At 38.8% G+C, this 72089-nt stretch overlaps 2 protein-coding genes and 1 long non-coding RNA gene across 8 annotated transcripts; 1 reads left to right on the top strand and 2 right to left on the bottom strand.

Annotated features, from left to right (window-relative positions):
• Positions 1-3806: 3806 nt before the first annotated feature.
• On the top strand, positions 3807-17367 carry LOC122423557. The gene is made up of 5 exons (XR_006264178.1): positions 3807-3949; positions 4779-4874; positions 5655-5738; positions 14397-14480; positions 14999-17367. It is a non-coding gene; the product is annotated as an uncharacterized LOC122423557 (long non-coding RNA).
• A 4460-nt stretch (positions 17368-21827) lies between these two features.
• Positions 21828-42049, bottom strand: LOC122423816 (killer cell lectin-like receptor subfamily E member 1). Of its 6 annotated transcripts, none has more exons than XM_043441233.1 (8): positions 41931-41954; positions 40686-40752; positions 39331-39534; positions 37528-37632; positions 37256-37294; positions 36275-36438; positions 34177-34277; positions 21828-22048 (listed from the first exon to the last, which is right to left on the bottom strand). In XM_043441233.1, the coding sequence occupies exons 3-8, from the start codon at positions 39515-39517 to the stop codon at positions 21856-21858; spliced, it is 789 nt and encodes a 262-aa protein (XP_043297168.1). In that variant the 5' UTR covers positions 39518-39534; positions 40686-40752; positions 41931-41954; the 3' UTR covers positions 21828-21855. The 6 variants fall into 6 exon arrangements, with proteins under 6 accessions (XP_043297168.1, XP_043297167.1, XP_043297166.1 ...); XM_043441231.1 differs by having other exon boundaries at positions 21832-22048; positions 40690-40752; positions 41931-41961; XM_043441236.1 differs by lacking the exon at positions 41931-41954 and adding an exon at positions 32972-33072 and having other exon boundaries at positions 22026-22048; positions 40690-40848.
• Positions 42050-52490: 10441 nt separating this feature from the next.
• On the bottom strand, positions 52491-62782 carry GABARAPL1 (GABA type A receptor associated protein like 1). The gene is made up of 5 exons (XM_043440603.1): positions 62404-62782; positions 57803-57881; positions 56568-56686; positions 55003-55064; positions 52491-53450 (listed from the first exon to the last, which is right to left on the bottom strand). Exons 1-5 carry the CDS (start codon positions 62491-62493, stop codon positions 53447-53449), a joined length of 354 nt encoding a protein of 117 aa, XP_043296538.1. The 5' UTR covers positions 62494-62782; the 3' UTR covers positions 52491-53446.
• Positions 62783-72089: the final 9307 nt, after the last annotated feature.

Raw genomic sequence — 72089 nt, 5'->3', positions numbered from 1 at the left:
TCAAATGTAGTCCTTCTTGGTCTCTGTAGTCCAAGGGAGAATTTCACCCTCACCTGTATATTCTAGGATTTTCACAACGTGTCTTATCTATGGATAGTTGCTAGTTGTCTTCTTTGAGGGTGACTGGAAGCAGAAAAGATCTATGTTTCCATTTGGGTGGTATCACTCCTCCAAGATTTTTCTTTTAAAGGTGTTCAAAATTAATGATGTTTCTATTAATATATCACCTAGCAAAAGAAAATTCAAAGATTCTCTAGCACAACTCTTTCATATCAGGTTTAATAATCTCTCATAAATAAATTTGTGAAAAAGATGAAAATCTCAGAGTCAAAAGCAAACAAACTAAAAACTATGCACACAAGTAAGCAAGAGACCTTAGAAGGAAGCAGCAGGAATAAAAATAACAGCAGAAAATATTTGCAGAATTATTACTGTAATAATCAGGGACATGTAAATTAATTGTATTTAGTGTGTTCAAAGGAACATAAGACAAATTAGGAAATGTGTTTAGAGAACAAGAAACTTTTAAAATGATCAAGTAGATTTGAAAAAACACTAAATAGAATTACTAGTAAAATAGAATATTGGATAAATTTACCTCTAATTTGACACAGATGAGGGGGAAATTAATGAACTGGAAAATGTGTCTGAAGCCACTGTTTAAAATACAGCACATAAGACAAAAAGATAGAAATTATGAAAAATAAATTAAACATGTAGCAACTTAATTATATTTAGAAAACAACATTTTAGAGTGAAGAAAGAGGCAGGTGTGCCTTCTGTAAAATTAATAACAAAGACTTTTTCAACACAGTAATAGTGAGAGACCAACCCACAAATTTATGAAGTCTAATTAACTTTAATCAAACAAAAGAGAGAAAAATAGTTCACAAAAATCACATTATAATAAAAATTGAAGAGAATTAAGAACAATGACACATTTCCAAAAGCAGCACTAGGAAAAAGTCTTTGAAAGTGTTGTTTATGGCCCCTTCTGAATATGTCTGTCATTTACCCTGGCTACATTTTGAAGCTACATTAAAAATTATATCATGGTACCTCATTGTGCTTTTGCTTTGCATTTCTCTGCTAATGAATGATGTTGAGCATCTTTTCATGTGTTTGTTAGCCATCTGTATGTCTTCTTTGGAGAAATGTCTGTTTAGTTCTTTGGCCCATATTTTGATTGGCTCATTTATTTTTCTGGAATTGAGCTTCAGGAGTTGCTTGTATATTTTTGAGATTAATCCTTTGTCTGTTTCTTCATTTGCTATTATTTTCTCCCAATCTGAGGGCTGTCTTTTCACCTTACTTATAGTTTCCTTTGTTGTGCAAAAGCTTTTAAGTTTCATTAGGTCCCATTTGTTTATTTTTGCTTTTATTTCCAATATTCTGGGAGGTGGGTCATAGAGGATCCTGCTGTGATTTATACGCCAGTCAGGATGGCTGCTATCCAAAAGTCTACAAGCAATAAATGCTGGAGAGGGTGTGGAGAAAAGGGAACCCTCTTACACTGTTGGTGGGAATGCAAACTAGTACAGCCGCTATGGAGAACAGTGTGGAGATTTCTTAAAAAACTGGAAATAGAACTGCCATATGACCCAGCAATCCCGCTGCTGGGCATACACACCGAGGAAACCAGATCTGAAAGAGACACGTGCACCCCAGTGTTCATCGCAGCACTGTTTATAATAGCCAGGACATGGAAGCAACCTAGATGCCCATCAGCAGACGAATGGATAAGGAAACAGTGGTACATATACACCATGGAATATTACTCAGCCATTAAAAAGAATTCATTTGAATCAGTTCTAATGAGATAGATGAATCTGGAGCCCATTATACAGAGGGAAGTAAGCCAGAAAGATAAAGACCAATACAGTATACTAATGCATATATATGGAATTTAGAAAGATGATAATGATAACCCTGTATGCAAAACAGAAAAAGAGACACAGATGTACAGAACAGAATTTTGGACTCTGTGGGAGAAGGCGAGGGTGGGATGTTTTGAGAGAACAGCATCGAAACATGTGTATTATCTAGGGTGAAACAGATCACCAGCCCAGGTGGGATGCATGAGACAAGTGCTCGGGCCTGGAGCACTGGGAAGACCCAGAGGAATCCGGTGGAGAGGGAGGTGGGAGGGGGGATCGGGATGGGGAATACATGTAACTCCGTGGCTGATTCATGTCAATGTATGACAAAAACCACTACAATATTGTAAAGTAATTAGCCTCCAACTAATAAAAATAAATGAAAAAAAACAAAAAAAAAATTATATTAAAATTATGATTACTGTTGAATTGAAAATTTGAATTGTTTAATAATAAAAACCCACCTCAAATACTATATTTTGCATTAAAGTGTATTTTGTCAAGTATCAAGAGCTTTAATTTGATTGGTGTTTGCATTATTTATCTTTATTTTCAACCATCTTGCATCCTTATCTACTAATAACACATAACACTTAATTTTTTTTTAATTTACACAATAGATTTTACTTTTTAATCAGGACATTTAGAGCATCCACTTTTACTTTTCATTCATTTTATCTTTTTAATCAATATCATAATTTTATGCTTTCTCTTTGTCCTGTCTTTTCTTGTTTTATTTTCCCCCTCTCCTTTCTTTTGGACTTATTTTTCTTAATTTGTGTTTCCTTCTATAATTTTTTAAATTATTGTTTCTTTTCTTCTTTTTAGTCTTTACTCAAATTTAAAGTATGTGTACTTGAATCATTAATGTCTATAGAGGATCATTATCTTTACTCACTTCCAAAACAATGCAAGACCCAAGAACATTCATAGTCTCCCTGTCAAATTGTGCTATGAAGTTCATTTCTATTGATCAAAGGCAAGGACAGGGGCCTCTGTGGTCACTGTGGTGTGTATATCTCAAAACACACACTGGGCTGAGAATGAAATTTCACATGTACATACTTTAATCTTTTCAATGATAAAAAATATGTTCATTAAAAATAGCAACACAAAAATGGAAAACTACATATGGAAAAATACATAAAGACTTACCAAGTTAGTCGCTTAAATATTATTATATTACAATTTTAAATTACTAGGTTAGACACATATTATTAAACTGTGAGCACATGGATAACAACAGATATTTTTTCTACCAAATATAATATAGTTTGCAATAATTTGAACCTTTTTTCCACTTAATATATCACAGAACATTCATATCAATGTTTGTAGAACTGTCTCATTTATACTTAATGACTGTGAAAGTTTTATTGTAGGAATACATTATAATTTATCTCATTATTTAATTTATTGATAGTTACATTGTTCCTTTTACTTCTTTAAACAAAACATCTATTGGTCACTTGAATAACTAAGAAAAGTTATGAATAATTATTTCAACAAAAGTTGAAATAAGTTGTGTTTCGGGAACAGAGTTGTTGTGTCATTTTCATTTCCTCTAAGGTACCGTTTAACAATGATTATGAATATTTATAATCACAAAAAAGATATTTTTAAAAATGAATATTTGTTACATTTGATTTAAACACAGTATATCACTTGTTTACATAACAATGTTTTCATATTCATTGTTCATTTATTATTTTTGAGAAATAAGGCAGAGAAAAGATCATTATGGTTAATATAATTTTAAAGTTTATCTTTGGAAATAGAGAAGAGCTTCATTATACATGGAAGAATAACAAAGTTAATATTGGGTCTGAATTACATTGCCTTTTATTTTCTTGAGTGTAAAAAGTACTTTACATATTAAATTTAGAGTAAACATCCTGTCTGATATTGCATATGAAGAGTTCTGTTTCCTTGATCCTGTTTCATTCTGACCACCTGCTAATCATCTGATCCAAGCAATCTGAATTCAACTATGGAACCCAAGACACCAGCACTGTCCAGCCCTGGTCCTGGTCATCAACATTTGCCAGAGGAATTGCATGAACTAAATACAGGTAATGCTGCTATTGCTAAGTAATCCCTTTATTTACTGAGAAAATAATATTATAAATAACTAAGTCCATAGCTAGCTACTTCTAGAAGAAGAGTTAAAAACCGTTCGTCCTTGTGAATGAATTTTAGATTTTCCAATGGAAGGGAATTTAAAATACAATCACTCTTTGGTAAGTAAATATTTACAATGGGGTTAGGTTAAATATTATTTGGAAAAGTGTTATTGACTTGGTGGCTGTGAATTCTCTGCTTTGCTTGCACTGAAAGAGTACTGCTAAGAAAATTTATTTATCTAGCAAGAATTAGATGATTTTGTTTCTCACGCTCCTTTCATTAACATTAAATTCAACTGTAAGAAGGAGCATTTGTAGACATTTAAATTATAGATAGTTAAACTAACTCTTAAATTTCTATTCTTTCTGCAACTGGTATTACTTCAGATGCTGTTGTCCATTATATTCTTATAATTACTATTCTAACTACTACTATGACTATTTTTATAATAATAAAACTTATTGCATGTTTATTACTTCAAGCACCATGCTGTTGACTTTATATACATTAGCTTAATCTCCACAATATATATATGGAAAAATATTACTGTTATTCTTATTTTATATAAGAAACTAAGGATAAAAAAAGCTTTCCACAATTCTCAAAGCAATTGCCTGAGACAATTTTTAAAACTTTGTTATAAGTCTAACATAGGGACAATTTATGTTTCTAACATGTTTTTAATTCTATGTCATTATAAATATATGTATATATACATATGTGTATATACAAAATTATAATTATTTATTGCATGCATTTTTCTAACATACTTTCTAGAGTTTTGTGATGAAAGTGTAACATACACAGAAGTCAAATTTCGTGATTCTTCAAATATTCAGAAGAGAAAACTAACTAGGATTTGGAAAACAAAAGGTAAAAAATGTAAAACTCTAGACTTTTTTTTTGCCTTCATATTTTAATGAGAAGTCATGAGAATAAATACTGACTAATCTTTCAAATGGAAATCACCCCTCATACACTTTTAAGCTGGTCATAAGGACCCAAAGTCTAGTGTTAAGAGCAAATGGAAATGAGCAATGAACTACTGATCATTTTTCTCTAAATAATCAACCATGGCTTAAAATGATGTACCAAAGCCATAGAATAAAGAATGCTTCTAGATATTTTGTGGGTTGATATCTTAGCTTTGCAAAATGTAAATGCTCCTTTTATGCTACAATATTTCTAAAAACGAAATGGGGTGTGGGAGGTATATCCCAGTAACTAGATTTTATCAAAACTATCACAGAGTATCTGTCAAGGTCAACAGCTAATGCAGAAGTTTTATTCTTAGTTCTGCTACAAAGATGGGGAAAAAATTGTTTAATTAAAGGAAGGTGATGAACTAAATCCCTTGTAGGATTTCTGAAGTTCTCTTTTTGATCGTAAAATGTCCTTAGCAGAGCAACTTGTTAGTTCAACATTCCTACGTAAAAATATTCATATTTCCCTGGCTATATCCAAATATTCAAAATAATTTTTAAAGTTTTCCTCGCAGAGTGGGAATACCAATGATGCAGCACTCCCCTGGACTTAGAGTTCATTCAAATTCTAATAGGATGAACATTCCTAGCCAAAATTCCTTCTAATCCCAACTCCTCAATCCTGATTCCATTGATCATCACGGTGAACTACTTTTTTCTCTTTGGGCAGAGTCTCCATGGTGCATTGCTACAGTGACATTTGCCCTGCTCTATTTAATTGCTCTTGCGCTAGCTGCATTTATGATAGCTAAGGGTAAGTATTTTTCAGTTTTTCATTAACTTGTTAAAAGTTACTAGAATAGAATTTTGAAGCATTTGAAATTAATTCTAAGGATTTCCTAAAGTTATTTTTCTCATTTGTTATTTTAGTTACATAAAAGTATTTACCAATTCAGTTTTTGAATTATCAACAATAGCTTTGTCCCAGGTGAGCTTATCAAAGATGTTAGTGGATAGCTGTGTATTTTGAAAAAAATGAAAAATAATAGCAGTGTTCTTTATGTTATTGTATTTTTACTGACATTAAACTTAGCAACTGTGAAATGTAAGAAAACTTGGAGATATTTATAGAATTTATTATTTGGGCAGTTAAAAAGTAACTGTAAAGACATCAAGTCAGGAATTTGAAAGAAAGAATCTAATAGAAGAAATAAAATAATGGGAAGAGATTCATCAAAAAATGAAAAAAAAAAATCTTATCAGGATATTGGACCAAGTCTATATATGGCTTGAACTCAGTGCCTTAATATTAGAAAATATATTAGCTTTTAAAAAAATAGATTCATATATGGTAGTATCTGCAAACCAGAAATATGAAAATTCCTTCAAATATAGAAAGTAAGGTAATTTATGCTTACAAATCAGAGAAAACAACAGCATAAAACATGTGAAGGATAAATTTATTCAAAAGTTATAAGTAGATCTAAATCAGTAGAATATAGTATAATATATAATTTTCAGAAATAAACATAAAAATTTTGTGTACAATTTCTAACAAAGACACGTATGATAATAAATGACAATGTAGAGAAATTGAATAAATATAGCTATATTTTATAGATAAATAAATATCTATTTGGATGCACAAAGATGGTAATTTTTAAGAATGAACTTGAAAAGATTTTAATAACAAAACATGACTCCTAGACAAACTGTTTAGTAGCTAGCAAAAGATCAAAGAGCCCCACTCAAATTCATAAGGCAAGCACATGCTGTGCTATGCTTAGTCGCCCAGTCATGTCCGACTGTTTGCAACCCCATGGACTACAAGCACACCAGGCTTCCCTGTCCTTCACTGTCTTGCAGGGTCTGCTCAAATTCATATCCATTGGTCAGTGATGCCATCCAACCATCTTGTCCTCTGTCGTCCCCTTCTCCTCCTGCCTTCAGTCTTTCCCAGCATCAGTGTCTTTTCCAGTGAGTCAGCTCTTCACATCAGGCAGCCAAAGTATTGGAGTTTCAGCTTCAGCACCTGTCCTTGCATTGAATATTCAATGATTTCCTTTAGGATGGACTGGTTGGATCTCCTTGCAGTCCAAGGGATTCTCAAGAGTCTTCTCCAGCACCACAGTTTGAAAGCATCAATTCTTTGGTGCTTAGCCTTCTTTATGGCCCCACTCTCACATCCATACATCACTATTGGAAAAACCATAGCTTTGACTAGACAGACCTTTGTAGGCAAAGCAATGCCTCTGCTTTTTAATATGCTTCCAAGGAGCAAGCGTCTTTTAATTTTATGGCTGTAGTCATCTTCCACAGTGATCTTGGAGCCCAAGCAAGTAAAGTCTATTACTGTTTCCATTGTTTCCCCGTCTATATGCCATGAAGTGATGAGACCAGATGCCATGATCTTAGTTTTTTTAATGTTGTTTTAAGCCAGATTTTTCACTTTCCTCTTTCACCTTCAAGTTTCTCTTCACTTTCTGCCATAAGGATGGTGTTATCTGCATATCTAAGGTTGCTGATATTTCTCTCAGCAATCTTGATTCCAGCTTGCAATTCATCCAGCCCTGCATTTCACAAGATGTACTCTGCATAGGAGTTAAATAAGCAGGATGACAATATACAACCTTGACATACTCCTTTCCTAATTTTGAACCAGTCTATTGTTCCATGTTCAGTTCTAACTGTTGTTTCTTGACATGCATGCAGGTTTATAATTGCTATTATTCTTTTGGATGTGATGGGCAAAGAAATCAGTGATGTGGGAAAACCTTTTTAGATACAAATATTTGAAATTAAATACTGAAACTATCGGAGAAGGAAATGGCAACCCACTCCAATATACTTGCCTGGAAAATTCCATGGACAGAGGAGACTGGTGGGCTACAGTCCAAGGGGTTGGAGTTGGACACATCTGAACAGATACAAACATACACACTGAAGTATATGTAGATGATGTGCTTTCTTACCTAGATATACCAAGAAAACCTACTGAAAAAAAAATTCATAATAAAGACACTTCAATAACAAGGCTTGAAACAAAGTTAACAGAATTTCATTATATACCATATAGAGCTAACATCCAAAATTCAGGTCCACATATTAAGCCTCTCACGACATTTCTTCTTTGATATCTTGAAAAACAATTAGCCTACAATATTTTTAAATAGACTTTCTTCCCAGCCATTATCCTTACTGGCATCATGGAGAAAGAATCAAATACTTTAATACTGTTGTCTCTCTTGGCACTTATCTAGTGAGACAAGCCTAAGAATCATCTGTACTGTTTAACTGCCACTGATTATTCCAATTTAGTGAATAAGTACACTTCTCTACAGTTGCATTATTACCCATCTAATCTAAGCAATTCTTTGTCTTTCTCTGTCTCCCTTAGTCTAGGCTATAAACCTCCTAAAGATCTAACTATAATTCACCCTTGACCTCCTCCATTAAATTTCCAAAGTAACCTCTTCAAAATATAAATTTTATAAACTCACGAGGCTTAGCCTATTAATACTCTAAATTCAATATAAATTTTAAAATCTTTAACATGGTGTATAAGGGTCTTCCTTACTTGGTCCATGGTTTCTATCCCAGCTAGTATCACATACTTTCTCACTCTATGGGTTCCAGTCACAGGTATCTTTTAGTTCCCTAAATGACTCATAGTTAGTATTACCATGTAGCATTATAAAAACAAGGATCATTTTAATAATGAAAGTAGGTGATGCTAATAATTACTCTGGGACAACAAGCATAAATCAGGACTTCTCTGGGTAGACTGATATTAACTATAACTTTATCTGTAATCCTTCTTGCTACAAAGGGTATGAATAGACTGTTTTGCTTATTAGCTAAAACAGCCTTTCTTCTACTTTTCTTCTAAGTAGCTAATCCTTTAGTAATCAATTAACACTATCCACTTATAAATAAGCCAGATTTCTCTGTTACAATATCTTAATAGTGATTCATTTGTTGCACCTTTCACAGCCTCACCTGTGTAATTATTTGTATGATTATTTCATTAAGATCTCTTTCTCCCACTAGCTTGTTTGCTTCTTTACAAAGAACCCACATATATATTTGCTCTACATTTTAACCTTTGCTTTTGAAAACTATGTTGTCACATTAGAGGTACTTGGTGAATTTTTTATTAAATAAATTAATATACCTAATAATGCATATGGCTTATGTGAAAGAGATTGTAATACTTTTAATATTAATATTAAAAGACATAAAGACATCTAATGAGCTCAGTATATATTAAGTGTACCTTGGTGGGAAGACTAATATTGTGTAGATAATGATACAATCTAGATTTATTTAAGATTTATGTGATCCCAATATACTTGTATCTTCATGACAAGTATGTTAATTATAAATTATGTTGTTGTTGTTCAGTCACTAAGTCGTGTCCAACTCTTTGTGACCTGCAGCACACTAGGCTTCCCTGTCTTTCACTGTCTCCCGGAATTTGCTCAAATTCATGTCCACTTCCCCACTCCAGTACTCTTGCCTGGAAAATCCCAAGGCTGGAGGAGCCTGGTAGGCTGCGGTCTATGTGGTCGCTAAGAGTCGGACACGACTGAGCGACTTCACTTTCACTTTTCACTTTCATGCATTGGAGAAAGGAAATGGCAACCCACTCCAGTGTTCTTGCCTGGAGAATCCCAGGGACGGGGGAGACTGGTGAGCTGCCATCTATGGGGTTGCACAGAGTTGGACACGACTGAAGCGACTTAGCAGCAGCAGCATGTCCATTGAGTTGGTGATGCTGTCTAACCATCTCATCTTCTGCAGCCCTCTTCTCCTTTTGCCTTCAATCTTTCCCAGAGTCAAGGTAGTTTCCAATGAGTCAGCTCTTCACATCAGATGGCCAAGTATTGGAGCTTCAGCTTTAGCATCCAGTCCTTCCAATGAATATTCAAGGTTGATTTCCTTTAGGATTGGCTGGTTTAAGTCCCAAAGAAGTAAAAAAATGATTAGCAAAATACATATTGAAATATATTAGCAAGAACAATAGCAATCTAGTCTTTCCAAGTACCAAACAGTCTATAAAGCTAAAGATAATTTAACATTATAGTATTGGTATAAAATAAATATATTCAAAATAAGAAAAAAGAAACAGCCTAATCATAAAATCGTATGAATATGTGTACCTATGGTATAGATATATTTAGCATTTTAGTTGCCTGTTTTTTAATCTACATCCTGGCTTAAGTGATATTCAATCCTTACTATACGTTTGCCTTTTCTGTTGCAATTTTCTCTTCTCTGTAGACGCTTTTTTTTCCATTTACAGAAAACCCTTTAACATTCTTTTAGGGTAAGTTTAGTGCTGCTGAATTCTTTTAGTTTTTGTTTGTCTAAAACGTCTTTATCTCTCCTGCTTCACTCAATGATAATCTTGCTGAATATGGTATCCTAGGTTGCAGGGTTTTCCCATTCAGAACTTTGACTATATCACCCCATTCCCTTCTGGATAATTATGCAAAGAAATTAGCTCATAGCCTCATGGGTGTCCCCTTGTGAGTGACTCTTTGTTTTTTCCTGCCTTTAGACTCCTCTATCTTTAAATTTCACCATTTTAATTGTGACATGTCTTAGTATAGGTCTGTTTGGTTTCATCTTATTTGAGACCCTCTGTGCTTTGTGTACCTGGATATCTGTTTCCTTCAAGTTCAGGAAATGTTCAGCCATATTTTCTCCAAATACACTAAAAAAATTTTTTTTTTATTGGAGCATAGTTGCTTTACATTGTGATGTCAGTTTCTGTTCTACGGTAAAGTAAATTGGTTACATGTACACATATATCCACTCATTTTTAGATTTCCTTCCCATTTAGGTCACCACAGAACATTGTGCTAAACAGTAGGTTCCCATTTGTTATCTATTTTATACATAGTAGTGTATATACGTCAATCCTAACTCCCACCTTCATTCTACTCCTCCACCCCTTTCCCCCTGGGTAACCATAAGTTTAGTGTCTGAGTCTGTGACTTTGTTTCTGTTTTGCCAATAAGTTCATCTGTACCGTTTTTCTATATATCACACATATGCATTAATTTACAGTATTTGTTTTTCTCTTTCCAACTGATTTCACTCTGTATGATAGTCCATCCACATTTCTGCAAATGGAACTATTTTGTGCCTTTTTATGGCAGAGTATTATTCCACCGCATATATGTATGATATCTTCTTCATTCATTCCTCTGCAGATGGACATTTATGTTGCTTCTATGTCTTGCTTATTGAAATAGTGCCTCAATGAACATAGGGGTGCATGAGTGAATGTTGCTTAGTTGTGTCCAACTCTTTGCCACACCATGGGTTGTAGCCCACCAGTGTCCTCTGCCCATGGAATTTTCCAGGCAATAATACTGGAGTGAGTAGCCATTCCCTTCTGCAGGGGATCTTCCTGACCCAGGGATTGAATCCAGGTCTCTGGCATTGCAGGCAGATTCTTTACCAACTGAGCCACCAGGGAAGCCCCATAGGGGTGCATACATCCTTTCAAATTATGGTTCTCTCCAGATTTATGCCCAAGAGTGGGATTGAGGGGTCATATGGAAGCTATATTCTTAGATTTTTTAAGGAAACTCCATACTGTTCTCCATAGCGGCAATACCAATTTACATTCCTACCAACAGTTGAGGAGGGTTCCCTTCTCTTTAAATACATTTTTGATCTCCTTCTCTCTCTTCTCCTTCTGGAACCCCTATTATGTATAGTTGGCATGCTTTATATTATCCCATAGATCTTGCATGTTGTTTTTATTTATTGCTTGTTTGTCTTTCTATCTGCTATTCTGATTAGAATTTTAAATTTCAGATCACTTAGGCATTCTTCTGAGTCATTTAGTCTGCTATTCATTGCTTCTAGAGTGCTTTTTAATCTCAGAAATTGAATTGTCTATCTTTGATTGGGTCTTCTTTATACTTTCTAGTTTCTTGTTAAAACGACCTATGATCAATTCTCTTCCCTAATTCAGTTAGAGTTTTTATTAGTAATGTTTTAAATTCATTATCTGGTAGGCTGATTACTTCTGTTTCATTATTCAATTTTCAGGGATTTTCTCTTGCTCTTTCAATTGACAGTAGTTCCTTTGCCTTTTCATTTTACTTAACTTTCTCTGTCTCTACGAGTTTAGGCAAAACTGTTACCTATTGTGTTCTTGAGGCAGTGAGTTGTGTGGGAGCATCCTCATGTAGACCGAGTGCCCTCCCATTTGGTGGGAGAAGTGGATTTGATGTGAATGCCAGTCACATCTTTCCTCAAGGTGTGCTGGCCGCCATCACCTTGGTCGGAGGTGTGGTGGTGATGGAGTAGCTAGAGGCTGATTAGGGTGAGAGATGGGACTTCCTCTCTGCTCAGTGACCGTAGTTGCCATGTTGGAGCAGAGTTTGCTTCCAAGTTGCTAGAGCAAGTCTTGAGGGTCGAGCTCCAGCTGGTTCTGTTTCCTTTGGGTGTTTTTCCTTTTCCCCACACTGGGGACTTTGCCCCAAAGGCAGGGAGTACTGAAGTAGATGAGGCTGGTGTACTTATAAATGTCTGATGTGCTGACTGTGTAGGCATCTATGGCTTCACTCAGACACAGTCTAAGGTCATACCTTTTCCCTTACCGTGGTCATCCAGATCTAGTGCTAGTTTATGGCATGGAATGGCAGGGGTTGGAGTGTTTGCTTGACTGGCACTGTGGAGTGTGGTGTGGTGACTGTGGAAAATCAAGCAGTTGTGTTGCTATCAGAAGTCTGGGCTGCTTTAGGGGTGCTGTTTGAGTCACCAACAGTGACCACCACTGCCCCACCTGGACCACACCCTGGACCCTGTGTTGCCTCTGTGTCCTCGGATCAAGCCTTTTCCTAGGTCCTGGCTACCCTAGATCTAGCATCAAGCTGTAGCATGCAGTGAGTGAGGAATCTAGGAGTGCAGTGAGTGAGGAATCTAGGGGTACAGTGAGGCAGCAGCTGCTACATGAGACCTCTTTCTGCTTTGTTTGAAGGCACTTGGCAGGCAAGCCAGCATCTGCCTTACGAGTGGAGTTTAAGCTTCTTCAGCCCCTCTCTCCATTCCAAATCTTCTCCAACAAGCGTAGGGGCTTACATCCTCCATGTAGGACCCCTGGATTGGGATGCCTGGACTGTGGCACAACCCTCTGACGTCCCAGGGCGACTGTTCACCTATACAATCTCCCATTTGCTCTTAGTCTCCTCCCAAGGATACAGGTTCTGCTTTTTTTCCAGTCTTACCCAATTACATGGGTGTCATTCTTACAATCTTGGTTGTAGAGGAGTACTTCTGCCAGTTTCCAGTTCATTTTCTATGACAATTATTCCACAGGTAGTTGCATTTTTGGTGTGTGTGTAGGGGGTGGTGAATTCCATGTCTTCTTACTCTGCCTTTTTGATCCTCTTCTAGTACATTTATTGTTATGAGTCCAGCAATGCATTTGAGATTTAAGCTGCAGTAACATGGTCAAGAGAATTCAAAGTCTTCCTCATATGAGCCTGAACTTGGCTGATTGAAACTTTTTGTCCAACAAGTTACATGATCTTGTAGTTGGACTAGGATCAGATCTTTAAAATGTAGTCAAGCAGAAAGATTTTCTTTACAATTAGTGTGAAGTCTCCAAAATATCTTAGAAGCAACCATAAGCCATTCAGACTAAATAAAATAAATTCAAGATAGGAGCGTCCCAGTCACTCTATTTTTTTCAACTCAAGTTTAGCCAATGAGAGGGACAGATTCTCCAAAACAAAACAAAATACATCATGTGAAATGATGTGGGTTAAAGGTTTCATATTTGAAAATAGAAATATAGATGTTAAGAAAAATAGCACAATTAGAAATTGTTTATTTTAATGAGCTTGAAATTTAAAATATAAATAATTGATAGCTTGAAGATCTTTGAAAGGGTAACATTAGTAAAGCTGTGTAATGGGGGTGTTAATTCTAGAGGCATCTGGAGAAAAATAGTGGATAGTGATAGAGAGTTTGTAGAATATTATAAAAGTTCCACATAAAAATAATGAAAATTTGAATGGGGAAAAGGTTATGGTGCTGTGAAAAAGTAAATAGATATGTGAAGCACTATAGTAATAGAATAAACAGTACTTTGTGACTGACTTGTGTGCTATGTCAAAGGCATTTGCTTCAGAGGCAACTTTGGTCATTAAGTCATAATTGGGTTTACTAACTGCTTAGAATAGCAATAATAAGATGTGGAAATCTGCAATGATTAAAGCATCAGTCACTACCTCATAAATGTCTGTCATAAGAAAAATGTTTTATATTTAATGTCAATTATTTGCAAGTGATAATTCTAATTTATTCTGTAGCTAATCATTAAAAAATAAATGAATAAATTGTATTCAAACTTCTCTGAATTTCTATTTTATTTGCATTCTCAAAGGTTTAAAAGTGATAAATCTTAAAATGTATTTTCATTTGTAAATTTTACAAATTCCAGTTAAATGCCTAGAAGACATTCTGAATACACAGGAAAACAATACTGCTGTGGCTGGATATTGCAACACAATATAGCAAAACAGAGGTAAGTATTGAATTGCAATGAGAATCTTGTTATCAATGTAGATTGCTTAAATTTAGATGCATATATGCAATTAATAAATACAAAATCAAAGTTAGTAACTATGGCTCACTTTTCAGAAAAATTCTTAAGTATCATGGGCTTCTCTTGAAGTTAGGGAGGATAATTAAAAACAATAATACACCCAGGTGGGATGCACGAGACAAGTGCTCGGGCCTGGTGCACTGGGAAGACCCAGAGGAATCGGGTGGAGAGGGAGGTGGGAGGGGGGATCGGGATGGGGAATACGTGTAAATCTATGGCTGATTCATATCAATGTATGACAAAACCCACTGAAATGTTGTGAAGTAATTAGCCTCCAACTAATAAAAAAATTTTTAAAAAAATAAATAAATAAAATGCTCTGCAAAGATTAAAAAAATTAAAAATAAAAAAAAAAAAACAATAATACAAAAATTATGATACACAGAGTTAGTATGGGTGACAAAGTTATCCTCATGGATGCATTTTTTGTTGTCAAGGTAACTGGTTCTTCTCTGAAGAAAACTGATATCTTATTTCTGCTGAAAATAAGATCTTGGCAGCAAGGAAATTGTCCTGAAGCAATGAGCTCCAGTCTTCTCAAGACATATAACAAAGAAGAATTAGAAATGTATGGCACAATAATCCTTCTTACATTTTCTTTTCTTTTTTTTTTTTTTTGTTTTTTACATTTTCTTATACAGAAGGTAATTATAGAGACATTTTAACATTCTGTGTTCTTTCAAGTATGCTCAACTCAGCATATTGTAATAATTGGAGATCTCTTAATCAAACCCAAATATCAAAATATGGGCTTAAATGGTTATGTGATTTTTAAATTTTAAATATATTTGTACATAGAAGCAAATGCTAATATACTAAAATTTCAGACCCTGCTAAATAAATGAGAGGAAGCCACATAGCACATATACACTAAAGAGCATTTAGTCACAATGAGCACTTAAAAAATACCTAGTATTTATTGATTACTTCTAATGTTCCCAATACTACTTCAGTGTATCACATATTAGATCATGTACGGCCCCAATAATTCCTACAAAACTGTACTATTTTTATGGCTGTCATATTAACAAAGAAACAGAGACCCAGAAAGAATGAGGAATTTTCCAAAGTTGTATAGCTAGTAAAAAATAGAAACATAATTTAAGCCAAAATAGGTTTACTCTAGAGATTACACATGGAACCATTATGCTATGCTGACCTCAGAACAAGAAGTCATGTCAGATCAAGTTGTAAAAATATTGCTTCTTCAGAAATAGTGAGGGCTGCAGATTTACATTTTCCCCACCCAGCTGTATCTTTCAGAGAGGAACAAATGAGAAAAATAACTTTCAAGAATGAAATATTATACTGGCTCTTTATAAAGAGTGTTTTATGAATATTTTATACTAATCATTCTCTGGAATATGGAAAAAAGAGACAAATAGAAGTGATATTTTTCAACTTAGTAGACTCCAGCAAGCTTAAAGAATATAGGTCTCCTTTAATTTTAGTTCTCATCTACTATGTGACTGTATATTATTTCTTTTTTTACTGCATTCAAGTTCTGTTATTGCCTTTAATAAAGACTTCAGTCTATAGCATGATGATAAGTTGATGGCATATATACTGACAATTTCCATATGATGCCCTTGGGAGACACACCTCATAATTTCAGCATTCCTCCCTGCCGAGGCTGTCCTCTGCTCTAAATAGTTCCTGACAATCTTTCCCAGTTGCATTGCTCCCATCTCAATCACATAAAATGGTCTAAATTAAACTTGTATATACAGATCATTGGGCTTCCCGGGGCTCAATGATAAAGAATCTACCTGCCAATGTAGGAGACGCAGGAGACCTAAGTTTGATCCCTGGGTTGGGAAGATGCCCTGCAGAAGAAAAGACAACCCATTCCAGTACGCTTGCCTGAAAAATTCTATGGACAGAGTCTGATGGGCTACAGTCTAAAGAGTTGCAAAGAGTCAGACACCACTGAGTGACTGAACATGCATACATATCAATAGTGAACTCATTCTTCTTTCAGGAAAAACAATTTTTTAAACTGTATATACAAAGTAACACATTTGTTAAGGCAGTGTCTCCTAATGATCTCTTACCTCAAAGTAAATACAGGTTACCCATAACTTACAGTGGAATAGCTAATGTCTGTGAATATTCCAAAACTGATAGAAGACATCAAACCACATAATGCCAAAGCATTCTGAATTCCTATCGGGTGAACAAAATAAAAACAATGTTATGTATACCATGTTTAATTGCTGAAAACCAAGGATAAATGGAAGCTGAAAGGCAGGTAGTAAATACAGAATTTATATATTTGTATATTTATTTGTTAATGCTTTTTTTTTTTCTTTATTGAGTTTGTCACAACATTGCTTCTGTTTTCTGTTTTGGTTTTATTGCCCACGAGGCACACAAGATCTTAGCTCCTGAACAGGGATTAAACCCACATCCTCTGCATTGTAAAGTCAAGTCTTAACCACAGGACAACAAGGAAAGTCCAGAATTTACTTTTAAAGAAGTAATTAGTAGCTAATCTATAAAAAGGAAAAAGAAAGCATGGAAGTATTGAAAGACAATTGTTATACAAAACTCTATCCCCAGAGAAAAGATAATTATATGAGAATCATATGAAGATATACTTATATTCCATAGGTGAAATAAAGATAATTTAAGATAGGTAGAGAAAAATTGTCATTACCTTAGGTCTTTGCTAAGGATATACTATAATGTCCTTTAGATGTTAGAAAATAATCCCAAATGGAACCTCTAAGATTCAGGATAAAGGGCAATGAAATAGGTAAATGCAGGTGTAAATCTAAATGAATAGTGATTATACAAAGCCATAATATTAGTGTCTATAGTTTAAAATTGCATAAGTTTGAACTACACTGTAAATGTTGCATTTAAATTAAAAGGAGGATATGGAGTTAAAAGGACCTAAGGCTATGGCCCAGAGAGTAGAGAATCTGCCTGCGATGTAGGACATGCAGGTTAAATCTCTAGGTCGGGAAGATCCCCTGGAAATATTGCTCAGGTAATCCTATGGACAGAGGAGACTGGGGAACTACAGTCCACATGATCACAAAAGAGCTGGATGTGACTTAGCAAAAACAACAACAAAGTTATTAAAATGTCTAAGAAGGAGTAAAGGGAGTATTTATCTTGGGCATTACTAGGTCAAGAATGCATGTTGAAATTTTTAGTTACTTAGAATAACTGCTAAAATAATAAAATATTATGCAGTTATGAAGCTAATGAAGGAATTAATTAGTGGAATGATAATAGTTTAGTGGATAATTCTTTTTCCTTAATTTATTTATTTGTTTTTTCATGTTTGGCTGTGCTAGGTCTTCCTTGCTGAGTGCAGGCTCTGAAGCTGAGGCTCATTAGTTACGGCACACAGGCCGAGTTGTCCTGCATGTGGAATCTTCCCAGGCCAGTGACTAAACCAGCGTCCCCCACATGGGCAGGCAGATTCTTAACCACTGGACCGCCAAGGAAGTCCAAACAGCTAATTCTTAATTAACAGATAATACTCCACGAAATCAATGAAGTAGAAGATTTCATATCAGAATCATTCTTAGACAAAGACAATCAATCTGAGGGTTGCAGGAGTTAAGGCAAGCATTTCAGCCTTATCCTTTCTGGGTATCCAGGGGCCCATAAAGTATTCAGGGTGGATATTGGAGTATGAGAATGAATAATTCTAATCTCAAAAATGGAAGAACGCTCAAATGCCTCCAAGTCAGAGTTTTCTTATATTCTCCTTTTCCTATCAACTACTTTCACTTGCAGACTAATTTTATTTACTTCTGTCAATTGTTCCTTTATTTAAAAACTACTTCAGCTTCCTTTGGCTTCTTCACAGTTCTTAACAGATTCATTTGTCTCAGATGAATATATATAGTTTAGTAGCCCATAATGTAATTTTCTCAGCCTCTTTTTCTAGAAAAAGAACCATGTGGTTTTGTGTGAGGAAGCCACACTAAGGAACTTCATCTTTGTGTACTCTAACTCCCCATTTATTTCAGTTTCAAGTAGTGGCCTAAAATAAATTTTCAAAGTCCTTTTGCTCTATTTCTCCCCCTTAACATGTGTTTCTGTAAGAACTAGTTTATTATCTTCATGAGGAACTGATGGTAACTGATTCTTCAAATCATTTTAATAGCTGAGGCTCCAAATATACTTATTATCTTAATTTCTACTTTCAGTGAGTTTTCTTCACTAGGATTTTACAGTCCCCAGATATAATCCCCATGATTGTCTTATTACTGACTACTCTAGAAAGAATGCCTCATCATTGTTCTCTCAAGAGAAAATGTGTGTATCTCACCCTGTTTGTTGGAAAGAGTATGCTCCACTTCCAAAAGGCCATTATCATGGGAAACAGTAGCTTATGTTGCATGTTGATAATAGTAATAAACATGGCAGACACTGCAGGTAAAAGCTGCGAGACTCTCCAGACCTATACACACCTGGAGCAAGAGGTTAGAGGGAGAGACGTACAACAGATCATCTACAGGCTCTGAGGACAAGCCAGGAAGTTAGGACATTTCAAAGCAGCCATATATAAGAGGGAATAAAAATCTGCACAGAGACTCAGGCAAGATGCAAGTTCAAAAAGGCCTGAGAACCCTGTTTGAGAAAAGCACGTTAGGAACTTGTTCAGAAACCAGTGATCTTTAAAAGACGGCTGCTCTCGTCTACAGATCCTGGACTTGAGCTGCAACATACAGCTCTTTAAGGATACCTGGCATCGCCTTAGAAATTTATTTTTCACAGCATTGGTGAAAGGTATGTCTTCTAGATCACTTCCTGTATGTGGGTGAGAGGGTCTTGAATGACAAATCCAATTTAATGTTCTTATCCCCTTAAGTCACTGAATTCCTTCCTCTATATTTAACCAAGGCAGGCCCAGCATTCACGCTCACTCAGCATGGACTGTTTGTCAAATCTTTGTGTTATACACTTAAAACAAATATATCATATGCCAATTATATCTCAGTGTAAACAAGCCCTGCTGAAACTAATAAACTAAATCAGCAAAGTTATAGGATACAAATCAACACCCAAAAATCAACTGCATTTCTATACACTAAAAATGAGCTAGTGAATTATGAAAAAATTAAACAATCCCGTTTATAACAGCATCAAAAAATAATAAAATACTTAGTGATAAATTTAACCAAGGAGGTGAAAAACTTGTACACTGACAACAAATCATTAATGGAAGAAATTAAAGAAGACACAAATGAATGAAAAGAAAATCTATGTTTATGGATTGGAAGATTTAATATTATGGAAATGTCCAAATATTGGGCTTTCCAGGTGGCACTAATGGTAAAGAACCCACCTGTCAATGTAGACATGGGTTCAATGTCTGGGTCGGGAAGATGCCCTGGAGAGAAGGGAATGGCAACCCACTCCGGAATTCTTACCTAAAGAATCTACATGGACAGAGGAGCCTGGTGGGCTTTAGGCCATATAGGGTCACAAAGAGTCGGACACTACTGAAGCAACTTAACATGCACACATAGATGTTCATATTATCCAAAGTGATCTGCAGATACAATGCAATTTCTATCAAAACCCGAATGGCCTTTCTTTTTAACAAAAAAATAAATAAAACCAATACTAAAATATGCATAGAACTGCAAGAGATCCTGAATAATCTAAGCAATTTTGAGCAAGAACCAAGCTGAGGGTATCACACTCGGATTTCAAAACATATTACAAGGCTATAGTAGTCAAAATAATATGATACTGGCATATGCAACAATGCAGATAAGCCTGGAAGACATGATAAGAGAAAGAAGCCAGACAGAAGAACAAATACACATGATTCCACTTATATGAGGTAATGAAAAGAGTCGATTCATAGAAACAGAGAACAGAACAGTGGTCGCCAGGAACTGAGAGTGGAGGAAATGGGGAGCTGCTGCTCAATCAGTATAAAATTTTAGTTTTGCGATACAAATAAGTTATAGAAATCTATTGTAGAGCATTGTCACTATACTTTAAAATTTTTCAAGAGGGTAGATATCATGTCGTGTTCTTATCACAGTAAAAATAAATAAAATAAAAATGTTCAGAGTGGTTTAAAAAAAAGTTACTACACCCTATATTGTGATGAACTGAATTTCTATTACTATAGTTCTGTAAGCTTAGAATGGATGGAGAAGAGAGGAAAAATCACATGCATTCTACCGAAATTCTGACTCCAAAATAGTGTCCACTTTGTCACTATCTATTTCTGTCACCCTTTCAGAAAAAGTGACTTCAGAAAACAGATTTTATCAGTTCTTTTTACTTCTGTTAAGTGACACTCCCATAACCATGTCTAAACCATTGCAGATTTTTTTTTGGTATTATCTATTCAATGAATGAATGCATGCATGAATGTACAAATGGAACCTGAAGAGGAATAGCACTCTAAAACTGAATAACTTTTAAGAACCAACTAAGATCTTGGGGAGTGGGAAGAAGAGACGGGTAAGATAGGGAGAGAGGATTAAGTGATACAAATTACTATATATAAAATAAATAGACTACAAGGATATATAATACAGCACAGGGAGTATAGCTGATATTTTACAATAACTATAAATGAAATATAACCTTTAAAAATTGCAAATCACTATGCTATAGACCTGAAACCTATATAACATTGTAAATCAACTATACCTCAATGAAAAAATAAATGCATAAAATGTATTTTTATAAAAGAGGGAGAAAAGAATCAACTATGAACAGGTTCAACACCAATATGAGAGTTATTATTACTGTTAAAGTGCTGTCATGTCCAACTCTTTACAAACTCGTGAAATGCAGCACGCCAGGCTTCTCTGTCCTTCACCATCTCCCAGAATTTGCTCACACTCACGTCCGTTGAGTTGGTGATGCCATCTAATCATTTCATCCTCTGTCGCCCTGTTCTCCTCTTGCCTTCAATCTTTCCCAGTATCTTTTCCAATGAGTTGGCTCTTCTCATCAGGTGGCCAAAGTGTTGGAGCTTCGGCTTCAGCATCAGCCCTTCCAATGAATAGTCAGGATTGATTTCTCATAGGATTGACTACTATGTAGGGAAGGAAAACTGAGTTGAATAGATTTATTTAAAGATGATTATCACCTTTCCAACTTATCCACTGAGTGGGGTAATCTAATGAGAAAAAGTACAGAGTATCTAGAAAAGTAGCAGCACAAAGCTAAATGATATGACAACAGAATGGCAAGCTATTTAGTGTTCAAATCTAATTTTTTTAACTTTTTATTTTGTATTTGAGTATAACCAATTAACAATGTTGTGATAGTTTCAGGTAAACAACCAAGGGACTCAGTCATACACATACACATATCCATTCTCCCCCAAATTCCCTCCCATCCAGCCTGCCTCAAAACATTGAGCAGAATTCCCTGTGCTATACAGTAGGTCCCTGTTGGTTATCCGCTGGAGTTTGAGATGGACAAATCTAATTTTAATTGATCCAAATTGGGTGGACATTCTCTTCCTTTCCTTCTTCAACCTGCTGAACAAGAGATGTCAAACGTCAGTTGTTTCGAGTACCTGATTCTGTTAAGTGTTAGATCTATAAACTTGAATAAGATTCACAATCCCTAAAAGATTCATTCTCATCATCTGAAAAAATGCAAAACTAAACTGAATAGAAATATGTCCTGAGAACAGTTCAATGTATAAACATATAAAAGTATTAACATATACCTAGCAACTAATAATAATAATAATAATTAGAAAAAACATGTATGTTGGGGCTCACAGGACAGAGGGTGATATTTAGAATAAGTTTGGAAATTAAATTTTAACTAAAGAATCTGAACCCTGATATGGCACAGTGCCGAAATTTTCATAAATGCTACAAACATGGTCATCACGTATCAATCAACCTGTCTTCTTTGTTCATACCTTTATGCATCAGTTGAACATGCTCTATCAGTTCAATAGTTTATACGTGTGTGGCTGAAACATCACACTGTACAGTACAGAATATTTCCAACCACAGACTTGTTGCTGCTTGAAACAACAGTTAACACTTACACTAGTCTTGATGTGACCATGCAGCTCTGGGGAAGAGTTGGAAGGGCGTGGAAAACATGAAAACAGCATGGTTGATTAAAAGAACAAGCAGCTGCTGCAAAATATATTAAGAGTCAAAGCAATGTACCTGGCCAAGGAATAGAAGATGAAGTTTAAAGAGAGAAAGAGACCAAAAGTGAGGTGTACAACCCTGGATGTGCGTGATCACTGTCACTTTAATATTATTGTTTGTGTTGTTAGTCAGGCAAGTGTGATCACAGGAAATCACACTAGATTCAGAATCATGACAGCCTTTACCCACTAAAAGAGGAGGATGGAAGAATAAATACCCAAACAAAGGAAAAAAATAAATAAGTAAAGATTATGATCATAAAGCATTGGCTGGCCTGTGGATACTCTAGCCACATTTGACATGAGATCTATTTTAACCTGAAAATTCATTTTAATATAATAGAATGCATAGAGGTAGCATATTCTGTAGATGGAAATACTGGAAAATAAAGACACATCAGGAACACCTAAATTGCCATGGGGAAGGGTCTCAATAATACCAAACAAAAGTTATTCTGGTTGCTATTAAATAAGATTTTTATAAATATTTACCTTAGTGAAAAACTTTATTGTCTGTCTCAATTTCCTCAGCACCACTGAAAAGTGATTGAACTCAATGGAAAGTTTTCAGAACAGGCAACTCACACGGGGAGAAAAGAAAGCTATCATATGACAAAAATTATTCCTGAGAAAAAAGGTGAATCACACAACCATGGTTTTACAGAATATATTAAAAGAATCAACCTATTCTTAGAAATCAGTTGCAAGACTGTGTAGTTAAATGTCAATTTTAGCAAGAATACAATCTAAAATTTAAAGCTTATTTTACAAATAGAGTCAAATTTCTAAATTAAAAATATGTTATTTTAATCCAGAGTGACATGAAACATAGCCAACATGAACCACACATAACATCCAACAGAGTCAGAAAATAAAGACAAATCAAATGACAAATAGTGATTGTTCTTTTATAGACAGTGCTTTCTCATCATTTCTCTAAAGAAAGTATAATGTGTAAAGTCCATGATATCATATGTAAAGCCTGTGAAGAGAAAGGAATTTTAAGATTAAAACTTTTTATTAATAAGCATTATATATGAATATATATATATATATGAATTAGTTCCCAGTGAGGTCATTTGAAAATCAAGCATAATAATATTTGTTCAGCAAAATGTAAAATGGGAAATCTATAATTAGCATAGTTCAGGTCCTAGAGCCAAACAGGTGAAAATGTTTTACTTTTCAGAGATATGGATTTTGGTATTGTGGATAAGGGATAAGACATTTGTATCTCTCGTGTCAGTATATCAAATAAAGTATTCTCAATTCTTTCTTTGCAAAACATGTTTCCAATACCACCACCCCCACCCCACCATTCCTGAACCCTTCTACACATTGTTCCATATTGATAATTTATCTTAGTGATCTTACCCATGTGTCACAATAAAGAAGCTGACATACAGATTAGACAAGATAGGTTCAATGAATCTCCACAAAATAACTGTGTTAACAAGTCATACTTCTGATTTGGTACAAGAAATATCTCCCCCAAAACACTGTGGTCCTTTGTCCTTGGGAGACCTGCTTTCTTCCACCCTGTGTCAGTCACTACCCTTTTTGTCCCCCTCCACTTTCCCCTGCTCTGCTCCTAATTCAGGTGCTGGTTCCCACAAAATATATGTCACAGTTTTCATGCCAATCCGCTTCCAGTCCGATTCAGTCAATGGGAGCAACTGGCTTGACATTTGAAAGGCAGGAAGTGGGGAGAAGCCTGGTCTTCTTGCACCTCTGTCTCTGCTCCAGGCTACATCTCCCACCATGGCTACATCTTCCACCATGGTGGTTACACCAAATGGATTTAATTCCTACCATACAGCAACTGCCTCCGCTTCCCAGCCTCCACCAGACACCATCCCACCAACTGGAACTGTGGTCCCGGTTCCCACTAAGTGGCTTTGGAGACCCACCTGCTCCCTCATCTCCTCCAGCCCTGGGAATGGTCCCCACTTTCTATTTTTCTCATCTCTGGGCTGTCTTCTTTCTCCCTGTTTGTCTTTTCAGATCTACAACTGCTTTGGAAATATTTTCCTGTATTAAATTCCCTCCATTTAATGATCTGACCTGGGCTTAGTGTACCTGACTGGACCCTCCCTAGTGCTGCTCTCTTCTTCAAATAAGATCCAAACTAATTGACACATTCTTGCTTGCCTGACTAGTCCTCCAGTCTCATTTCCTATCCCTCTCCTCTTCATTCACTCAGCTCTGGTCACAACGCCTTCTTGCTGTTCCTCAAACAAACCATGCCATCTTGTATCTGAAAGCCTTTGCACTGTTTGTGCGGCTCCTCCCCAAAATGTTTTGGAGGCTTGCTCCTTCATTTCATTTATATTTTGTGCAGGTTTTATTCCTGGAAAATCCTCACGGAGCCCTGTACCTATAGTTGTCCTCACTTGGGCAATGAACTTGCACTGATTTATTTTCCAATCATGATCATCCCTTCAAATCAGACATCCTGTGTCCCACACTTTCTGTTTGAGCTCTATATTTTAAAAAATATATATTTATGTATTTCTTTGGCTGTATCAGGTCTTATTTGCAGCACAAGTCATCTTTGTTGTATCATGCAGGGTCTCTGATCATGGTGCACCAGCTCTCTAACTGTGACACACACACTCCAGAGTGTGCAGACTCAGGAACGCCATGGTATGTAGGACCTTTGCTCCCTGACCAGAGACTGAACCCAGCCCCCTGCATTGCAAGACCCTCAGGGAAGTCTGGTTGAGCTCTATATTTGACGAGACAATATCCTCATATAGTTGGAGAAGGGAATGGCAACCCACTCCAGTATTCTTGCCTGGAAAATCCCATGGACAGAAGAGCCTGACAGGCTACAGTCCATGGGATAACGAAGAGTCCGACACAGCTGAGCAACTGAGCACATTCTTATATAGTATCTACATTTGTTTGCTATTGCTACAGCAATGAATCACTACAATCTTAGTAAGTAAATGAAAACAACAGAAATTTATTCTCCTATAGTTTTGGAGGCTAGAAATCTAAATGAGGGCCAATGTTAAGATTTCATCAGATCCGGTTTCATCTGCAAGCTTCAAGTCTCATCCTTGTCTCACCCAGCTTTTGTGGCTGCCAGCATTTCTTGAACTGTGGCCACATCACTCTAGTCTCTGTTTCTGCAGCCACATCACTTTACCCCCTCTCATTAATCGCCTGTCAAGGCACACTCTACTTCCATGCTGAAAGAACACTTGGGATTACATTTAGGACACACCTGGATAATTGAGAATAATCCTCCTATTTCAGGATTCTTAATTTGCAAGCTTAGATGTGCGGGAACATGGACATTAGTGTTATCAGTTGGGCATACATTATCATAAGTAACAGAATTAGCTTCAAAATCATGATTGCTCTTTTATTTGGAAGAGGAAGGAAGGAGGAAGAAGAGACAGAAAAAAATGTGAAATAATATGAGGCTGGAAAAGTCTTTAATGAAAGTTAGAATTACATGAGGATGGAAAAATCATTAATGCAAGTCATATGTGTGATGATGCAAATGTTACAATCATATTCTAAATGATATATTTATTCCCCAGAGATTTCTTTTCAAGTGAGTGCATTGGATAGCATATTTTTTAGAAGAAAATAATGGGAAAGAAAATGCATTATCAGGAAAAGCTCTCAAATACCTGGCATACTTTCCACTTCTATAAAAAATAAAATAAAATTTTTTGAAAACTTGAATTATTCCCCCTTAGGGAACTAAATTGCAATTGGACAAGAAAGTTATAAGAACACACATATAGATATTCATGTTAAACAAAACAAGAAACTAGATTATGCCAACATGATACAAATAATTCCTAAAATAATAAGTGAATGAGACAGGCATGATTTACAGAACATGTGGAAGGAAGCAATCCATTCCTAGCAACTAGCTATAAAACCTCTGTATTTAAATGAAAGTTTTAGGAAGATTATAGAAAGCTAAGAATTTAAAGCACTAAGATTTTAAAATCCATGTTTGTCAGGAGACAAAGCCTTAAGAGATGAATAAGAAAAACAACAGACAATAAAAAGCGTTAAAGATAGCACCAGTTCAAGGATTGTAAGTACAAGATAGAGTCACACTACTTGTTTTCTCTCTCTCTCTTTTTTAAGGTAAGAAGTAGATTTATTTAGAGAGAAATGCATTCCACAGACAGAGTGCAGCCATCTCAGAAGGCAAGAGGCCCCAAAATATGGGGTGATTCATTTTTATGGACTGGGTAATTTCAGGGCTTCCCTGATGGCTCAGCAGATAAAGAATCTGCCTGCAAAGCAAGAGACCTGGGTTTGATCCCTACGTCAGGAAGACCCCCTGGAGGAGGAAATAGCAACCCATTCCAGTTTTCTTGCCTCAAAAAATCCCATGGACAGGGGAGCCTGGTGGGCTACAGTCCAAATGGTCACAAAGAGTCAGACACAACTGAATGACCAATCACACACAATGAATAGGGGAATTTTTCCAACATTTTGGGTAAGGGGCAGGGATTTCCAGGAATTGGTCCAGTGCCCACTTAGTTCCCTTTTATGGTTAGCTTCAGAACTGTCATGGTGGCTGTAGGTATGCCCTTTAGCTTATGCTAACGAATTATAATGAGCATATAAAGAGGCTCAAGGTCTACTGAAAGTTAAATCTTCCACTATCTTGGACCTAGTTGGTTCTAACTACATTTTTTTTTTCCCAATAATAAAACTATATATAGATGCCAAATCCCTACTATATATATGTTTTATTTTTGGTTGAAAATACACACACACACACACCCACACGCATGCATCTTTCTGGGGACAGCCTCATTCAGTGATCAAATTGACTTACTAAGAAAAAGGAAAGTAGAGTCTTTCTTTTGTTTCTTTCATAAATTTTTGAGGAAGCCATACTAAAATTCAAAAACAACTAGATGCCCAAGAATGATATGGGTCATGGTGCTCCATTAAACACCTTAACTCTTAGCCATTTTGAGTGGCTTTATACGAAAACAAACACAACTGTCAGGCTATAAATAATCTCAAAAACTGAGGGCCTGGTACAGATTAAAGTCGTGTTGCTGGAATTGGTTGAGCAAAGTGAAATAGTAACACTATTGTTTGGAAAAGTGCTGAGAGCAGTGATGCATCACGGGTAACTCGAAGAAGGGGTCAAGCATCTGATGTAATTAATCTACCAGGAGTAGGTAGGGAGAAATGCCCAGTGTTCTGTGGTTTCCTCCACTAGGAAACAATGGGGTCAACTTTAAGAATCAAAAGTCTGGTGTGTAGTAGAAGCCTATGCGATCAGATGCAGAGGCCTGTACTTTGTGCTAATCTGTGATAACACTGCACCAAAACCCAACTGAAATCCATGAAGATGGTGAAAATGAAGTCATCATTTCTGGAAATATGACTGTCAAAGTAAGGCTGCCAAAGGAACTCTCAGATGTCAAATATAAAACCTTGCCCACCTTAGGAAAAAAAAAATCAGTGGAAATTAATATCAATTTTTGTGTAAAATCTGAACATCACATATAATAACATATATGAATCACACAAACTACACTGGAAGAAAAACTGCTTTATACAAAACATAACAAAACAGAATTTGAAATAATTCTTGAAAAAGAATATACAAAATATACTAGAGAAATATCAGAATAGTGGTTGACTTTAAAGAGGGGGTAGGGATCTATTGGAATGAACTTGAGGGAATCTTCTGGGAAAGAGTCATATTTTTTATCTTTTTAGAAAATAATTGTATCTATTTATTTGTTTATTTTTGGCTACACTGAGTCTTTGTTGCTATGAGCAGACTTTCTCTAGTTGCAGCGAGCGGGGGCTACTTTCTAGTTGCGGTGCAAGGCTTCTCATTGCAGTGGCTTCTCTTGTGGAGCACAGGCTCTAGGGCAAGCAGGCTCAGTAGTTGTGGTACATGAGCTTAGTTGCTCTATGGCATGCAGAATCTTCCCCGACCAGCGATTGAACCTGTGTCACTTACATTGGTAGGATTCTTAACCCCTGGACCACCAGTGAAGACCAATACTCTTCATCTTGATCACAGTTTGCAGCAGACTGTATGATAAACTCACTGAATAGTAATACTAAAATCTGTGTATTTATTGTATGCAAACTGTACTTCAAAAGAACAAGAGAATTGTAAACAAATATTGAACTCTAGTTAGTGACATACATGCTATAGTACTCAGAAGGGAAGTGTACTGATATCTGGAAATTATTTTGAAATGTATAAAAAATAAGGTGTATCAAGGGTGGATAAAAGCATAAGAGACAGATATGTAATGGAGACAATATACTCAAATGTTAATGGTACAATCTGGGTGACAAACATACCTATGCTTGCTATAAAATTCTATCACCAGTTCTGTTTTTAAGTTTTCACATTATAACAATGATGTGAATGGCAGTGCTTAACTTTATTCTGTGGCTCAACAGCTTTTCAGGTTCTTCTTCAAAGGATAATGCTGGTATATACTTCAGGGATATTTGGGGGAAATGTCTACAAGTTATGTATGACATTTGCCTGTTTATACTAATAATTCAGTTATATTATTCACTGTCTTCTAAACAAGGTGAGTTGTAACATGGCATGTCAATGCTTCAGATATTGCCCTTCAACAGTAGGTAATAAAACCATGTATTGTAGCACATGGGCTGTGTTGTTGTAAGCAATTATATAACATTAAGGGAATCAAATTGAAAACATAGGCAGAACACTCTCTGACATAAATCACAGCAAGATATTTTTGATCCACCTCCTAGAATAATAAAAATAAAAGCAAAAATAAACAAATGGGACCTAATTAAACTTAAAAGCTTTTACAAAGCAAAAGAAGCCATAAAGAAGATGAAAGACAATCCACGGAATGGGTGAAAATATTTGCAATGAAGTGAACCACACGGGATTTGTCTCCAAAATATACAAACAACTCATGCAGCTCAATATTAAAAGAACAAACAACCCAATCAAAAAAATCGGTGGAAGATTTAAACACATCTTTCTCCAAAGAAGACTTCCAAATAGCCAAAAAATACATGAAAAGATGCTCAACATTTTTAATTATCACTGTTATTCAGCTATTCAATTGTGTCCAACTCTTTTCAAATCCATGGACTGTAGTGCGTCAGGCTCCTCTGTCCTTTACTATCTCCTGGAGTTTGCTCAAACTTTTGTCCATTGAGTGGACGATGCCATCCAACCATCTCATCCTCTGTAGCCCCTACTCCTCCTGCCCTCAATCTTTCCCAGCACTAATTATTAGAGAAATGCAAATCAAAACACCAGTGAGACATTACTTCACACCAATCAGAATAACCATCACTAAAAATTTTACAAACAATAAATCCTGGAGAGGGGGTGTGGAGAAAAGGGAACCCTCCTATACTGTTGGTGGGAAGGTAAATTGGTACAGGCACTACAGAGAATACTCTGGAGGTTCCTTTAAAAACTAAATATAGAACTACCATCTGCTCCTACAATCTCACTCCTTGCCATATATCAGAGAAAACCGTAATTCAAAAAGGAAACTTTTTTTAAAAATCTTCATGAAACTACATACCAGAGTAAGAAACTAAACTGTGGAAAGTTGCTTCTGATCTGCTTTTTTGCTTAGAATGACCATCTAGGAAGGGAAACATTTAAAGAATAAAAGCATAGTAAAGTAAGTATGGAGGAGTGGAAGAAACCGACAAAAGGAGTTTTGACTTACTGAGGTATGCGGAAGTCACTGTGGCTTATGCATAAGTTAACTTGAATTTTATACTAAAGTGAAAGTGTTAGTTGTTCAGACATGTCTGACTCTTTGTGACCCCATGAACTGCAGCCTTCCAGGCTCCTCTGTCCATGGAATTATCCAAGCATGAATACTGAAATAGGTTGCCATTCCCTCGTCCAGGAGATCTTCCAGACCCAGGGATCGAACCCAAGTCTCCCACATTGCAGGCAGATTCTTTGCCATCTGAGCCATCAGGGAAACTAACACCTTATTTGTGGCCTATCAGACATACACTGTACATCTGCTTTAATTATTAAAGAAAAGGACACATTGATCAGAACTGAAGAATGTCCATGTTAAAAATAAAGATTAAATGCTCCCTTCTGGGGATGCCAATACTGATCCTCTGATGATAAGACTCTCTTCCTAGTTGCCACAGCCACACTGACCCTCTGCATACATGCTGATCTTTTTTTTGTGTGTGTGAATCCTTGAAAGAATGTTGGACTTCCCTGGTGGCTCAGAGGGTAAAGCATCTGCCTGCAATGCGGGAGACCTGGGTTTGATCCTTGGGTTGGGAAGATCTCCTGGAGAAGGAAATGGCAACCCACTCTGGTACTCTTGCCTGGAAAATCCCATGGACAGAAAAGCCTGGTAGGCTACAGTCCATGGGGTCTCAAAGAGTCGGACACGACTAAGCGACTTCACTTTCACTTTGAAGGAATGTATCCCTGACTTGCTTGTTGTTCTTTGTTCTAACAAGATATGAAATGATGCTGAAAATTCTGCTTCTCCAGAGAAGTTATTGGAGAGTCCGTCTTCCAGATTATAGTCCTCAATTTGCCTCAAATAAAGCTTTTTTCTGCTCCTATTAGAAACTGTTTATTGATTATTTTCATCAATGGAAATGCTTGGACTAAGAACAAATATAGCACAGTTGGACCTCTGCACCCATGGGTTTTGCATCTTCCAATTCAACTAATCATGAATTGAAAAATCTAGAAATTTCTGAAAAGCAAATCTTGAATTTGCCACACCCAGGCGACTATCTACATAGCACTTACCTTGTTCTGACAACAACTTACATAGTATTTACATTGTATTTGGTATAAATAACCTAGAGATGACTTATATGTACATCTATTATATATAAATAATACACCAAGGTTATTTTTTGTACATAAGCCATACATTTATACAAATACTGTAAAATATATGCAAATATTTTATATAAGGACTTTGACACATCTATACAGTTTGGCACCCACCAAGGATCCTGGAAGTAATCTCCTGTAAATATCAAGGGACAATTATATCTAATTCTTCTGTCATTATCATGTAGCTTCTGCTCTAGTGAAATAAGAACTTTGGTAAAACATAACTTTTGCTCTTTGCAAAAGACCAAATCTTATTAAACAAACATAAAAGGGAGCTTATTGTATCTGTATGTGTAAAAGGTATAGAAGGTTTTAAGACTAAGCAAAGATGAACCACAGCTTGTCATCATTATTATTTTAATAATTCTAAAGGCTTTGATACAATTAAAAGGAAATAAATACTAATTGTTTCTTTTTGATTTTTTAAAAATACTATGCAACAGAACAACTTAAAGGAATGAACATTTCACAATTGAGACTTTAAAGCAAAATCCTTTTAAACCACATTGTCACCTATGGGTCTAATTAGCTGTCTCAGAGTCACCATGTTGCAAAATAAATTGGACTTTTGGGTAGTAATCAAGCTGAAAACCAATTTTGAAAAAAATTATGGAACTATTCTATTTCTTGTGCAGTTATACTAATCTCTACATCTGGTTCTGTGTTCTATCACTTAACAATATACTTTGACAATTTTATAGACAAAAAAAGCAATACATATATCAGTGACAATAGTGTAAGTTTACACAAGACAACTGTTTAATGTCCAACACAGTCTAACCTTGTCTCATTAACTTATCTCATGGTGTAATTCAGAAAATATTTAAGGCAATGTCTCCTAAAGTGCATTGGCATATATATTCTAAGTATCATCACAGTGTTATTTCATGAAAAGTCATCTAAATCAAAGTATACCCACTCAACAAAATTATAGTACATTTATAAAACAGCATTGCAGTATATTTTGAGAACATTCCATTTTTACTAGAGGTGTTTATTTACATATTTTCTCTATAGACCAAGAAAGTGACCATTGGCCATTCTATCAAGATGTAGAATTAGATAAGAGTAATGCTCACCTTTTATGTGAATTTACAGAATAAATAAGGTGATTCTATTTTTTAATTCTTATTGGAGTATAATTGCTTTACAACTATAGGTCACCACAGAGCATTGAGTAGAGTTCCCTGTGCTAGATAGTAGGTTCTCACTGGTTATCTATATTATACATGGTAGTGTATATAGGTCAATCTCAATCTCCCAGTCCATCCCATTCCCCCTTTCCACCCATCTTGGGGTCCACAGATTTGTTCTCTACATCTGTGTCTCTAGGTTTGATAATAGGTTTTGCAAGTAGGTTCATCTGGACCATTTTTCTAGATTCCACATATATGTATCAAAAAATAATGTGATTCTTACAAATGTAAGTCTGTTTAATTCCACAGCTTTCACTTAAATAAACTTCTCTTGATTTGTAAGATAGACAGTTTTGTCTTAATGTAGGTGTAGAAAGAGAAAACCTAAAACAGAAGAAATGGCATAGTCTTCATGAAATTCTATAACAAGTAAATACCAGAGAGAAGAAATATAAAACTTTCATTTTATACATAAATACTAAAAATACAACGTACATATAATTGAATCAAATTGAATTTCTATAAGTAGCACAGATAACTAAGATTTTTACAAATTGAAAAGTTATTGATAGATTACAGAACTTTAAATATTTCATAAAAACTCAAGTAAGGAGGTAAGCGTCTGAGAGGATGGAGAGCAGGCTGACTATCATTGCTTATAGAAGTAGACAGACAACTTAAAAACAAAAGAGTGAAAAGCCTATGAATAACAGGTATCATCAAATTTTTCTGGTGAGGACAATAAATATTTTTAGTGTCCATAGTGTTTAGGCAGATGGTGGGTAGAATGTAAAAATCCAGGGAGATTTTAAAGATATATTAATGACCTGGAAGTTGGGTCTTATAGAGCACTGTGGTTAGTGAGGAAGTAAGAAGATTTTAATCCATGGTTTGTGTTATGAGCTGAATTGTGTCCCATTAAAATGCATACATTGGGATCCTACCCTCCGTTACCCTAGAATATGAGTGTAGTTAAGGTCTTTCAAGAATCAGTTCAGTTAAAAGAGGTCATTAGGGTGGGCCCTAACCCAATATTGCTGCTGTCCTTACAAGAGGAAATTTGCACATAAACAGGCATGGGGGAAGACCACCTACAGACCCAAAGAGTCGACAGTCAAGGAGAGAGGACTCAGAAGAAACCAAAGTGCCAGCACCTTGGCCTGGGACTTCTATCCTCTGCAGTCAAGAAAATAAATTTCCGCTATTTAAGCTACTCCATCTGCAGTGCTTTGTTATGAGAGCCCTAGCAAACTGAGATGATGTGTAAGAAAAATTCTCAGGAGAGAACTTATTAAGGAACTGAGCTATGTTATCTGCTTCTGGAGGCTATAATTCTGGACATGGGATTGGATTTAAGTTATTGTCTCTTTTCCCAGTTCCCCAAATGTCCTTGAAATTGTGTCTTGGGCACCCTTTATTTCTATTATTTTGGGCAAATGCAGCAATTAAACCAAGGACAAAGAAGGCTGCACTATGTCAGATACTTACATATCAGAAGGCAGAAGTGAATCATTTTCCCACAGCCAGTGCCTGCCAGTTTCATTATAGTAGACTCCAATCCAAAAGAAAGATTTTAAGGAGAAGAAATGCTAGTGATAAACAAATACATGCAAATACAAAGTTCTCATTATTATCTTTTCATCAACTGCATGAGAGTCCTCAAAAAAAATTCAACACCGTGTTTATCTTTATTCAATTCATCCCGTCCACAAACTCATTATTATATGCTACATTCCGAGACCAGTTTGAGATTTAGCTAATGATACAGCAAGAAACAACACAAATTCCCAGTTCTCATGGGAGACACGGAAAATAAATAAAAATATAGTGTGTAAATAAAAATATAGTGAGTAAAAATATAGCGTGGGTTTGGTGAATAAGGGAGTAAGATTAAAAAAAAAAATGGCAGCAAGGTCTATAAGCAAGACCTTTATAGATGTCTTGAAGATTAATTTTACCCTCAATGTCTAATTCCTGTCTCTTCAGGTGAAGAATGGAGAGAACATCCTCTATCAGAAGAATTCTTACAGTGGACGCTTTAACTCAGTGCTGATGCCCATTGGCAGAGTGAGGGAAAGCTCTTCCATCTCCTCGCATCCTGTTCTAGATTGTGAGGCACTGCTCACACAATGCCATTAACTTTTGGGCCACAAAGGCTATACTTTCTGGTTGTTGGGCCATATACCAGGTTCTCTTTTCTCTGATTGGGATAGTTCTTGTAATAACTGTCTCCTTCAAAATTCATTCAATATGCATATTTTCTAAATGTCTTTCTTTGAGGGGGGTAGAATTCACCTGCGGAGAAGGCAATGGCACCCCACTCCAGGACTCTTGCCTGGAAAATCCCATGGACGGAGGAGCCTGGTAGGCTGCAGTCCATGGGGTCGCTAAGAGTCGGACACGACTGAGCGACTTCACTTTCACTTTTCACTTTCATGCACTGGAGAAGGAAATGGCAACCCACTCCAGTGTTCCTGCCTGGAGAATCCCAGGGATGGGGGAGCCTGGTGGGCTGCCTTCTATGGGGTCGCGCAGAGTCAGACACAAATGAAGTGACTTAGCAGCAGCAGCAGCAGAATTCACCTGGGCTAGGAAGCTCCCCTGGAGAAGGGCATGGCAACTCACTCCAATATTCTTGCCTGGAGAATCCCATGGACAGAGAAGCCTGGTGGGTTACAGTCCATGGAGTCACAAAGAGTCGGACATGACTGAGCAACTACCATGTCCACATAATATAAAATATACTTCTTTTTATTTTTTTCATTTATTTTTATTAGTTGGAGGCTAATTACTTTACAATATTGTAGTGGTTTTTGTCATACATTGACATGAATCAGCCATGGACTTACAAGTATACCCCATCCAGATTCCCCCTCCCACCTCCCTCTCTACCCGATTCCTCTGGGTCTTCCCAGTGCACCAGGCCCGAGCACTTGTCTCATGCATCCAGCCTGGGCTGGTGATCTGTTTCACCCTAGATAATATACATGTTTCGGCGCTGTTCTCTCAAAACATCCCACCCTCGCCTTCTCCCACAGAGTCCAAAATTCTGTTCTGTACATCTATAAAATATACTATTTGAACTATATTTAACTGTACAGTTCATGATGGCAGTAAGTACATTCACATTGTTATGAAACTCTCAACCATCACCTGTCTCCAGACTTTTTCACCTTCCTAAACCAAAACTCTGTCCCCACCACACACTAACTCCCCATCGCCCCTCCCCAGTAAGGCACCCCCCTGCCCCTAGCATTTACCAGTGTACTTTCTGACTGTGAGTTTGACTGTTCTAGGTACCTTGTATAAGGGGAATCTAACAATACCTGTCTGTACATGAAGGTCTTTATACCTATTATTTCAAAACATCTCTTCCCTTTACATAAAAGCTAGATTCAGTGGCACATTTTGCATATGAAAATGTAAACAAAAGATAAACTAGTCATACCCTGAAGAGTATGTCTGAAATGGCTGAAGCCATTTATCTAGTGCTGAGGTCAGGTAAATGCAATGACTCTCAACTTAATCCACTCAATCGACTTCACATATTTCGCATACCATTATGATGCTCTGTTTCACAACTTACCATCTCCTCCTTGTTTATCTTGATGAGACTGGAATTTAGAGATGAACAGGCACTTTGACTCTCTCTCCAAGTTAACTCTTCCTTGGAAAAGTAGTAACAGCTGCATCTGAACCAAATCCAATTCTCTGGACAAGATTGACACTGAGGTCCAAGACACAGGTTCTCTATGATTGAATTGGGAAAAAATAATCACAAAGCCTGACTTTATTATTTCTTAAATATACTTTGTAAACAGAAGTACACTTTTGTCATCAGAGTAACATTTCATAAACACAAAAATTACTCATAATAAAATTATGAATTAGAATGAAAAATTTTCTTTTTCTCTCACTTCTGAGACATGTTGGACCCTTCATATATCATATGACACTGGTGACCTACAGTCTATTCATGTTCTTATCGCCATACTTTGATATTACAGCATTTCAGGGCTAGAATGTCTTCACATTACATCTCCATTAGATTAATATTTGTTAATATTTTGCCCCTATAATATAAACTCTACTTCTCCAAAATTTGTTCTCATTACAGGTATTTCTATTCCCCTACAAACATATGAAGTTTTATAATAATTTCTTAAAACACCCCAGGAAACTCCCTGAAAACTTTACCACTGTCTTCCTATATTTCAGTTAATTATACACAAATCTCAGTTTCACAAGACTGTAAGTTATTTGATGGCTGGAATTATGTCTTATATTTTCTATTATACACACTAGAGTAACTTGCCCAGAGAAATCTCCGTGTGTGTGGATAGATAATGATAATGTTAGTTACTTAATCATGTCCGACTCTTTGCGACCCCATGAACTGTAGCCCGCCAGACTCCTTTGTCCATGGAATTCTTCAAGGCAAGAATACTGGAGTGGGTAGCCATTCACTTCTCCAGGGGATCTTCCCTACCCAGGGATAGAACCTGGGTCTCTGACCAGCACAATAATACTTTTAAATCAGTTTAAGAAATCAGTCTGTAAAACCTACCTTTCTGCTGGATTTTGAGAGGTGGTTTTTTGGAAGACGCTGCAAAAACAGTCAAATATCATGAGTAGATCTTATTTTAAATTGAAACATCAAAAATGAGATACTCAAAGACTATATTTCAGAAAAATAAATCAGCAATTTTCAAGAAAATAAAAAAGGAAGAATTTTGGTAAGCTAAAATTATTCTCAGCCTGCTTTGGCTTATCATATTCTATGAAATTAAACAGCGTTCCTGAGGGGAAGACAACTTGGAAGTTTCTGTATTTACTTACAGTTTGCAGTAACAACAGCTACCACAATGGCCGTGGCCATTAGGAGAAGGCACAAGACACCCAGCATGCTAGAAATGAGTCTCCATGGAAGAGGCAAGACATCTCCTGAGAGGATTGAAAACACAAGCAGAATCAAAATTAGATGAAGCAAGATGACTGGACAAATAAACACAATGTTTAAGGAGTAGTTTACAGTTAAGAACACATCAAATACATGTCAATTCTTGATTCTCACAATAGGCCTGCAAAATATTTTCAAACGATTTTAGATAATACTGAAATAGAAGCTTGAAAAAAATCTCATTTTTTACATAGGCTTTTTGTCTAAGATAACACAATCAATTCACAGCAAAACAGAGCCCCTAATTCACTAATGCTGCCTCCAAAGCTTACCACCATTCTTCTTCCCCCACCCCCGCAAAAAGAAAAGAAAGATAAGTTGAGCAAGAAAACTGCAGAATGCCAATTGATTCATTTAGGCACTGAGCAGTTTTCCAACATGAAAAGTTAAAAGAGGCTACTATTTAGAGTAGGAAGTCCACAGATACCATTTGTTTATTCTTCTCTCACATATTAAGTTTCGTAGTGTTTCATGCAAGTATAGAACCAGTGATGGTGTTATGGAAAGAATAAGAAGCTAGGGACTTCTCTGATGTCCCAGTAGTTAAGACTTTGCCTCCTAATACAGGGGCTGTGGGTTTGAGCCCTGGTTGGGGAGTTAAGATCCCACATACCTCAGGTCCAAAAAGCCAAAACATAAAACAGAAATAATATTGTAACAAATTCAATAAAGACTTTAAAAATGGTCCACATCAGAAAAAAAAAATCTTTAAGAAAAAAACAAAAAAGCTGCCAGCATCCTCAACGGACCTATACTTCACCAGTTGGAAGATCAGAAGCAATAAAACGCAGACTTATTTTTGTCATTCAACTTGGGGACATTTAATAAGCAAGAAAATAATTTTTGAGTATCACCTTTATCCTTCATATTAACTTCTTTCCCCCCACTGAATTTCTTCCCCAATATTATTGTCACACATCTCTTACAGTCTCTTCATTCGTTATCACCACCATGCCTTAATCACCCAACTCAGGCCTAGTGATGGGTCACCTGAGTGATTGCACTGATGCCAAGTGCTCATTTCCCATTTTATACACCTTGCGTACTGTTACAGATATCTGATGGAGGAAGTCAAACAGCTTGCTACTAATTCACATCAGGATCCCAAACTTCACCTGGATTCTCAGTGACACTTGACGATGATTTACCCCATCTATTTTGTGCTCCAAATTTAAAAGAAATAACATTTATGTTCGGCTTATGTAAATAGTTACATACAGATTATGGCGCAAAGTATACCACACTCTAGTCCAGAAATCAATGTCAAAGATATTTATTTCTCACACTATACAACTTCTGGCTTCCAATCAAGGTATCTAACTCAATCCTCTCAAACACCCACAGCTAGTCATTGTCCTTCGTTTACCATTGTTGTCTCAAGGGAATTACTTTCCAATGCTTTTCTATTCAAATCATATTCTTCCTCTAAAGTCTAAATAAACTCCCACTTTAGCAGTGAGATTTCTAAACTATCCAAGGTATCTTTTAAATTATTTACAGTATTTAACATTTGGCCTTTAGCGTTATTTGCACTAAATTAACATTTACATTTTTGCTTGTACATTTTCATTTTTTAGCTATAGAAACTATTGTATTTTTGAATCCCCCTAGTGCATAGCATGTCAGTATATAATTTTAGGCATTCTCTACATGTTTATGAATACTGTTTTAATGTAGCTTACCTTCATCATTGACATCTTCTGCTATATTTTTGTGCTGTCTTTTACAAGGTTTCTGGTGTTTCAGTTTCTTCTTGGTTAATGGCAATTCATTTGGATTCAATTTATGTTTAATATTTTTTGGTGTATGCCTCTGCTGAAAATCCTGGTTTAGAGTAGTAATACTATAAATTATGGGTTCTTCATCCATCTTTATGTAGAAAAAAACTGTAAGGGATAAAGTGCTCAAATATCAGTATATCCATCTATAATTTGGGAAGGCATATTATAATATAGAAAAATGAAACAATAATATAAAATCTGAGTTGTGGGGAATTCCCCAACAGTCCAGTGGTTAGGACTCATTACTTGCACTGCTGAGGTCACAGGTTCAATCCCTGGTCAGGGAACTAAGATCCTGCAAGCCACATGACATGGCCAAAATAAAATAAAATGAAATAAAATGTGAGTTGATAAATAGATACATCTATTACACTTTCCGGAAGCATTTTCTTAATGGTTTGAAGCCCTGAGTACAGGAAAAAAAATGTCACCAAGAACATAAAAGTAAAGGAAATAGAACCCTACAAAAGTTAAACTCTCTTTAACCAATTCTTATATAGAAAGTAATCATTGCTTTTAGTACAGAATTTAAAAATTCTAGGTCTGAAATGAAGTCACCCAAAAATTCCAAGCCTATTTCTAACATAGTTGCAGTTTGCCTCATGAAACTGAATAGTAAAAGACAGAGTGGGTGTTCTGCTATTATTAGAAATTGAAATATGTTTATTATCTGTGATTCTCGGAGGGAGTGCACAATTTACAATTAAAGCACAAAGTTAACCATTTCACTTTTCCTAAGTGACTCTATGATTAACAACACAACTTATGAACAATATCTTTTGTATTATTTTGTAACTGAAATAAGACACCCCATAAGTGGACTTAATAGCTTGTTTCTATGTTTTATATAAATTATCTTTATTGTTAAAAAATAAACAAAATAGGTTAAGTATCCAAATAGCTAAACTTCAAAAGTGTGAAGAATTTTGTTGTAAACATGGGCTATCAGATTCAGTGCGGGCCAAACACTAAACGGGATGAAGTCCCTTATTTGTCAGGATTCTAAATACCTTCGGTTTAAACTTCTCAGAGAAACTTTATTTAAAAAAGATTACTGGACATACATCAGAGACTTGAAAAAAACATAGTCAAATAAAGCAAAATGCAATATGTTGAAGCAGAAAAAATATTATACTTAGTTTAAATTTATTTAAAATGTTTACAACTAGAAACTGCACAAAGAAGAACTGTCTAGTGGTGACATCTTTCAGGAATTAGAGGAGGAAGGATTACAAAAGAGCCAGAAACAGTAAAACATACCTGAAATGAGGAGGGAATTCCTTGTGCTATGAGTTAGTTTGTGTAAGTCTGAGAAAGCAGGACCTGGTAAGTTGGAACAGAATCAGAACCTGTGCCTCGGTAGAAAAACTACTTGTTGTGCAAGGTTTCATAATTAACCAACAGGAAGCTTTATTCTTTTTTTTTTCTGCATTTGTCCTTGGCACCCACAATATGGGTGATACAATCTTATTTCTTGTAACTTAAGCCAAAGTTACAAGAAAATATTACATGCATTTTACTCTCAGCCATACTAAATAATAATTTTTGTGAACTGAAAAGAAAACATCGCTCCTCTATATTATTTACTACACCTCATTATAATTGATGTTTGTGTATCAGTCATTCCACTGGACTGAAGTCCTGAGAGATACCATATATTTTGATAATTTTACCTCTAGGTAATTTTATGTTTATGAGACCATAGGAGACGTAAAATTCATCTATAGTGGATAAAGAAATTCCTTGCAATTTCTTCATTCAGGCTACATAGACGACTTTGTACTGACATCTTTCCTATCAGAGATTTCTCTTCGCACATTCACACACACACAGAAATTTAAAAAGGTAGGTACAATGTGCAAGTTAGGGGAGAAAATTACCTTTAAATAAAACTCAAGGTAATCACAATATTGGCTCTCTCAATGACACTATGATAATAAAATGAAGTTTATTATATCAAAAAGTGTCACAAAATCCTAAACTAAACAAAGGGAGAGTGAGTTACTTTTTAAGTCAATATATGCTCTAGGATTCTTGCCTGAAGAATCCCATGGACAGAGGAGCCTGGCAGGCTATAGCCCACGGGCTCACATAGAGTTGGACACAACCTAGGGACTATACCACCACCACCACCGTGCTCCTTAATGGACAGAACACGGGGAAAGAAAAACACTAGGAAATAAGGCACATCATGGCAGCATGCCAAAATTCCTCAAACTCCTCTGCTTATGACAAAATTGACAATATACCCCAAAATTTATGTTTTGGCTCAATGAAGATGGGTAGATAGTATGCAGTCAAGTGCCATATACAGCAATTAATGATTAAATAATCAACGCACATGTAATATGTGCATGCCTGTTTACAAAGCTAAATTTAACCAGAGAGCTACAAAATGACTAGGGTAAATTACACAAAAAAATACTTTCTGTATGCTTATCTCTCTGAAGTGAGACAAGCCTTTTTTAAGCTATTAGTTCTTTTTTTTTAATTTTACTTACTTATTTATTTTTGGCTGCAGTGGATCTTTGTTTCTGCACACGGGCTTTCTCTAGTTGTGGTGAGTGGGGCTAGCTACTCTTGCTTGTGGTGCCCAGGCCTCTTATTGCGGTGGCTTCTTGTTGCTGAGCACAGGCTCTAGGGTTAACCAGGCTTTACTAGCTGTGGCTCGTGGGCTCTAGAGCGCAGGCTCAGTAGTTGTGGCCCATGGGCTTAGTTGCTCCCATGTATGTGGGATCATCCCAGACAAGGGATCGAACCCATGTCCCCTGAATTGGCAGATGGATTCTTAACCAATGGACCAACAGGGAAGCCCTGTTACCAGTCTTTTCCCCATGCTCGGCCATTGGCCCAGGATTCAGTATCTAATCTCCCGATACTAAAAAAATATCTTTAGGTCTTTGGGGTCTTTCTTATTAAACTATTAATAAATCAGTTTAGTACCTAGCCACAACAAAAACCAGCATAAGGTAACAGGAAAAACTTTGGTGAACGTCAGGCTTCCCAGTCAAAACTTGCAGAATTCCTGAGCTTCTAGAACAATTTAGTAATAATTAAGTGACTGCCCAAGAAAAGTGGAGGGTGGGGGTGCAGTGGGAGGGAAATCCAAGAGGGAGGGTATATGTCTCCAAAGAATTGATCCTTTTGAACTGTGGTGTTGGAGAAGACTCTTGAGAGTCCTTTGGACTACAAGGAGAGCCAACCAGTCAATTCTAAAGGAACTCAATCTTGAATATTCATTGGAAGGACTGGATGCTGAAGATGAAACTCCAATACTTTGGCCACCTGATGCGAAGAACTGACTCATTGGAAAAGACCCTGATGCTGGGAAAGATTGAAGGCAGGAGGAGAAGGGGATGACAGAGGATGAGATGGTTGGATGGCATCACTGACTCAATGGACATGAGTTTGAGAAAGCTCTGGGAGTTGGTGATGGACAGGGAAGCCTGGAGTGCTGCAGTCCATGGGGTTGCAAAGAGTCAGACACGACTGAGCAACTGAACTGAAATGAACTGATAGCTGACTCACTATATTGTAGAGCAGAACTAACACAACACTGTGAAGCAATTATCCTCTAACAAAAAAATTAAAATAATTGTAATTTTTTTTAAAAAGCTTTGAAAGTCTGACTGAGTAGATGGATGAGCTGGAAAAATCACAGGTCAGAGACGGCAAACACCATCTTCAACTTAGGTTGTTATCCTTCTTCAGATCAGAGTCACACAAGCCTTTTTTTTTTTTTTTAGAGTCACACAATCCTAATGAAAGGAAGGTCACAGTAACCATAGGTTAAGGTTGAAACATCATGCTAATTTAGACCCTAAATGGGCTGGCTTTGTCTCATTTCCCCAAATTTCAATTCATCACTTTGTTAAATTAATGTTGTATGTTCAATTATTTAGGCTGCATGGTTCAGGTTCTGTGATATGTGTTCCACATATATAAATTTTTAGGTTGGTGATGAACTTTTTTTCTTATATATCTTAATAGGTGTATCTATCACATTACTCTCTTCAGTTCAGTTCAGTTCAGTCGCTCAGTCATGTCCGACTCTTTGTGATCCCGTGAATCGCAGCACGCCAGGCCTCCCTGTCCATCACCAACTCCCGAAGCTTACTCAAACTCATGCCCATCAAGTCGGTGATGCCATCTAACCATCTCATCTTCTGTCGTCCCCTTCTCCTCCTGCCCTCAATCCCTCCCAGCATCAGGGTCTTTTCCAATGAGTCTGCTCTTTGAATCAGGTGGTCAAAGTACTGGAGTTTCAGCTTCAGCATCAGTCCTTCCAATGAACACCCAGGACTGATCTCCTTTAGGATGGACTGGTTGGCTCTCCTTGCAGTCCAAGGGACTCTCAAGAGTCTTCTCCAACACCACAGTTTAAAAGCATCAATTCTTCGGTGCTCAGCTTTCTTCACAGTCCAACTCTCACATCCATACATGACCACTGGAAAAACCATAGCCTTGACCAGACAGACCTTTGTTGGCAAAGTAATGTCTCTGCTTTTTAATATACTATCTAGGTTGGTCGTAACTTTCCTTCCAAGGAGTAAGCGTCTTTTAATTTCACAGCTGCAGTCACTATCTGCAGTGATTTTGGAGCCCAAAAAAATAAAGTCTGACACTGTTTCCACTGTCTCCCCATCTATTTCCCATGAGGTGATGGGACCAGATGCCATGATCTTAGTTTTCTGAATGTTGAGCTTTAAGTCAACTTTTTCACTCTACTCTTTCACTTTCATCAGGAGGCTTTTTAGTTCCTCTTCACTTTCTGCCATAAGGGTGGTGTCATCTGCATATCTGAGGTTATTGATATTTCTCTCAGCAATCTTGATTCCAGCTTGCGCTTCTTCTAGCCCAGCGTTTCTCATGATGTACTCTGCATAGAAGTTAAATAAGCAGGGTGACAATATACAGCCTTGAAATAAGATCATGTGCTTATTTCAAGTTCAAGTTCTGAACTTCTGAAAAGTTCAAGAGTTTGAACTTTTACTACTTGCTTCTCCTTATTTATATATAGAAAATTTAAAGGAGAGAGGGTTCCCTCTAAAGCGATACTGTTATTCATTTAATAGTTATTGAGTGCCTAATGGTATACTACCTGATAAAGAGTAGACACACAGTGGGTTTCCCTAGTGGTTCAATCTGCCTGCAATGCGGGAGACCTAGGTTCCATCCCTGGGTTAGGAAGATCCCCTGGAGGAGGGCATGGCAACCCACTCCAGTAGTCTTGCCTGGATAATTCTATGGACAGGGGAGCCTGGCAGGTTACAGTCCATGGGATCACCAAGAGTCAGACATGACTGAGAGACTTACACATACACACGTACACACATTAAATATTTAAGTGACAAAATTATGGAATAATTAAAAAACAGACATGGTCTCTGTTGGTCTCATGATCTCCATGGTCCCTGGACTCATGGAGATTATACTCTTCCTAATAAGAGAGATGTTAAAATCTAAGTAAAAAGGCAAATTAAAAATGCAAGTTCCAGACTTCCCTGGTGGTGCAGCAGATAAAAATCTGCTTGCCAATGCAGGGGACATGGGTTCAATCCCTGGTCCAGGAAGATCCCACACACCACTGCATAACCAAACTGGTGCATCACAACTACTCAGCCCAGGCTCCTAGAGTCTGCGCTCTGCAACAAGAGAAGCCCAAGAACCACAACAAAGAGTAGGCATGGATCGCTGCAATTAGGGGAAGCCCGCGCAAAGCTATGAAGCCAAAAATAAAATTAAAAATGCAAGTTTCAATTCGTGTTACAAATGAAACAAAAAAGGGTTTGAGATTCAGAGCAATAGTGAAGGGGGCCTATAATCTCTAACGTGGTGATCAGAGATTATAAAACTTAAGTGAAAACAAAGTATAAGAATGAGCTGGACATACAGAGTGAAGGAGCAATTCAACAGAACATGCGAGCATGCACACAGCCCTCAAAGAGGAAACTGCTTAGTGTAGTTCCCAAAAGAGATAAAGGACCCGTGCGGTTCAAGATTAATTAGTGAGAGGGCAGTTGACAAGCAGTGGTTGAGCCTGCAGAGATAAACTGAGAACTACTGTATGTGTGTGTGTGTGTGTGTGTGTAAAATCTCTTTAGATCTGAACATTATAAACAAACTCGAGTGTATTTTCCTAGCTTCAGAAGTTCTTTTTTGCTGTTTGCCTTTTCTCTATTTTAAGGAAGTACCAAAATGTAGTTCTAGTCTTTTATTCTTGAAAGCTTGCATGCATGCATGCTAAGTCACCTCAGTCGTGTCCAAGTCTTTGCGACCCCATGGACTGTAGCCCACCAGGCTCCTCTGTCCATGTGATTCTCCAGGCAAGAATACTGGAGTGGGTTGCCCTGCCCTCCTCCAGGGGAGCTTACTGACCCAGATATTAAACCCGAGTCTCTTATGCTTCCAGCATTGGCAGGAGGGTTCTTTACCACTACACCTGGCAAGCCCCCAGTGAAAGGTTGGTCTCCTAAACATTAGGAGTAGAGCACATTTGGAAAAAGATGCTCGAAAGTGTTCATTTCCTGCCTCATCTTCCTCTATCACCTACCACAGGAGGAAGTTCTTCATTAATTGGTAACACTAAGGCAATGAGACCAAAGTCAGTTTTGAGAGACATTTAAAGGAATTTATCATTGATACCTACTTTTTGGATTGTAATGATGGTCTGTTAACAAAACTTCACCTTTTACAGAGGCAAATACTCTCAGAGGTGGAAAAACAGAGACAAACCATACAGCATTTTGCTTCCCCACCACCCCCCCCGCCCCCTTAAATCTTTACTTAGACTTCGCTCTTTTTTTCAACTTTTTAGGTAACTCAGACAAAACAAATGGGGGATCAGATCTCTGTGGCCAACCTTCACCAAATCTATTGGCACCACTTTTTCCAAGATCATCTGCTCACCTCATATCTGTGTCACATGTGGTAATTCTCACAGTATTCAAACTTGTTCATTATTATTCTGTTTATCATAGTGACCTCTGATTAGTGATCTTTGATGCCACTATTGCAAAGATTACAGCTCACTGAAGGCTCGGGTGATGGTTAGCATTTTTTACTAATATAATATTTTGAATTAAAGTATACACATTTAGACAAAATGTCATTCTACTCAATAGGCTACAGTATAATACAAACAGAGCTCTTATATGCCCTCAGAAACCAAAAAAAAACCTGTGACTCACTTTATTGCAATATTCACTTTATTGCTATCTTCTAGAACCAAACCCACAATATGCCACAATAAAATTACAGGTATGCCTGTAATTGCATTCCTAGATTTCCATCACTGTTAACTCTTTGAACAGAGCCATTTCCATGTATCTGAAATAAGAGTGTTAGTGTTTTTCTTAGATTCTGGAAGGGACACTAGAAGGTCAGAATAACAATTTAAAATGTGTAAGAAACCTCCCTACTTTGGAAGATATTAAAAGACAATCAATGATCGGGATCATCTCATATTTCTGTCTAGTCCTAAGATTCTGTACTCTTCCTTTGTAGAAGGGTTCTTATAATAACAAATGGGAAAAAGATCATTGCTGCCGATGGCAACTGAAGCTAATGAAATTGTCTGGCCCGCCACCTTGTGGCCATTAAGTGAAATAACAATTTTTTTTTCCCCCCCAAAACCTAGTGACTGAGTAGGAAAGAGTCAGGGCTTGGGGGGTGTCTTGCTCATCAAAGTCTTTCAATCAGATCAAAACAGCAACAGGGTCACTGCAGAAAGACAGGTGGCTTGTTTTCTTAAAGATGTTCGAGAAGGCTTGTAACACCTACTCATATGTAGCAGAAATCTAGTTCACGGTATTGTCTTAGATTCTGCAGCTCTGCAAGGATTAATGGAAAAGGAAATACAGATCTGGCAAGAATTATTCTAGGACTAGGAAAATGATGCTTGAACTGTGGTGTTGGAGAAGACTCTTGAGAGTCACTTGGACTGCAAGGAGATCAAACCAGTCATTCTTAAAGAAAATCAGTCTTGAATATTCATCGGAAGGACTGATGCTGAAGCTGAAGCTCCAATACTTTGACCACCTGATGAAAAGAACTGACTCATTGGAAAAGACCCTGATGCTAGGAAAGATTGAGGGCAGGAGGAGAAGGGGATGAGAGAGGATGAGATGGTTGGATGGCATCACTGACTCAGTGGATACGAGTTTGAGCAACCTGTGGGAGTTGGTGATGGACAGGGAGGCCTGGCATGCTGCAGTCCATGGGGTTGTAAAGAGTCGGACACAACTGAGCAGCTAAACTGAACTGAAGGAAAATGAAGTAAATTCAGAAGAAAAGCCATTTTCAGAACTGGTACCAATGAGTTTGTTAGACAAAAAGCATCCAGTTGAGTTGTTCAGAACCCTGGCTGCTGAGATTTCTTGAGCGGTTTGTAAAAACGTAAAGGTTCCAGGATCCCTCTATGTCCTTATGCTAAAGTGGGGTCCTGGTTGGTATCAGTGGTTTTTAAAAATGTACCACTGATGCCACACAGCTGGACCTGGAAATACCACATACTTGAACCCAATCAGTTGGTATTTTGGTTTTTTTTTTTTTTTTCATTTTATTTATATCTATTTTTGGCTGCACCAGGTCCTCATTGCTGTCCCTGGGCTTTCTCTAGTTGTGGTGCACTGGCTTCTCACTGTGCTGGCTTCTCTTGTTGTGAAGCACAGGCTCTGGGGCATGAAGACTTCAATAGCTGCGGCTCCTGGGCTCTAGAGCACAGGCTCAGTAGTTGGGGTGCAAGGGCTTAGTTGCTCCGAGGCATGTGAAACCTTCCTGGACCAGGGATCAAACCCATGACCCCTGCATTGGTAAGCGGACTCTTAACCACTAGACCACCAGGGAAGTCTCAGATGGTTGGAAATTTTAATTGAATGTGGTTATAAAACCCAGGTTAAAAAAATAAAAAAATAAAAACAAACAAACAAACAAAAAAACAACCCAGGTTATTCTGTTCAAGAACAAAGAAAACTCCCTACATTATAGCAAGTCACATGCAGATAGTAACACAGCAATATTATCCAAATCTTTAGAATGATTATATGAAAAGAAACCCCAAATCTTTCTAGAATGGGCCTGATAAAGTTCATATATCCCAAATGGTAGTCTGGTTTTCATTCTTTTTTAAGTCTAGATGTATTTTAGTGTGGCCATTCCTATGTTGTGAGTTTCTGTCATTGTTTGGCAAGTGTTAACACTCTACCTAGTAAGTCTCAAGATTCCGTCTGTTTAAGTAAAGCCTTGCTTAAAATTCAGTTTCTTTTATTTACCCCTCAGAAGTTCACATGACTAACTTTGAAGGGGTGAGTAGAAATCTCCTACATTTAGCCACTGATCCAGGCAAGTCAGATGCTAGTGATGTCCTTTATGTTCTTTTTCCATAGCAATACATTTAAATCCAATTTTAATTTTTTTTAAATCATTGTAAAGCAATCAGGTAACTGCTTTACAATGTTGTGTTTCTGTAGTACATGAATCAAACGTAAGTATACATTCATCCACTCACTCTTGAGCCTCCCTCTCCCCACCCCACTTCCATCCCACCCCACTTCCATCCCACCCCCCAGGCTGAGCTTCCTATGCTACACAGCAACTTCCCACTAGCTATCTATTTTACACATGGTAGTGTATATGATCAATTGTACTATATCTTCTTATCAGTGATAAAGTTTTGAACCAGGATAATGGCCACCTAGGATACAGACTAAATTTTCCCAATTCCATTTGCAAGTAGGAGTGGCTGTGTTACTCAGTTCTAGCCAGCAGAGGTCAGTGGTGCTGTCTTTAGTACCCTCAGGGAGCTTCCTTCAGAGAGCTGGCCAGTGTGCTGTCTTCTGGGTCTCTTCTTCCATCTGATTAGAAGGAATAGAACTTGCGTCTGACTTTCAGGATGAGGATTACACCCAACTGACGTGGAACAGAGGGCAAAAGTAGTCTGAGCCTCAAGAGGCAGTTTGTTGTGATCCACACAGTCAAAGGCTTTAGCATAGTCAATGAAACAGAAGTCAATGATTTTTTGGAATTCTCTTGCTTTTTCTAGATCCAACGGCCATTGACAATTTGATTTCTGGTTCCTCTGCCTTTTCTAAATTCAGCTTTAACATCTGAAAGTTTTCAGTTCACATACTGTTGAAACCTAGCTTGAAGGATTTTGAGCATTACCTTGCCAGCATGTGAAATGAGCCCAATTGTGCGGTAGTCTGAACATTCTTTGGCATTGCCTTTCTTTGGGATGGGAATGAAAACTGACCTTTTCCAGTCCTGTGGCCACTGCTGAGTTTTCTAAATTTGCTGTCATATTGAATGCAGCACTTTAAAAGCATCATCTTTTAGGATTTAAACAGCTTAGCCAGAATTCCATCACTCCCACTAGCTTTGTTAGAAGTAATGCTTCTAAGGCCCACTTGATTTCACAATTCAGGATGTCTGGCTCAAGGTGAGTGACCACACCATCGTGGTTATCCTTCTCATTAAGACCTTTTTTGTGTAGTTCTTCTGTGTACATTCCGTGTATCCTTTTGTGATGCAAAGAGCCAACTCACTGGCAAAAGACCCTGATGTGGGGAAAGCTTGAGAGCAAGAGAAGGGGGCAACGGAGGATGAGATGGTTGGAGCGCACCACGGACTCAATGGACATCAGTCTGAGCAAACTCCAGGAGATAGTGAAAGCCAGGAAAGCCTGGCATGCTGCAGTCCATGGGGTCACAAAGTGTCGAATACAACTTGGTGACTGAGCGACAGGAGGCAGAAGCATTATGCCAAACCTGGAAATTTTTACACGAGAATGCAGTCCATGTCTTGTGCATATATTTTAATATACAAATATGCTAAATATGTTTTAAATATTTTTAAAATACTTATATATTTCAAATATCTTCACATATGCATGTTGGTTCTAGCCTGATAAGGCTCTGAAATGTTCTAGCTACTCTGTCCCACATCTAGGTTTTACTTGCACCTGAGGAAAAGGAGACTGGGCAAGATCATCTTCAAGATGATGATCAGCTACTTCCATCAAGAAAATCAATCCTCAAGGAGAGTTTACTAATCAAGAGGAGAGCCTTCTCAGCTGTATTTCCCATCAAGCCTGAAAACTGTTTTTAGAGACACCCGGCTCAACATATGCTACTTTCCCTGACTCATGCCATATCCTGCATTTTCCAATAAATGTCCTGCAATATTCAGTCAGTTCAGTCACTCAGTCCTGTCTGACTCTTTGTGACCCCATGGACTACAGCACTCCAGGCTTCCATGTCCATCACCAACTCCCAGAGCTTTCTCAAACTCATGTCCGTCGAGTCAGTGATGCCATCCAGCCATCTCATCCTCTGTCATCCCCTTCTCCTCCTGCCTTCAGTCTTTCCCAGCATCAGGGTCTTTTCCAATGAGTCGGTTCTTCGCATTAGGTAGCCAAAGTATTGGGAGTTTCAGCTTTTGCATCAGTCCTTCCAATGAATAGCACCAGTGAATAAAAAAATAAAAACCTAGATTATTCTGGCTAGTTAGCCTAAGTCACTGTCATTTTAGTCTTCAATAAAACTTACTCCTAATATGCAACGTCATTTAATTTGCAAAGGATTTCATAGTCACAACCTCTGATGTAATTACATCAAACAGGAAGGAAATTCACCACTTCCTTTATACAAAAAATAAATTGGCCCACCTATGTCACAGAGCTAGTTTAGTGGCAGACCTGGGATTCGAGCCCTATGCCCAGCCTCCAAATCTTTCTAGTAAGCTCCAAGGTGTTCCCTACGATCCTTGAATGGCCCATTTGAAACTTGTGCTTTTATGGATAATTTTGTTCTTCATGACCTAATCCCTGAACTGAAACCTTCAAGCCTACCATTCTTTCACTATTTTTTGAGCATCAGCTCTAGGCCAGGCACTGTTCTGACCAGCTTGTATGAACCATTGAACAAAATAAAACTTCTGCCTTTGTGAAGCTTACAATCTCATAAGAGTGGACCATGAACTTGAGAAAATGTCAGGATCTGTGTTCAGCAAACAGGACAAAAGTAGATCAAGGTGGGAATTAGTGAGAGCTGCGAGTGGGTGAAGGTTGCTGAAAATATTTTAAAAGGTGCTCTGGGTAGCCTGAAGTGATAGCTGAGCCAAGACTTGAAGGAGGTAGGGAGTCAGAGCACCTAAAACAGTTTTTCTTTTTCTTTGAAAGGCAAGCAATGCAAAAAAAAAGCTTTGATTGAGTGATGGAAGGCAACATAGGCCCCAAGAGATGAGTACAAACAGTTGTGTTTCATACCTCCAATCCAAGAGCTCAGGATTTTTTGCAAGTTTCAGGTGCTAAACACATCTAAATAGAAGTCTTGAGGATCTTAAATACACTGCTGTGTTGAAAACAGAACTGTCAAAACTGATGGTCAACACTGCAAAATATATGCAAAGAGTGACGAGGGTTGTGTCTTAATCACTGTTGAAATATGCGCAGGCCTGCACAGTGGCACGTGGAAATGTCGTTTGACTCCTTCTGGAGTGATCACTTCCTGTTACTTCAAAATGAAAATAATATGTTTGCCTGTATTTACAAACTATTAAAGTGTCCTTAACTGCAAGAATAAAAGTAAAAAGAAAAAATATGGTAAATAGACTAAGATCACAGGCTGAGAACATCATAAGCTTTGGGAACAAGGACTGTTTTCTGTTTGGGGGATGGGGAAGGTTAAAACCCAAGACAAACAAGCTCTGGCGCCCTGATTACCCATGGGAGAGCATGCCACAGGCTGGAGCTGACCAGTTTGCAGGCCTAGCTCTGTAATATCCAGGTAAACAAAGGGGTGAGTCCTCACCCCTGGACAGGAGGCAGGGCCAGGAAGGAAACAGTTACTTGGAGCTGCAGTAGAGTGACCAGCTGGACTCAGCCACTCAAGGACAAGGTAGACCAGTTTCTCAAAATAATTGGTGGTTTCATGCAGTAAAAACAAAATGAGGATGAATGCTTGGAGCTTATTCAAATAAGAGTAAACATATACCCAAAAGTAAACACAGCTAGAAATAGTTGAATACAAGTTTTGTACTAAGTAAAAAACTGGACAGAAACAGTTTATCAACTAGTTTATTTTTCTGGAAATGACTGGTATGTTATTACAGCTGACTTGGGGCTGTATTCATGGGCAAGAGCACCCCCAACTCACACACAAGACCTCAAATCACACCATACCTATTATATTGGGTGGTTACCAACACAAACACCATAAAGAATTATGTGGTTAATATGTGGAATATTTTCACAGCAACTTGTAATAACTGACAATATTATGCCCAAAGGGTGAATGCAACAAGGCAGAGACCCTACCCAGTTCTGGACAATGTCGTACATACCACCAGGGCAGAGCGCCCCCTGGAGTTTGAGCATGGTGGTGCACTTGTCTGCCTAATCACCACTATTCACATTTTAACCATTGGTTGTTCTTTTGCACTTTTAACCTGATTTCACAATATAGTCCTATGAACTTTCTTAAGCGCACCAGGTTTTCTAAGGGAAAAAAATAATTTTGCATTGGGAAAAAAGTGGAATAAAGCAGAACCACCTGATTTCTTTCAGAAAGGAATTTCTACTCATCTGTTCTTTGCTGTCTCTTAACTTGTACCCCACCTACATATGGGTTCCTGACTGAAGGTTCTAACCTAAGGTTGGAAGGGTCACCAAGCTTCTGCCAAGCCCAAAAAGCCATCGAGGTTCCATAACGCTGCCCTGGGAGATGGTGGCCTCTTACAGACCAGGATGTGATAGAAAGAACAGGCTGGTTCGGGACTTACAGGGAAGCCAGGTTAACAATGCAGTGCCTCTACTCTCCAGCTTCGGTGTGCAGCAGAGTCACAAGGAGCCACTTAAAAATACAGCTGCCTACGCTGAGATTCTGAGTCAGCTAAACCCGGGACAAGGCCTAGACATCTGCATTTTAACAAGCACCCCCCCACCTCCACTCAGCTATCTTCTGATGTAGGCAGTCTTCCACCTTCAGCTCTGAGGAGCACATAAAGCAGTGATAAAGCATTATCTGTGGAGGAAAAAACCACGCACATTCCGCCAACAGACACCCTGGGCATCCCGCCCCCAGCTCCCTTCATCTTTGGCCTTTGGACGGTGACTCCTGGGTGGTGAGGGGCGGAGCACACGTCTGACCACATCTGGGTGACCCCTCAAAAAGCCACCCCCTCCCAAAGTTTCCCACTCGGAGTCCACATGCCGTCTACTCTAATACCTACTAAATAAAGGCAACATTTCTAACTCATTTTAAGGTATGCAATTCTTTTATTTCCTTGGCCTGACAGCAGAAACTTCATTATACAAGAGCCTGCAGCTTGACAGAGCTGACCCTCGGACTTCCCCCACGGGAAGGACCCTTTTCATTCGAGGAGATGAACTGAAGTGTCTGAGATGAATTGAAATGTCCCATCTGGGTGCAAATTCCTGCTTCCCACCCAGATCATAACCCTAACATGGAAATAATCAGAGTCAAATGGAATCCCCAAGAACTACGAAAAGTCACCCTTCTCAAATTTTTCTAACTAGCAGCTGCGGGAAATTAAGACCCAAGGAGGGGGGGGCCGCTGGCCCGCACCATGCATCTCTGTGCATTGTGAGAGTGGAGGACAGCGGCCCCGGAGCAAGAGTTCTGGATAAGCGGGAGGTGCAGACAAGCCATCTTACCCCATACCTGCCCCTTCTGTACGTAACTCCGTTAACTCATGAAGTCTGAGAAATGTCAAGATGAGTGGTTTTAGCCTATCACTGAAATGGGTGAGGCTCATTCAAGTCCAAGGTAGGTGTGGGGAAAACGGGCACCAAAGAGCAAAGCAGGTTAGACAGAGATGCTCAGTACTCATTCAGTTCCAGTTCTATGCTTTGGAAACTGTCTTTGCAATCCTGACATCCCTCACTCTCCTGGCCTCTACTCTCCAGCAGAAGGGGAGCTCCATCTAAGTGTCTGGGTCTGAGGTCTACTGCCACCACAGGGGTGGTGGGCTGGGTACTGTGATGCTTATGAGATAACCACTGGGATGTGGGAGACAGGAGAGGTCAGGGGTCACAATACTTCAATTACAGTGGGTCTCTTTTGGTCCCCAGGAATGGTCCGCTACCAGCCGGTAGTCCTGCAACATTCTCAACCCCTTCCCCAACCTGTCTTGTGCAAATGTCAAAAGCAGAATCTCTGCCCAAAGCAAAGGAGAGCAGCAAGTTACTGTCGGTCCATGGTCTCTGGCCCCAACTTGCCCACCCCCTGATTCTTCCATGGAAATCAGATTTCGCAGCAGTGTTTGTGGTGAGACTAGAGTATCCCCGTTTTTGTGTTTTTGTTTTTTCTATCAAAGCCAACCCAACAGCTCTGTCCTGACGTGCTTTCTCCCAGGGCCGAGAAAGCAGCAAAAAATGTCAATCGAGCGTGTGAAAATATGGTGATGGTGTGTGTGGTGTCGTGTGTCCAGGTGTTCCACCTCTGTCTCCTTCACGGGGGGAGCCCTCCCTGTCTCTCTCTCCCCCAGCCCCACACCTGCCCCTCCCCCTGCCCCGAGTCCGGTCGCTCCCATCGGCCGGTTTCCGCCACTCACTTCCCGTAGACACTCTCGTCACTGTAGGCCACATACAGAAAGTAGTCTTCCTCATGGTTGTCCTAGGCAAAGATGGGAGAAAATGGTTTAGAAACATAATCATGTTCGTCATCCCTAGGATCTGGAGCCTCACACAACCTCGTAGGGTAGGCATAGGAGGTACCCTTCATCCCCATTCACAAGAGGATCGTCTGACTCCCCTGGTGGTCCACTGCTTAAGACTCTGAGCTTTCAACGCAGGGGGCACCGGTTTGATCCCTGGTCAGGGAACTTGGATCCTGCATGCCACCGGGCAGGGCCAAAAAAAAAAAAAGGGATCAAAGCAGCAGCAGAAGTGGCTGGGATTCAACTTTGAACTCTAAGTTCACAAAAACCTTTATGGAGAACATCATGCACATCAGAGATATGAAGCTCATTCTGGCAAGAACAAAGACACAACATGACTATATATTGTTGTTGACTGCTGTTCAGTCACAGGGTTATGTCCAACTCTTCTGTGACCCCATGGACTGTAGCCCACTAGGCTCCCTTGTCCATGGGATTTCCCAACAGGAATATTGGAGTGGGTTGCCATTCCTTCCTCCAGGAGATCTTCCTGACCCAAGGACTGAACACGTGTCTCCTGCATTGGCAGGTGGGTTCTTTAACGCTAAGCCACCAGGGGAACCCATTAACTATATATATTTGAAAGTGAAAGTTGCTCAGTCATGTCAGACTCTTTATGACCCCATGGACTATACAGTCCGTGGAATTCTCCAGGCCAGAATACTGGAGTGGATAGCCTTTCCCTTCTCCAGGGGTTCTTCCCAACCCAGGGATCGAACCCAGGTCTCCCACAGTTCTTTTCCAGCTGAGTCACCAGTGAAGCCCAAGAATAATGGAGTGGGTAGCCTATCCCTTCTCCATCGGATCTTTCCAACCCGGGAATCAAAGGGATAATTATATATATTGGGATATAAACTACCAGGGAATGTACGCTATGGAATAAAAACTAGAAATTATTAGAAAAGTTCACTAATAGGATACAATTATAAGGCAGTATTGTGTGAAACCCTTTGAGGAATAATGTGAAACCCTTTGAGGATTGCAGTTACAATCTAAGGTGATAAATCATGATCAAGTCCTTTACTATAGTTTATCATCACATTTTTACAGTTTATCAAAAATTAAACCAAGTAAAATCATTCAAGTTACTCCCTCCAACTGAGTTGATTTGTGAAGATAAATGAATCCACTGAAAGACTGCCTGGTGTTTAAATGTCATTTGATTTGGTATATTTGTGGTCAGAAAGCACCTCCTGCTGTTTCAGTAAGGACACTCCAATGTTAAAACACTACGGCAGGGCAAGACTGAGAAAAGAATTCAAAGGGACTGAATCCAGTGGGCCGCTCAATTGCCGAGGGACAAGAGACACCTGATCTCCCAGAGCCCGACACGGCTATGTGAGAGCATCCTGATAAATGACACCTCTACCGCCTGCCCCACTTCCCGGGTGTGTGGATGATAACACCTGGGACCCAGGCTAGAGAAGGCCAGGCGGGACAGCAGTCGCCAGGACCATTACCTCATACAGCTGGCCCATGGTCGCGCTAGTGGGAGGTATGGTGTTGTTGACAAAGAAGAATAAGGCGTCCTCAGGTCTCAGGTGGATTCTCTTCCGGATTAAGAAGTAGAACTGGCCAACTGGATGAAGGTGGGGGTGGGGTTAGAAAACGAAGACGAGGCAGAAGAAGATGTGGGTTAGCAGGAGGGTAGTTAAGATCCAGAAGACAATTCTACTGCACCTGTTTCTCAAAGCACCAGACTGGCATTATCATCTGCAGAGCCAAACACTGTCCTGCAGCTTCAGAAACAATAAATGATATGGCAAGAAGCCTGTGTGTTCCTTGACGTGCCATGGAGTTTAATTCCTCAATCTGTCTCTGCTTTACTCAATTTCAGAATCTGATTTGAAACACACTTTTCTGAATTCTTTGGGGTCCAGTGGTTAGGACTCTGATGCTTTCAATGCCAGGGCCCAGGTTCTATCCCTGGTAAGGGGAACTAAGATCCCAAAGCCACATAATGTGGGGGGAAAAAAAAAAAAGCACACACACAGACACTTTCATGTCCATTTCCACCTAACTTGTGATGGAGAGATCTACTGGACTCCCGTAATCTTAGTACAATCACTCATCCCAGTGTCGGGGCGATGAGTGAGGTCCAGGCTTTATTTTTCACTGAGCACACTGCAAGGTTTCTAGAAGGCTGATTTTCAAAGCTAACAACTCTGGTACAAACACATCTACCAATATCTTTCCAAGTGTCTCCTGGATGAAGTAGTTATTCCATTAAAAATCAACATGAAGAATTAACATACCTTTTGCAAACCCAAACAGTACCTACAAGATGTATTAAAAAAAACATAACTTGAAGAAGTCAAGGTACTCAGCTGAGAATCTCTATAATGCGATCTTCCCAACAAATTAGTCTGGTTTTCCTTATGGTGTAAACTGGTATCACAATAACAAACCTGAATTTTAAGCGGCTTATATAATACACATCTGGTCTTTTCTTTCAAGCTCTCACACTCTGCTGCCTCTAAATCAAACAAGGTCCTACAACAATGGGGAAAGCTTAAAGAAATCGGTGATGGGAAAGAACAATTACATCACCATCGCCGAATCACCCAACTCCCTGGGGCATCCCACTCACTTTCCTCAGTTCTACCTTTTCTCAAGCCCACGATCGCATGCACACAGGAAGGACTGGGAAGGCTCTGCTGTGGGAGGAAGGGTCAGGGGAGGGACAGAGCATTACCAGTGAGGTCAGAGGGCACAAGGTACTTCCTCTTGTCCAGGTCAGGCACCCTGGCCTTGGGAGCCTTCTCCACGATCACCTGGGAGGAGAGACAAAGGGTGGGAATGAAAACCGCAGAATCCAACCTCGTATGTTTCCTTCTACACCCTACAGCTGCCCTTATCTGAAGTGAGTTTCTCTAGGCGCAACATAACTTTTCCATCTCTTATTCTCTCTTACCCTTTACAAAATGTACAGGGAAACAAACTTTCTTAATAAGGTTATAATTTTATTACTGAAACAACAAGAGGATAGGGAAGGGATATTATGAAAAGTAGAGGACCTTGATTTTAATTACAAGTTACCTGTAAGATGTGCGTGCGTGCATGCTAAGTCGTTTCAGTCATTTCCAACTCTTTGCAACCCTATGGACTGTAGCCCACCAGGCTCCTCTCTCCTTAGGTCTCCAGTAAGAATGCTGGAGTGGGTTGTCATGCCCTCCTCCAGGGGATCTTCCTGACCCAGGGATGAAACTAGAGTCTCTTATGGTTCCTGCATTGGTAGGCAGGTTCTTTATTATAGGATATATACTTTCTGGCATTTAGTTGAAGCACCAAGAAAATTGTCTGGATTTTCTCAAGTGGTCCTGAGTACCTACTAGGCTTATTCTTTCTCATAAATGATATTTATCTGTAAAGATACAGATAATGTGGTTTAAATTTTGTACTTCATCAAAATTTTTTGAGAATGACTGCAAAAAAAAATGCATTCAAGGCACCATTAAGTGAAAAAAGTGTTAAAAGTAGTGCTTATATTAAAAGAATGTCAGTACAATGACCCATAATAACCCATATTGACTGTTAGGATTTTAAGAGATTTTCAGTGTCTATATTAAATATTTCTACAATACTTCCAAGTTTAGAAGGGTCATTTAATTCTGTAAAGAAAAGGAAAAAAAGATCAAAAGGGAGGAGATACATGTACACCTATGTTGAGGTTTGACAGAAAACAAAATTCTGTAAAGCAATTATCCTTCAATAAAAAAATAATTAAAAAAAAGGAAAAAGATACATAAAAGTTATACATGTAGATGTATAAAACAGGAACTATTTTATAAGTAAAATTTCAAGCATTAATTTAAATAATGTACTTAAATTTAAATATTACAAAAACACATTGTTTATATATTATATAAGTGATGTAATATGTAATTTGATTTAAATTATAAATACTTTGAATTGACTATAAAACTATCAGTTTTAGATTTTTAGTCTAGAAAATATAATCATTTTCGGTAGAAGATTAGGGAAGTACAGAAAAGTTAAAGCATAAAGAAACACTGGGCACAGGTCACATAAATTCTCTGAACTTCAGCGTTCCAAGGAGTAAAATATGTATGTATGTTTAGTCACTCAGTTGTGTCTGAGTCTTTGTGACCCCATGGACTGCAGACCACCAGGCTCCTCTGTCCATGGGATTCTCCAGGCAAGAATACTGGAGTGGGTTGCCATGCCCTCTTCCAGGGGATCTTCCCAACCCAGGGATCGAACCTGGGTCTCCCACATTTCAAGCAGATCCTTTACCATCTGAGCCACCAGGGTAGCCCAACAAAAAAAGAACACGGTAACCTTCAAACACATCTTTTACAGACACATGGAATGGATACAACAAACTCAATCCATAAATCCATAGAACTTTTATGTGAAAAGGCTTTGTAAACTGTAAAGATCTAAACATAAAGATATGGAGAAATCTGAAGCTTTTAAATTTAAGGGGATAGGTTAACATAGTGAAAAACCTACTTATTTTTGCAGAGAGAAAGAATCCTGCACCAAGAAGACCAGAAGGACATGATCACACTTAAATAAGTCACAGGCACAAAATGTAAAGTGTGAGGAATAGAGTAGTAACTAACACAGTGACATTATCATAACTAGACTTATCATGGTGTCTTAAAATGTACATTAAAAAAAACTATGTTGTGTAACAGGAATTAACAGTGTTGTAGGTCAATTATACTTTGAGAGTAAATCCTAAGAGTTCTTATCACACATTTTTTTTTTCTATTTCTTTAATTTTGTATCTGTATGAGTCAATGGATATTCACTAAATTTACTGTGACCATCATTCCATAAGGTATGGAAGTCAAATCATGATGCTGTATACTTTACAGGTATACAGTGCCATATGTCAATTATATTTCTATAAAACCAGAAGAAAAAAATTTTTTAAAATAAAATAAAAATTAAACCTGGAGTACTGATAAATCAGAAATGAAAAGAAAGTCAGAAGAGCATAGGACTAGACCAGTGAAGACCCAACAATGAGGCAGCAGGTAAATAAAATTAAACACGAAGGAGGGAGCATAGCATTGCGCGACGCAGGAACTCAGACCTGACAGATCCAACCCCGATTAATAAGAGATGGAAACCAGAAGAAAGGAGCAGGAAAAGAGCAACGAAGACAAGGGCATTTAATCAGGGTACATGACTGCTTTAATAACAAAACAGTCCAGAGAGAAAGGGCTTTGGAAATCATTTAACCCTCTTTTCCATCAACACGACACTTCAGCACAGCGAGATGCAGAGTTCTGCCCAGAACACCAAATCTCAGGATTCAGAGGGCAAAGCTCCTTTTATTATTATTATTATTATTATTTGTCATCAGAAAGAAAGCCATACACTAAACAGCTGGAAGGAGTCTGGCCACTGGTTAAAATCCAACCGGAGAAATCATGAGATCTGAGTGAGTCATAACAGCTTACAAATTATCAAATAAGTAAAATATTTAACAGCAAACAATGATAATAAAAAAATGGATTAGCTGGAATTCTGGGTGAATGCATGGAAACAACTGAAATGGGAAGGACTGTTTTGAGGAAATATAGGAGAATTTTAACTAGATTTCGGAACAGGTACAATTCTGAGCTTGTAGCTTATACAGAACTATTGGAACAGAGCTTTAATCTTGGGAGTTCTGAAAAAAATGGTCGTCATTTTGCTCACTGGATTGTTCTTCTGAGATCACACTGCCATCTTAACTGTTGAGGGCAGCAACAGTTGACTTCTCTATTTCCAATACCTGATAGTGCAAGGCATAAATCACTCTTAAATCATGAACTGCCTTGGACCTTGAGAAACACTATGGCCTGGAGGATCCAACAGCCAGGATCAGGATCCCAGCTCAGGCACACATCAGCCACTTTCAGGAAGTTACTCCATTTCTTCAGATCCTTCATCTGTAGAAAGGGATTATAATGGTGTGAGGACTAAGTGAATGACTACAGACAGGGCACTGAAGATATTCCCAAGGACGTGGTAAGCTATCAATCAAAGTTAGTTGTCCCTTGAAAATATTGTAAGAGGGTAGGATAGGTGTCACCAAGACACGGTGGGTAACTTTTAAAGCAGTCATCCAAGGTCGAGAGACCAGGAATCCTTTAGTGGGTCATAGGGCTAGTTCTCCTTTTTAGGTGAAAACACCTTTGTACGTAATTCCTTAATGCAACAGCCCTCATGTCTCCCTTGGTTTATAGGAAAAGTACTGCAAGAGGTTTACACGGCCCAGGTCGCTTCCGGAAGCTGTAAGAACATGAAAAGTTAGATGAAGACTTAAAAGGAATTCACTATCTGATAACTGCAGTTCCTTTACACATAAAGTACCTGTAATATCCTAAAGTCCCTGCTCTAAGATAAACAGCACAGTCTTAGGGTCTCTAATCCTCCCATCTCCAAAACTCAAGGATTGCTGTTCCCTCTATCCACCTTAAAAGCCTTCTGCCCTCAAATCCAGCTACGCAGCCCACATTAGCGAAAACCAGGCAAAAGGCTGGGGGAAGGGTGACAGGAAAAACGCCCGGATGCAGAAAGACACCTTGGTATTTCTTCCCTGTTCCTTCTCTCCGCCTGCACTAGGTATAGGAACATAAACCTGAGTCCAAACACCCGAGAAGAAGGTCTCAGTCTTTGCTGATTGTGTTCAGGTACAATGTGTTCAGAATAAACACCGGCCCACACACCCTGGAGCCAAGAATGATGAGGCAACCGGGTTACTGCGCAGAGAACGTGACCTTCTTTTCTGGGCCAGGCCTCTCTTGTGGCGTCCCCTTCCTTTCCTAATCCTCACAGGATAAAATAAAAGATCCACTGGCTTCGGAACATTTCCCTCCCAAACCCAGGGCTACAAAGGGCCAAAGTCCTCCCCATTAACGGAGAACCACCTAAGGGCGGAAATTGATGGGAGCAAATTCCCTGGGTCTGTTATCCCTGAACAGTTCCATGCTCTCTTAAGGCAGCATATGGGTGGTCCCGACCTCATCATTCTCGCCCAAAAGAGCTACATTTTGAGTACATCCCAGCCAACACATCCGCTGAACACTGCTGAGTCACTCAATCCTAGGATCCGCTCTAAAACTGCAGTCAGCTCTAAAAGATGGGGACCGGCTCTAGGGATACGAGTTTTAAACGGTTCGCAGTCCGAACGTCCATATCCCACTGGCTCTCCCCGCGAAGAAGGGCGTGCAGGTTGAGTAATTTTAGGGGCCACCCTTCCGTGCCTTTGGGCAGCCATCACGACTCCCCCGCCCCCACCCCATCCCCCCCTCTCCCCCCTAGGTCACTCACAGGGACCCGGTCCGGATATTTCTTCCGGATCTTTTCTCCTTCCTTTTTCCGATATTCAAAGGGATGGTCCTCCTTATACTGGAACTTCATGATGAACCGCAGGGTTTCTAAAATCCCCGGACGGGGCCTGCCTCTCTCGCGGACGAAGGCGTCTCTCCCGTCTCTTGATGACCCCTTTGGGCACTTCGCAATGAGTCTCAGATTCGCTTCCGAGAGGCCAGCCCACGTCGCAGCGCCGCTCGGCAGAGCTCTCAGAAAGGGGGGTCTCGGGGCCTGGGTTCCAAGACAGGGTAGGGCCAGGTAAAGAATTCCCGGAGGCTTTTCCCCAGAGCTGCGAGCACAAAAACAACACGACGGCCCGCTGAGCCTGTGACGTCATGAAGCCCCGCCCTCCGCCCCGCCCCCGCGAACCTCGGACCGCCGGCCGGGGGTGGGCCGGCGCCGTCCATTTCAGCGTTTTCTCATTCTAGTAACAGTTTCCCCGAATACAGTCCATTTAGAACACGAGAAATTTTCACATCTTATTTTATTGTGACAGTGACATTAGAGATGTTTTTAAAACAAAAAAAAAATAATGTTCTAAAGATGCCTTTTACCCTCTCCGCCATTTCTTGGTAGGGCCCCAAAACAAATACAGGATGGTAAAAATCCACCTTTTTTTCAGCCTGTTGGGATCTGGAGTCTGGGAAGAGGTGGGATGGGGGTCCTGGAACTCCTTTGGCCCATTCAGAGGTGCCCCGGGCTTGTATTTCGCCCTTTGCTCGTTCACAGATTACACCGCTGCCTCGGATGCTGGGCTGGCTGCCTCCGCCCCGTGACCCCTCGTTCACCACGTTGGCGTCATGTTTGGGATTTTGCAGCAAATCTGCTCCTAGAGCAGCAACATAAACAGAGCATGACTCAGGGAACTGAAGAGATGTAGCAGGTGAAAGGCATGAAGTGTGATCAAGGTCCAGGGAAGTGACGTCAGTCGTTACTACTAAGGACTTTGCATAGATGGAAATGAATGACAGATCTCAGAAGTTGGGTCTGTCTTCGGAAAATAAAATATAAGGCGATTCAGGCGATTAACTCGGTAGTCCTCAATTTTTTCCCTGATGCAAAAATTCACAATTCACGGGAGGAGGGTACTCCTTTCCAGAGATGAATACAAAGTGCCACCTGAAGGGCTGATGGAAGACTGGAGGTAACTGTCGCCTCCCTCTGGCCCTCCACTGTCCCTGCTAAGACAGAGGAATAAGGCCTTTTCAACCACTACTAACAAGTGATTGTAGGGACCTGTAAGGGAAGAGCAGCAGAAACAGTAATATTAAAAAAAGTGAAGATACAGAATGAGGGACTGCTGGGCCCTGAAGAAGTCCAGGAAGTTCTGAAAAATGACAACAGTGGCCTGGGTCACTTGTCATCTTTCATCAAGATCTCAGGATCTCTGATTTAAAAAAAAACTCACAAATGAAAAGAAATAAGGAAAATGAATTAGATAGCCCTACATTTTTTTTCATTTTTAGGATTTTTTTAAATGTGGGCCATTTTAAAAGTCTTCATTATATTTGTTACAACATTGCTTCTCTTTTATGTTTTCGTTTTTTGTTCACAAGGCATGTGGGAATCTAAGCTCCCCAACCAGGGATTGAACTTGCACCCCCGGTATTGCAAGGTGAAGTCTTCAGCACTGGACCGCCAGGGAAGTCCCTAGCCTTTGTTTTAATGTTAATCTGTTATAGCCATGCATTCTGGGAAACAAACTCACTCAGAAGGACAATGCAGATAGTGGAGTGCAGTTTATTACACCGGCGGGCCCAAGGCAGAGTCTCCTCTTAGCCAAGGGCCCTGACCAGCATCTGTGAAAATCTTTTATACCCCATGTGTACGTGTCCAAACCCACCACCCCAAATTCCTTGAGGCTTACAAAGGAAGGGTAAACACAATCACAATAACCCCATCATTCAACAGTTAATAATCAATAAGCCTGTGGTTACATTCCGATAGATACTGTCCGGAGGCAGGGGTGATTAGTGTCTGTTTTCTCTTAGGCAATGAGTAACCTGGATGTGATCTTCAATATTCCCCTGCCCAGAGGGGGTCTTATCCTTCCATTATGGTTCCCACAGGCACTAAGCAGAGAGTTCAGAGTCCACTGGAGAGGCGGCCAAGCACGATCAGCACGGACAGGCCTGAGATGGAGTCCAGGCCCTATGAATTCCTTCTTCAAATCATTTTTCTCCATGGCATTTTTCAATCCTTATTATGTATGAAAGTCCAGGAATTCTTGTATCACATTATATTTTTGTAATGTTTAGTCCTTATTCTCAAATTGATTATTTTAGCTGATTTGAGCTTTGACCCAAATATAGCTAAATCTCTCAAAGGAATACTTTAAATTCAATGGAGAAGAGTGTTGTTTTCCCATCAAATCTACTGGAAACAATCAGAGCTAGTTTAAAAATGTTTTAACTTTTATTTTAAAAATACCTAATCACAGTAGCAAATTACATAGAAAAGATACTCAGGAGATGAGATTTCATTAACCTTTATGCCTTAAGGCCTTTCTAAATGCATATACTTTTTCACAGACTAGCCACTCTGTCAACCCTCTACAGCGTGCTACATATACTTGTAGCAGAACCCTTAAAATATTATACAGAAGGTAATTTTGTAAGGGCTTCCCTGGTAACTCAACAGTAAACAATCTGCCTGCAATGCAGGAGACCTGGGTTCAATCCCTGGGTTGGGAAGATCTCCTGGAGAGAAAATGGCAACCCACTCCAGAATTCTTGCCTGAAAAATGCCAAGGAATCTTGCAGGCTGCAGTCTATGAGGTCACAAAGAGTCAGACATGACCAAGCAACTAAACAACAACAACTTTCAAAGTCAGTTGGTGGTTTTGTGGAAAACTAGACATACTCTAACAATACAATACAGCAAAATTTAATTCACATGTGTGGTGACAGGGCTTCCCAGATGGCTCTAGAGGTAAAGAACCCACCTGCCAATGCAGAAGATGTAAGTGACATGGGTTCAACCCCTGGGTTGGGAAGATCCCCTGGAGGAGAGCATGGCAACCCACTTCAGTATTCTTGCTTGGAGAATCCCATGGACAGAAGACCTGGCGGGTTATAGTCCATGGGGTCGCAAGGAGTTAGACACAACTAAAGCAACTTTGCATGCGTGCACGCACATGTCATGACAAGTAATCTTTTTCTATTTATTCCAATATATTACTTCTTAGTTCCTCTATTGTTGTTATTGAGTCTCTGTCAGGTCAGACTCTTTCATAATGCTTTGGACAGTAAACTGCCAAGCTCCTCTGTCCAAGGAATTCTCCAGGCAAGAACCCTGAAGTGGGTAGCCATTCCCTTCTCCAGGGTATCTTCCTTTCTCCAGGGTATCTTCCCCACCCAGGGATCAAACCCAGATCTCCTGCATTGCAGGCAGATTCTTTACAGTTTGAGTCATCAGGGCAGCCCAGAGAGCAGAACATCTGTTAATCAAATGAGGAGCAGTCACAAAACCACCTGAGACAAGATTAAAGGGACCAGAGAGACTCATTAAGAGACTGGACTAGTAAAACCCTGCACACACCCTAATCTTGTCAGCCAAACCCATCTTTTTGACACTTTGCAGAAGAAAGAAGAATGCAAGACTTACTTGCATTGATTCTTATCACAGACCCCTACTTGACAGGGCCAAAAGCAAAGAGGGAGCCTCAAGGAGCCTCTTGATGAGGGTGAAAGAGGAGAGTGGAAAAGCTAGCTTAAAGCTCAACATTCAAAAAACAAAGATCATGGCATCCGGTCCCATCACTTCATGGCAAATAGAAGGGGGAAAAGTAGAAACCGTGACAGGTTTTATTTTCTTGGTCTCCAAAATCACTGCAGACAGTGACTGCAGTCACGAAATTAAAAGACATTTCCTCCTTGGAAGAAAAGCTATGACAAACCTAGACAACTACCCATTCCGGTACTCTTGCCTGGAGAATTCCATGGACAGAGGAGCCTGGTAGGCTACAGTTCATGGGGTCTCAAACAGTTGGACACGACTGAGCGATTAACTAACTTCATACTTCATTTTTGTTGTTCACCCCAGGCTTCCCTGTTCAGTATCTTGCAGTGTTTGCTCAAACTCATGTCCACTGAGTCGATGATGCCATCCAACCATTTCATCCTCTGTCGTCCCCTTCTCCTCCTGCCCTCAATCTTTCCCAGAATCAGGGTCTTTTCCATTGAGTCGACTCTTCACATCAGGTGGCCAAAGTACTGGAGCTTGAGCTTAAGCATCAGTCTTACCAATGAGTATTCAGAATTGATTTCCTTTAGGATTGACTGGTTTGATCTCCTTCCTGTCCAAGGGACTCTCAAGAGTCTTCTCCAATACCATAGTTCGAAAGCATTAATTCTTCAGCCCTCAGCCATTTTTTATGGTCCAACTCCCCAGTCTATACATGACCACTGGAAAGACCATTGCTTTGACTACACGGACCTTGGCTGTATACATGAAACTAACACAACATTGTATATCAACTATACTTCAAAAAAAAAAAAAAAGGAATAGAAACTTATGCATGGTATTTGAAGTAAAGTAGATTTTAAAAGTCAGCTAAAATGTAAGGATTTTACATGTGTGTGGTGGGAAGGTGCTTCTCTTCACAAGCCTTGTAGAGCTATTTGACTTTGCAATCTTGTCTGAAGGTATACATTTGAGTAAAAGGAATAAAAATTAAACTAGAGAACTAACAGCAAAAGGTTTTTCGGTTTGGTGTTTAAAGTCTGAAGAAATTGAGTGCAAAGCCAGCTCAGGCACTCAGTTTTCTGCCAGTCATATCACTTCTCTGTAACTTAGCCTCAAAAGCTGACCAAAGGGAGCACGTTGTTTAGAAAATTAAAAGGGTCCTGTAGGCATTCAGAAAGTTATGGTTACGTACTAATTGTTTGACCCCCTCATGAACTTTTGTCCACTTTGAATTGGATTTGCATTTGTCTACTTTGGTGTTCACTGAATTTGAATTTACATCCCTTCTGGGGAGAGAGAGAAGAGAGGACCTAACTTTACCCGCCATGGTAATCAGAGTTAACAATGGAAGGAAAAGCAAGTCCTAAGTCTAGTGCAGGAGGGGTGTACCACACAAATCCTGTATAGGCAAGTTTGATATACAAACTGGGACCAAGAAAGGTCCAGGCACTCAGAACACTGATATCATTTGTGGAACAGCACAGTAAGACCCGAACGGTAGCATAAACACTTAGTCTGTGTTCTACCTAGAAACTGAAACACAATGAAGAGGCATTAAATTTAGTCTGCCTTCTTTCATAACTTTGCCTATAACCAAGCTCTTATGAAAGATATTGGAGTGTTGTCTTTGGGGTAGCTGAATAGCCATAGTGGTCTGCCTGTATTCTACATCTCACTTCTCCCATTCATCCTCTAGTGACAGCCAAAGCATCTTACAAGTTACATAATCTTTTTTCCCCTCTTCAAAAACTTTCAATAGCTTTTCATACAATGCAGGATAAAGACCAAACTGCTTAAACTCGTATGGTTAAGTATCTCCTTTGCCTCTCCTTTCTGTTTGTCCATCCCTGTTTCCTTTAGACCCTGATCATAAAGATGAGACCATTAGACAACATTCATTAATAACTTAGCTCCTGATTTCTGCTTTACTAAATACGTGTAACACCTTACTGAATCTATTGATTACTTTCTTGGATTAGGAGTAAGAACGAAGAATTAAGTTGTTAACAAATGACTGACCCTCTCTCCTTAGCTTCCTCTCTCGTAAATTTGCAGGTCGATCTTTCAAGTGGATCACACAGGCAAGAGAACATCCAACCACAGGTGGACCACGGGAGCAAGACAGTGTCCCGAGGAAGAGACGTCAGCAGGTCTGCATGCAAGGGAAAGATGATGAAGAATCTGACCTCCTGCTTTAATGATCAACTAAGATTGTTTGTCCTTGTTCCATTTAAAAATTGTCATGACTGAGCAGGATCATCAGAGTTGGTCTCTGAACAGAAGTCCACCATCTCCTCGGACTGCTGACTTTTCTTCTTTATCAAAGCTTGCCCCTCAATTTATTGCCTGTTCAGCAGCAAGCAGCCAAGCCTGCACACAGTTATAATATGTAATTTGTTTGTTTGTTTAGTTGTTCAGTTGTGTCTGACTTTCTGCGACCCCCTGGACTATAGCCCACTAGGTTCCTCTGTTCGTGAGGTTTCCCAGGCAAGAATACTGGAGTGGGTTGCCATTTCTTCCTCTAGGGGATCTTCTCAACCCAGGGATTGAACTTGCATCTCCTGCATTGCAGGCAGATTCTTTACCGACTGAATCACTGGGGAAGCCTCATAATATGTAACGCTTGCCATCAAAAGATGCCAGCCTATCTTTTCAGAATCATTCTTTTTCTGTTACTCTTGGGATTTTTAACACTCTCCATGATTCGCAGTCTCATCTTTCCCATCTCTGCTCATAGACAGAAAATGGAATTATTATGCAAATTTGATGTTTACATTCTATAATCTTTCAGGTTCCCACTCAAACATGACTGCTTCATGACACCCTTTCCAAGCTCTAAAGTTCTGAGCAATTCTGAGGTGGGAAATAGTGCAATTCTGGCTTAACAGAGGTGGAGGTGCCAACAGATGGGTACTGGCCAACATTATTCAGACACAACTTGTAAATTATCTTCCACAAATGCATCTTGGACAATCCATAAATCACTGAAATTGTTTTCCCTGTCAGCCTGTTCAAGGGCGGACTTCCCATCCTGGCTTCTTTATTACCTTCCAGCCAATATGTTCAGCTGATGAAAAGAAAACAAAACTTGGCTGTTCCCAGACTTTGCCATTTTTCTCCCGTTTCTTAAATTTGTTACATAAATTTCATTTTTGCTTTAGTTCCATTCTCTCATATACATGTAAACTCCTAATGTGTTAACTAATCAGACCCTCTTATAGTCTTCTCAGCCAGACCTATAAGGCCAGTGTCAAGATTTGACACTATAAATCCCGACCTATACTTGCACCAGAAATAAGCCACAACAAGGTTTCTTGTGCTGTTCTATTTGCCTCTAAACCACAGACAAAACCAGTCATCACAACCCAGTCACTCTTCTCTCAGACTCATCTTCCCACAGAAAGGAGCTCCTGCATTATCCTGTGTAAATTAGTCCACGTCTGGTCCATCTCTCTCAGACTGGGAGCTTCATGCTCTCAGAGTCTTCTCCTCCTGCTATGTAGATATTTTTTTATAATGAATCTTGTTTTTTAATCATTGACTATTTGGTTTTTCAATTTACTTATTTTTAACTGCTTTACTGCATTGGTTTCCGCCATACATCAACATGAATTAGCCATGGGTATACACATGTCTCCCCTCTCTTGAATCTTATGCCCACCTCCCACCTCTTCCTACCCCTCTAGGTTGTGACAGAACCCCAGTTTGGGTTTCCTGAGGCATACAGCAAATTTCCATGGGCTATCTGTTTTACATATGGTAGTCTATATGCTTCCATGCTACTCTGTCCATTCATATAGATACTGACACTCTTTTCAGATATCCATGTCCCACTGGACATGGCCCTGATTATGAGTTTTGATTTTGGCAAATAAAAAATTATTTTTTAAAGTGTGGGTTTTTTTTTTTTTTCCCACTTAGTGTAATCACCCTCAGTTCAGTTCAGTTCAGTGCAGTCACTCAGTCGTGTCTGAATCTTTGCAACCCCATGGACTGCAGCACTCCAGGCTTCCCTGTCCATCACCAACTCCCAGAGCTTGCTCAAACTCATGTCCGTCGAGTCAGTGATGCCATCCAACCGTCTCATCCTCTGTCATCCCCTTCTCCTCCTGCCTTCAGTCTTTCCCAGCATCAGGGTCTTTTCCAGTGAGTCAGTTCTTCAAATCAGGTGGCCACAGTATTGGAGTTTCAGCTTCAGCATCAGTCCTTCCAATGAATATTCAAGACTGATTTCCTTTAGGATCGACTGGTTCGACTGCTAAACACCTTAGAAAATCCAAATCCAGACAAGAGCATATATTGTAAAAATCCTAGTTAACAATGATGAAAGCCAAATAGATTGACTGGTAATCACCCTAGAAAACCAAAATTAAGCTAAATATATAGATTAAGCTATAGAGTTTGAATAATGAAGCTTCATAGGCAGGCTGCAGGATGTTACACATATTTACACCATTTGAACTAAGAAAGGGGTGGCAGAGATTCTTCACTGCTTAAAATGACAGAACAGTAATGTAGAAGTCATATTTCCTAACTACTTTATTATTCATTGTTGTCAGTCTACATACACCTTAGAGTTCCCCTGAAGAGAAGAAGTGATTATCATTCATTTCATCACCGCCATTCCACATCCAGTCCCACATCCCTTTTCAGGCTTTCATCACTTTTAACTAGGATTTTTACAATGTATGCTCCTGTCTGGATTGAAGACCTGCTTTTTCGCACTTCAGCTAAGACCTTAGACTTCTATCAGTGTCTTTCTAAAACATTGAGCATGTGGAATTCTCCTCCTAAAAGACTTTCATGACTGTCTTCAAGTTCAGTGTAGGACTAACTGAGTACCAGGCTTAGCAATGTAATGTTTTTCTTCTTCAGCTTATGCTCACCCTTCTTTTTAGAATATATAATTCATACTAAACTAATGTGCAATAAAGGGAAGAAATGAATAGAAAGTGAACAATTGAAAAATAAGCAAGAGGAACAAGGTGAACAGAGAACTGGTTAACTTACTTACATCCATATATATATATGTAAATAATCATTTTAACTCAAGAGCTTCCAGACTTACATCCTCCTGCCCAGACCCTGAATACCCAGAGCAGCAAATTCAACAATCTCTGGGCCACTTCCAGTGGCTTATTTTATAAACGCAAAGTGTAAAGGTCCAATGTGGAATTTTTTTTTTCTTTTTTTTTTTTTACAAATTGAGGATTCCCTCACTCATGAGGAAAATGATTTTTCTCATTGGCACATCTGAATCTTCCTTGTTGCTTTATTGTATTAGACCTTATCTCAGAATAACTTGGTTTATATTTACCACCAGCTGCCTTTCCCCCATCTTAGAAATCCCTGAATTTAATTCCCCTCTAAATGAGGTCTCCACTAGTCTTCCGCATCCTCAAAGACAGGTATACCTTCCACACATTGGATCAGGTCACTGATTCAGAATTTAATTTTCCCTTACAAAGTTTCCCTACCCAATCCGTCAGCAAGTCCTGTCCCCAGAATATCTTTTTGACTGCAGCACTGCTCAGGGATGTAGACATTGGGAAGAGATCAGTTAGCTTCATTGAACCCACATTTAAAGTTTGAAAGATGGATATTGAAGTTTGAAAGGCAAGAATTCTGGAGTGGGTTGCCATTTCTTTCTCCAGGGGATCTTCCTGACCCACGGATTGAACCAGGGTCTCCTGCCCTGCAGGCAGATTCTTTACCATCTGAGCCAGCAGGGAAACCCATGAGGATAGTTAAGAGGGGTGAAACAAAATTGAGACCAGTGGTGAAAGTGATTGAGCTGATGAGCAGATGTCTTAGACTGAGTAAAGAAGTGAAGCCAAATAGCTGCTAATGGCTTGTGACAAAATGGGAGGGGGACAGGGGTGGGAGACTCTGTGTGGCTGAGGACAGGGCAAGGGGGAAGGGAAAGTGAGGCAGAGAGATCTCTTTAGAACAGGATC

Source organism: Cervus canadensis, chromosome 21 (genome assembly GCF_019320065.1).
Source record: "Cervus canadensis isolate Bull #8, Minnesota chromosome 21, ASM1932006v1, whole genome shotgun sequence".
NCBI classification, from domain to species: domain Eukaryota; kingdom Metazoa; phylum Chordata; class Mammalia; order Artiodactyla; family Cervidae; genus Cervus; species Cervus canadensis.
This window is presented reverse-complemented; position numbering and strand designations above follow the sequence as displayed.

Coding starts and splice junctions, on each gene's coding strand:
- LOC122423816 (XM_043441232.1), bottom strand. CDS start 39,517: ATGGATGAAGAACCCATAATTTATAGTATTACTACTCTAAACCAGGAT. Junction 37,295..37,527: donor AGCTGTTGTTACTGCAAACT/GTAAGTAAATAC, acceptor CTGTTTTTGCAG/CGTCTTCCAAAAAACCACCT. Junction 22,049..34,176: donor TCACTTCTGCCTTCTGATAT/GTAAGTATCTGA, acceptor TCTCTTGTTCAG/CAGGTTGAAGAAGGAAAGGA.
- GABARAPL1 (XM_043440603.1), bottom strand. CDS start 62,493: ATGAAGTTCCAGTATAAGGAGGACCATCCCTTTGAATATCGGAAAAAG. Junction 56,687..57,802: donor TGTGCCCTCTGACCTCACTG/GTAATGCTCTGT, acceptor ACCTTCATCCAG/TTGGCCAGTTCTACTTCTTA. Junction 55,065..56,567: donor CCATGGGCCAGCTGTATGAG/GTAATGGTCCTG, acceptor ATCTTTGCCTAG/GACAACCATGAGGAAGACTA.